At 35.0% G+C, this 72,089-nt stretch overlaps 1 long non-coding RNA gene across 2 annotated transcripts; it reads left to right on the top strand.

Moving 5' to 3' along the window:
- The first annotated feature begins 29,413 nt into the window (after positions 1–29,413).
- Positions 29,414–55,242, top strand: LOC103884613. 2 transcript variants are annotated; one of them, XR_647265.4, is made up of 3 exons: positions 29,414–30,680; positions 40,161–40,251; positions 50,853–55,242. It is a non-coding gene; the product is annotated as an uncharacterized LOC103884613 (long non-coding RNA). The 2 variants fall into 2 exon arrangements; XR_647264.4 differs by having other exon boundaries at positions 29,434–30,680; positions 40,203–40,251.
- Positions 55,243–72,089: the final 16,847 nt, after the last annotated feature.

The following is a 72,089-nucleotide window of genomic DNA, read 5'->3' as shown; positions in this document are numbered from 1 at the left end:
TAAAATCAATGTGCAAAAATCACAAGCATTTCTATACATCAACAATAGACAAGCAGATAGCCAACTCATGAATGAACTCTCATTTACAATTGCTACAAAGAGAAGAAAATTCTGAGGAGTACAGCTAACAAGGGAAGTGAAAGACTTCTTCAAGAACGACAAACCACTGTTGAAGGAAATCAGAGAGGACACAAACAAATGGACAACATTCCATGCTCATGGATAGGAAGAGTCAATATCATGAAAATGGCCATACTGCTCAAAGTAATGTATAGATTCAATGCTGTTCCCATTAAATTAGCATTGACATTTTTCACAAAATTAGAAAAAAAAAAAAACTACTTTAAAATTCATATGGAATGAAAAAAGAGCCCATATAACCAAGACAATTCTAAGCAAAAAGAACAAAGATGGGGGCATCACACTACCTGACCTCAAACTACACTTCAAGACTTAAGTAACCAAAATATCATGGTACTGGTATAAAAACAGACATGTAGACCAATGGAACAGAATAGATACCTCAGAAATAAGACCATGTATCTACAACCATCTGATTTTTGACAAACCTGACAAAAACAAGCAATGGGGAAAAGATTCCCTCTTTAATAAATGGTGCTGGGAGAACTGGCTAGCCATATGCAAAAATTGAAACTGGACCCCTTCCTTACCCTTATACAAAAATTAACTCAAGATGGATTAAAGATTTAAAAACCCCAAACTATAAAAATCCTAGAAGAAAATCTAGGCAATATCATTTAGGACATAGGCACAGGCAAAGATTTCAGGACAAAAATGCCAAAACCAATTGCAACAAAATCAAAAATTGACAAGTGGTATCTAACTAAACTGAACAGCTTCTGCATAGCCAAAGAAACTACCATCAGAGTAAACGACAACCTACAGAATGGGAGAAAATTTTTGCAATCTATCCATCTGACAAAGGTCTAATATCCAGAATCTACAAGGAACTTGAACAAATTTACAAGAAAAACACCAAACAACCCCATCAAAAAGTGGGCAAAGGACATAAACAGACACTTCTCAAAATAAGACATTTATGTGGCCAACAAATGTATGAGAAAAATGCTCAACATTACTGATCATTAAAGAAATGCAAATTAAAACAGCAATAAGATACTATCACATGTCAGTCAGAATGGCAACTATTAAAAAGTCAAGAACCAACAGATGTTGGTGAGGCTGTGGATAAATAGGAATGCCTTTACACTGTTGTTGGGAATGTAAATTACTTCAATTATTGTGGCAGATAGTGTGGTCATTCCTCAAAGACCTAGAACCAGAAATACCATTTGACCCAGCAATCCCATTACTGGGTTTATACACAAAGCTTATAAATCATTCTGTTACAAAGATACATGCATGCATATGTTCATTGCAGCAGCATTCACAACAGTAAAAACATGTAATAAGCCCAAATGTCCAATGATAGACTAGATAAAGAAAATGTGGTACATATACACCATGGAATACTATGCAGCCATAAAACATACATGCATGTGTATCTTTCTGTTACAAAGATACATGCATGCATATGTTCACTGCAGCACTATTACAATAGTAAATACATGGAATCAACCCAATTGCCTATCAATGATAGACTGAATAAAGAAAACGTGGTACATATACACCATGGAATACTATGCAACTATGAAAAGGAATGAGATCATGTCCTTTGTAGGGACATGGATGCAGCTGGAAGATATTATTCTCAGCAAACTAACACAGGAACAGAAAACCAAACACTACATAGTCCCATGTATAAGTGGGATCTGAACAATGAGAACACATGGACATAGAGAGAGGAACAACACACAATGAGTCCTACTGGGGGTTGTTGGGGGAGGGAGAGCATCAGGAAGAATAGCTAATGCATGCAGGGCTTAATACCTAGGTGGTGGGTTGATAGGTGCAGCAAACCACCATGGCACACGTTTACCTATGTGACAAACCTGCACATTCTGCATGTGTATCTCAGAACTTAACATAAAATAAAATAAAAAGTTTTTAAAAACTAATTTGGTATTACTTTTGTTTAATTTTCATATTCAAATGAAGCTCAAGTTAAAATAATATTTGGTAGAGAGTATAAGTGAGGTAAATTACACTTTTTATTTGATCTCCTCCTAAATAGAGGGCCCTAGGGTGTGTGTGTGTGTGTGTGTGTGTGTGTGTGTTTCAGGATATAAGAAAGTGAAGTAATGTAGCGGTTGCTGTAAGAGGTTGGTTTTATGTTTCCATGAAAGTAAACTGAAGGAAATTATAAAATTCCTTTCCCAGGAGATCTTTAATAGTGTCATGGGTTGCATCTGCTGCAATCTTTATGACAAATTCTGCCTGCAGGCAGAGTAGTGGATTTTGAAGACCTTTCATGGAATTTTATATCCCCAAGAGTATATGTAAGTGAGTTCAGAAATTAAAAGGCACAAGGACTTGAAAGTCTATTCTCCTCAAGCAAGTTAGTTTTCTGACCTTGGATTTCAGTTTCTTCATCTGTGAAGTTACTCTTGTTCAAACAGAACAGTATTCTTAACATTTTATGTGTAGAACACAATCTTGGGGAGGGGATGTCATCAATTTTCTGAAGTTCATCCATTAACTCTCTGGGGTCCACAGGATTTACATTAAATACTAGAATCAATGATTTCTAAGGTAGCATAGTGAAGTTTGATTCACACATCTTAAACATTACTAGAGTGGTAGGAAAATAAATAGGAGACATCTGTTCTTAGGAAAGTGATAATCTCATATGGAAGGCACAGCATACACTCATATAGAAAAGACCTAAGAATGCTTCAGTGTGGTGTATCATGAGCTCAAATGCAAATTATACATATCAGGGAACAGCGAACAGCCACACCGGTGGTCAAGAGAAAAAGGACAAGGTAGATATTCAAGTGAAGGGGAAACATTTCGAGTAGATGCAATGAGGAACAGGCAAGTGAACCCTTAAAAACTCAAAATTATTGTGAGAGTTGACAGATACATTCTTGATCAAAGCAAGAAACCATGTTAAAGAATAAAGAGAACAAGTTGTTGGATTTCCTTGAATATCAAACAGAAGTATTTAATTTAATTGCCTGGCAGTGGAGTGCCACTGCAACTAAACTGCAAGGATTTGATGTTGAGATGTATTTTAAAGAAGATAATTCTGTGTAGACAGGGAAAAGAGTGAGGATACCAGACTGTATAAAAATCTACTTTAATTGCCAAGGGAAATGTGAAATAAGGGTGCATGGGGTGGTGATTGTGCCAGCAGAATTAGAAAAACTTCTGATTAAAAATATGATTACAAGTAATAGGATGAATGTGCCAAAGCATTATAAAAAATGAAAAGGTAAACATGAATATAAGCCCAGTGATTGAAAATGATGGGAACAGCCTTTAAGGTGATGAGGAATTTAGACCCAGGTAACCTATGTGTGCTCTGAGAGCCTAGCTTCGGCTTTGGAAGGCGTGAGGTCAGGGGTGTTGAGGCGGTAATTGGGCATCCCAATAGTGAACTCTTGAAACGATTAGAGCAGAGGTAGGCAGTCTTAGATAATTTAAGACAGATTCAAGAAATATGTCTATAAGAAAACTGGGATTTTTTTACTTAAGTTTCTTACTGGTCCAACAAATTTATTTAGAATTTATTTTAGTATTTAAATGTCTACCTTGTAACATAGATGTTTTCTTAGTACTAAAAGCTGTTTATTTAGATAGCTTTTCATTCTTTTAAGATCTTGGAAATCATTGCAAGGAGAATCCTTTCAATTTCTGCTATTTTGCAAAATAAAAAAAATTAATCTTGTTTAATTAAAACAAGTTAATCTTGTTTTACAATGAAAGTACTAAGGTACATAAAATGTTATCAGGAGAGATCTCACCAATTCTTAAAGACAGAGAGTTAATTTTCCACATTGATTTCTTTCTGCAGTGTTGTATCCTGGCACAAATTCTTTCATATCGTGGTTGTGTCTAGTTTTCTGATATAATTTGAATGTAGTTTTGGAATAAAGGACATTCTTTAGACAATAGTAATTCTATTCAAGTCTATTGAACATATCCACATAACACAGATATATATACATAATACAATAACAATATGTCTCCTAAAAATCTGTTTCTCAATGTCTTAAAGGACAGTGTTCAGGGCCTTCTTGAGGGGAAATGTTAGAGGTGGGTGAGTACATTACATATGATAAATTCACTCCAATATGTAGAATCACTACGTGTTTGGATTCTTTTCTCACACTATTTCAAGGTATTTTTGACATCTCCACTTTTTATATTGGAGATCACTCTTGAGTCCCAAGTTTATTAAAAGCATTCAGGTAAACAAATTAGAACCACTTCTAAGTGCTCGAGTTCACACACTGAATTCAGACTCTGGTACGTGCACACATATATTGATAAACTCAGACCAGTCTGAATTTAGGTTCTTCCCTATTTAGTCTAGTTCTCTAAGACTCTATTCTCACAAGTATCTTTCAGATATTAGCATTTTTACATATATATAATATTTATATTATATACAACTGTAAAATTTGTTGTTATTTTAAATACCTAAGCCCCTTTCTCTCAGATTTAACTTTGTAATTGACCCTCAGGGTGTTCTAGAAACTAACTCTGGATGGGTGTGGGTGTTTTATGTTGGCCAGAGATGCTGGTGAAAGTTTATGTATTAAATTGGCTACAGAATTTCAGTGGAGAGAAAAGAATTCCGGAGTTATCAGAGGCCAAGCAATGAGGCAGAGGCTTTAGTTGCTAAGGCAAGGAGGGAAAGCTGATAATAATCCCAATGTGTGATTCTGAGAGATTTTTGGCAATGGTCACTCAATCACTAAGTTCCAAAGCCCATATCGAGGAGTACTCCTCTAAGATCTACCTAATCTGTGTACACTCAAATCTAGGCTTCTCTCCTCTCTTTTGAGGCTTTGCTCAACTATCACTTTTTCTGTGAGATTTTTCCTGCCAACCCATTTCACATGCACATACTCCTACCTAGAACTTTATTCTCTCTGAAGTGCATGCTCTGTCTCCCCTAATATAACCAGAGGCCTGTGAAAAGAGGGAAGTTGAACACCCGAGGATGGACCTGAACTTGGGCCAGCACTAGTACAGCACTTGTCAAGATCATGCAATTTAAAAACCTTATCAAGGTAGAAAATGTTTAAACGCAATAATTGAAAAAAAGTTCATGTGAAAAATCCATAATGAAAAGAGAATCAAAATTTTAACTAAAGATAAGATCAGTAATAATACCATGCTGAGCCATACTGGAGACTGAGGCAAAAGGACAAATCAGTAATTCTGCTCCGGTGGTCTGCGATTTTCAAAATATTCCTTTCCCAGTAGAGGGTGAGTTGCAACACCTAATACTACAACTAAGAAAGGAGCACAACATTTAAATAACATCTGTAGATTTTGGAGGGCACATATACCTCACTGGGGGATGTTTCTCTGATGATTTACTCACCCACAAAGCTACCAAGCTTTCAGTCAAGCTCAGAGCGGGAGAAGTTTTTCCACCTGGTTCTAGCTATTCATGCTACTTATATTTTAGGGAATTAATATATACTAATGGGTCTATGGCAGATAAGGATGCCCATGGAGATTGCAGCAAACCCTGATGGGAGAATAGCAGCACAGGCTCTGGGTTTTGGAACAAATAACCATCTTTCTCTCCTTCTTCTTCTCTTAATTTTGGCAATGCCCATCTCCCAGTTTAGAGACTGAAGTACCATATAGAGGCTTTCCACCTCTATATGCAGTTAGAATGTGTGCATATGAATTAGGTTCTGTCAATATCAGATACGTTCATTGCAGACTTTGGTTTAGAATCTAATGATCAAAAGAAGTAGCTACCATGCACAAGTCATTCTTCTGTGGGAAGAAGTAGCTCCTTAGTGCCCAGGGGTAGCTGGAGTTCTAGTGACAGCACCAGTGTCTGCTCAGTAATGGCAACAGTGGTGGTTTCACTGAACAATTCGGCACATTATTATAGTGTCATGTCTGGCTGCATAGCCTCCAAACCTAGTTATGTGCCCCCTCCGGAAGTTGTGTGAGCTATCCAATGTACTTTACTTTCTTTATTCTGATTAAGTTACCTAGAGATTGTTTCTGTTACTCACAACTAACAGACTTGACTCATATACCAACGTATAGATCCCACCAAATGAAGAATAAACATCAGTTTTAATCTTCCGTAGTTTAGCCTCTTAAGAGATAATATATTTAATTTAGCTTTTCCATTAAACAGTGCCTGAAACATTAGTCAAGCACTTCTTAATTGATCTTCCTTTTGCCTGGGCATAGTGACATGCACATATAGTGTGAGTGACATAAATACTCTTGCTGAGTGAACAACAATGAATATGACTCATACTATTAAGTAAATCATCCATTTTAATATATCCTAAATCCTTGCCTTATCACCAATACTATATAAACAAATAAGGAGTAGTGGGTATTTGAGCAGATTACAATGGTGTAGCCATTGTTACAGCACTGAGAAGGTATCCCTAGACAGATGGACCAGTGTGAAACAAAGGAGATACATTTCCCTTGGAGGAGCAGATCGTATTTTCAAATGTAGTTCAGAACCTAGGATGTCGTGTGCAGTAATAACCAAAGCCTTAGAAGTTTAGCCTCTTTGAGAAATTCACAAGTGGACCACAGTTCACTGCAGCTCAGTAGGTAAGAGGATACAATTGAGGCTAACGGTCTCTGCCTAATCATACACACCCTCCGTTTCCTACAAGTTGCATGTAGCAGATCCTGGTGGGCCTTCTGGATGCCTAAATCTGCCTGGCCTCACTGCCCAAGCATGGTGTGATTAAAAGAGATAGATGCCTAGAGAAGTTAAGGGTGCCAGCTGGGATGTTGAAAGCAAAAGCAAGTTCTTCAATGGTGAATGAATCTGTGTGTCTGCTGCTTCACTGCCATGCATTTCACAATGAAGTTTAGTCTCTTTGGGGAAGCTGTTTGGGGAATATCACAAAAATCTTCCTGAAGACAGGACTGTAGTGATTTCTATTTGTGCCTTCATTTCATGTTTGGCTATGGGTTTTGATATCAACAAGACTTCAGAGGCTGTGGAAACTGGTTAGCAAAGCTGCTGATCAAGTGGGCCAAGGGAAACAAAAGCACACATATTAGTCAGTGGTGAGTTTCATGCAGTTTACAAATATGTCGCTACTTCAGTGTCCTGTTCCCTCCCAGAGGATGAAGCCCCATGGTGCCATTTAAGTAGCACCAGAGGTGAGTATTCTTCCTCTTGCCCCTGGGAAAGAAAAACTGAAGTTCTGTTAATGCAACAAATTCTTCAACAGACTCTGAGCTATAGATAAGTACAGTCCATCTCCCCACAGGGAAGGCTTTTAGTCAGAAGTTTTTAGAGCAAAGTGATCCCCTACTGAAGGTGATAACCCAAGTGACATATTCAAAGATGTGATAAGCATGACAAATACACCTTCTCTGAAACTCGATCCAAAAAGCTATGTGTCCAGGGGTGGCTACTGCCTGCCTCTAGCACCTGTTCCCCTTACACCTATAAATGACCAATGTTAATCAGTAGTGGTTACTTTTGGTGATGTTTCTGCAATCCCCAACCCAAGCCACCTTCATCCCTCAAACGACATTAGGTCCACGGCATACATGATAATCACTGGAATTCAAAGCTGGCGTCAAAGTTGGGAGATCTCCTGCATCCTCTCATCCTTGCCAAGGCAGTCAAATTCATTCTGCTAACAGCCTGCTAAGTCAGCCAGCCTAGTAAACACTCCTGTCTTAGAAGGGAAATCTAGACATTCATGTTGGTTCCTATTGTTTTTCCTCTTCTGTGTGATCTTGAGCATCTTGCCAAGGGGGCTGACGGCTGTCGTCTGATGATGCCATGTGAAGGCTTTAATGAGCTGGCATTTCCTGTTGCTGAGCTGCCATGACTGAAGGCCAAACCAAACAGGGTTTAGGCTCTTTGGATCCCAAACTGTTTTTGTCTCTTTCTCTTCCTTCTTCTAATCCAGTCTGCAAGTCTACTGTCTTCTGTTTCTCAATCTCACCTGTGTAGATGTGCAATATGAAGGTCAGATGCCGGGTGCTGCCTTCCAACCAGACCAAAAGCTTGAGAAAAGAACGGCCTGCGGGGAGGGGTGTGTGATGCTGGGTTTTTTTGTGAGACACAGGGAAACCTTGGTTAAAAATGTTTCCTGTAAGTTGAGGTGGCTGAAAGCCTAAAGTTGTTTTGCTTCAAAGTTCTTGTTACTGTTAATTGAAACATATGAGAAAGGAATAAAAATACTGAAGTTAAGAAAGTAGAAGTTGGGAGTAGGAAATTAAGAAAGAATATATTGCCAACTCAACTGGCCTAAGCACTTATTTGCAATGTTTCTTACTATGTGATAATCAATGAATTATATTCTCATACCACTAAAAAATGACAACCCCATAGAAGAATTTTGATTTAATGTAATTTCTTAAAAGTGTGGGTTAATTCACACTGGCAAGGCTGCAGAGTTGGCAGGTTAGTGACTGCCCTTCTCTAGGACAGGTGAATGGCACTTCTAGACTTGGGGAGAGCATGCCTTGCACAGATCTCTGCAGTAGCCCAGGGCACCAGCAGTCGAGGGTCAAGATTTTTGGTATCCTCATGTATCAAGATCACAGGATAATGCTTTTCTCTGTCTGTTGTCAGGGGTGGAACGGGGTGACACATAAAATAAAGGGAGAATCTGGGGCATTGTTTTCTTCCAATGTTTTGAGGGTAACATACCTACTATAAAATATCTTGGCCAAGGTATCACAACCCTAAAATGCAGGTAACTATTTATCATTTTCTCTCAACATTTTTTCACTGAAATACTCCTCCACAGGGCCATTCAGATTCTTCCAAATTTCTTATTTTGTTTCCTCTATTTTGTGCTTTTCCAAGAGTCAGGAAATATATTTATTTTTATTGCAGGAAGAAATTAGTATTTCCGAGGCTACATAGATCACCAGTTTTCTCTTGAGGATGGCCATTTTCCCAGAACTAATTGAATTTGACTCCTTCTCTGTGCAGCTTCATCAGGAAATATGGTTTTGCTCAATGCAACAGTGTCAACTTAGTAACTGGACAACTCATGTGCTAACAATACTGGACAGTTTTCTCTAAATTTATAATTTATGCTGCAGTGGTTCTTTTTCTTTATTGTATTGGCTTTGATGAAGTAAGAAATCGAAATAGCTAAAGGGTACAAGCAACTAACATAAATTATTAGTGAAATGCTACACATAAAAGACATTAAACACTCAACATTGTGGTTTGTAAACAGTAGGCAGGGAGTTATAACAAAATGTCCATTTGTAGGCAAATATTTAGTTTTTACTTCTTCAAAGTTTTATGAAGATGAGAGACAATCCCAAACCCCAGAGGAGGGAGCTTATAAGAATGAAGTTGACAATGAGCCATATGGAAACAAATTCATGAAGAGGCCACAGACCTAGAAAGAGCTGGAAACATTGACCAGGCAACAGAGCAGACCAGACCAGGAGAACGAGGCCAAAGCTTTCCTAGTGTATGAAAATAACAAGGATTTGTTGATTATTTAGCCTTACAAACTGCATAGAAATGACCAATTGCTGGGCCATGGATCCTGAATCTGATCATCCGTGAAGAAGATATGAGTAGGCCTCAGGCACACGGGTTCCAGAAGTGACAACTAAATAGCAGGATCCTGGGACAGTGAGCTGTTACTCATTTTCACATTCTACTATCTGGATGGAAGGAGGGGTGAGGAAGATACATTTTTGTTGTTTTGTTGGTCTTATTACCAATTTAGTATGTTAATTATTTTTTAAAACTAGAAAATGAAAACAAGAAAAAAGAAGAAAATGCAGTTACCTAGATTGGTTAATATGGGGTTAGGCGCTGTACCCCCGCCCAAATCTCACCTTGATTTGTAATAATCTCCATGTGTCAAGGGTGGGGCCAGGTGGAGATAATTGAATCATGTGAGTGGTTGCCCCATGCTGCCGTGGTAATAGTGAATAAGTCTCATAAGATCTAGGTTTTATAAATGGGAGTTCCCCTGCACGTGTTCTCTTGCCTGCCACCATGTAAGGCATGGTTTTGCTCTTCTTTCCCCTTCCACCATGATTATGAGTCCTCCCTAGCCATGTGGAACTGTGAGTCCATTAAACCTCTTTCCTTTATAAATGACCCAGTCTCAGGTACGTCTTTAATAGAAGCATGAGAATGGACTAATACACTGGTATTTCATACTTGAATAGAATATCTTCACATATATATCTCATAGGCATTTCAAATTCAATATAGCCTACATTAAGCTATGAATATTCCCAAATCTTCTCTTCAAAATATAGGCTCTGGTCTTAGTTAACCATACTGCTGTCTAACTAATCACTCAGGCCAGATACCCAGGATCATTCATGATTTCTCTTTCTCCCTTTCCTTGGTCACTACCAGGTCTTATTAATTTGATTATCTAAATTATTCTGGAACTAATTCTCTCCTCCCTATTTCCCTGCTATTGCCTTACCTTGCAGCCTTATTATCTTTCTCACAAGTGACTGAAATAGTCTCTAATGGATCTACCAGATGTAAGTCTCTCTCCTACAAATCTCTTTTAGTCAATATCATTAGTCTATCTAAAACAAAATGTTGACTACATTTCTCTTTTAAATGCACTTCAATCTTTTTGCTAACTGCCTAGCAGAACTCACAAACTATCTGCCCACTTGTTTAATATTCAGGCTATTTTATGTTGTATGGCTTGAGCCAAACAAATGAATAAGGATACAGAAAAGCTTTCATAATGAAGAAAATTTTGCTTAATTTTACTATATTAAAATTAAATACTTCCAATTGTTAGAAAACAACTTTCAGAGAGTGAAACTTCAAGACACATCGAAGGAGGAGATATTTGCAATTAATATTTCTGGCAAAGGACTTATATTCAAACTATGAAAGGTTCTCTTAAAATTTAATTTTAAGAGGTAGTCAACTCAGTTAATAAAACAGGCAAAGGATTAATAGGTGTTGCATAACAATGTATATCTTAATGACCAATAAATATATGAAAGGGAGCTCAAGTTAAAAACATAATGGACTATTACTATCTATCTATCAGAATGGCTAAGATGAAAATTCCAGAACATGTGAGAGAGGACACTGAACAGGAGGAATGTTCATACATTGTTGGTGAGAATGAAATTGGTAAAACCCACTTCTACCAACGTATTACATGGCAATATTCCCTAAGCTGAATATATGCATGCTTTATGACAGCAATTCTACTTTAGGTAAGTACACAATAGAGAGTCATAAATATACATCAAAAGACAATGCAAACGTCCATCAAAATAGAATAGATAAAACAAATGTAGAATACTATACAAAAACAAGAATAAGAAACCTACTGCCACACTCCAAATATAAATCTCAAAACCGCTAAGATCAGTAAAAGAAATCAGATACAAAATGTGTCCATGCTGAATTATTCCACATATGTTCATATCAAAACCAGAGAAAACAAATCTGTGATATGAGAAATCACATCAGTAATTACTCTTTGAAAATGAGATGGGCACTAATCAGAAGGAGGCTCAAGGGGACTTTCAAAGAAGCTGGTACCTTTCTATTTCTATTTCACTGCTTGGTAAGTGGGAGTGTTCACCTTGTGAGGGTTCATTGAGCCTTACATTTTTTATTGTTCTTTTTTCTGTCTATATATATATCCTTCAATAAAAAGCCTTAGATTATATCATTGAAAAAATAAATACAGGAACACTCTTTAATGAGACAGATAATTTTTTAATGCAACCTAATCAAACTGATTGTATTCCTGCTTTTAGACTATATTTTCTTAGTACATATCTAATTTGTATTATACAATTTCATCCTCACTGATTTATTTTCTAACATACAAGTTATACTGTTGCCTTTCAAGTCCTTTAAATGAGCCTCTGTCCTTCTTACCATGTATTTTACAACAGAAAAACCATCCACTGAATAGCTGTTATATTACTAAAGCATGCTCTCTTCCTGCCTATATCATATTACTTAGGAGAGGAAAATTTTATAGCCCATGAAAATTTAGGTACTCACCTAACATAATTATAAAATCTGTGTTCACAAGGATTACTCATTAATTTGTTCTCTCTAATATAAAAAGAAACACATTATTATAAAAAATAATATATTTTTCGTCTCCGGGTCTTATATAATACAAGGTTACTGAACAAATAGAAATATACATTATGACACATTTGTTGCTATTTCTCTTCCCTTCATATTAAAACAAGAAAAGATGTGTCAGTAAATAATCAGTATAATATTTATCAAGAAATCAAGAATGTGTAAAACTAAAGTCTAGAGAGCTCATGAGAATTAACAACCCTAAATATTTTTCAATCTTTATACTTAGAATGCCACTTTTATTAATCTCAGCTGATAAACTTGAGATTAATAAATGTGGAATTCTAAGCATAAAGACTGAAAAACATTATATAAAATTTTATCAAAGGCTATGTAAGAGGAAGAAACCCTTACGCATTGACACACTTCTTCAGAAAAGAGTGAATTTCTAGAAATTGTCAAAGACTCATTTACTACAAAAATATAGTATTGTATTAGAATATATTTATCACTGTTTCCAATGATAAGGCTTAAAAATATATAAGAAGAATTCAGGCTGAAAATTGCTGTGTAAAGCATAAAATTCAGCTGTAAGTACTGAGAAATTTTGAAGACTTACAAACAGGCAAGGATCAAATACTTCATGTTACGTAAATCATGTTTTATTTGTAGAACATTGTGAAGCATTCATAAAAAAATCTGAGACTCACCTGGTTTCAGTTTCAAGTAAACGTGAAACTCAGACTGGTTCCGCAAAAATTTTGCCAAGGTTCATAAACTTTCATCAGTGTGGGCTGATTTTTTTGGAAGAGGGTGGGAAGTAGGACTATCCAATAATTTTTACCGTGTTTAGACTAGATTTCTTTACAAATGAAAACATGCGGATGAAAGCCAAGGAGGTAAAATGCAGAAAATCTTATGCTTACTTTTTATAAATATGATCTGGTGCAAATTTTCTTTACACTTTTTTTTTTTTTTTGAGACGGAGTCTCGCTCTGTCACCCAGGCTGGAGTGCAGTGGCCGGATCTCAGCTCACTGCAAGCTCCTCCTCTCGGGTTCACGCCATTCTCCTGCCTCAGTCTCCCGAGTAGCTGGGACTACAGGCACCCGCCACTTCGCCCGGCTAGTTTTTTGTATTTTTTAGTAGAGACGGGGTTTCACCGTGTTAGCCAGGATGGTCTCGATCTCCTGACCTCGTGATCCTCCCGTCTCGGCCTCCCAAAGTGCTGGGATTACAGGCTTGAGCCACCGCGCCCGGCCTTCTTTACACTTTTAAAAAAAGTTTTATGTCCATTTTGGCAGGCAAAAAAAAAAAAAATAAATAAATCTTAGTTTGATATTCTTTTCTACATAGAAAACTTACAATAGAAAATTACCTGTGATGCCACTTTTCATGAAAAACCAATAGAAGTGAACATAAGTATATTTATATAGCAATAATAATATAAATATTATTAAGTTACTGTTTTAAATGCCTTACATGTATTATGTAATTTATTCTTACTACAATTCTCTATGGTAGGTCCTTTCACAAACAAAAGTAAGCTTTAGAGAAAGCTTAAATAATTTATCCAACGTCATGCAACTTAAGTTGCAAAACCAAAATTTAACCCAGGGAATATAACTATAGAGATCAGACTCTTAACCACTATAATTTTGTGGCAGTCACTACTATTCTAGTTGCCTATCCCAAATTCATCCTTTCCTTTCTTTGTACTAAGATATCAGCAATGATTACTGTACAGAGAAATAGAAGGAGACTGGACTTTTAATTATTTCATTGATCCCGTTATGAACCTAGTTCTTTCTACTTTGAGATTCCTTGTTACCAGAGAAATAGAAAAGCCTTTACTTATTTAAGCCTCATTATAACTATTCCTAAAGAGTCAGTGATATTACTTCCCACCTTGTCTTATCATAATTATAGATGTAAAAAAGACAATCAATCAGTACCCAACAGAAAATCTGAATGTAGTTGTACTATTACGGCACAGTCTTTCTGAGAAAACCGAGAGCTTACAAAGGGGCTTGGGAAGCTTGGTATTCAAGTACTGATGAACTGTCAGGAGCAGAAATATTTAGGAATTGTTTTTTTTTTTTTTTTTTTTTTGGGTGGGGGCTAGGAAACTGGTTGATTGAGACTATCACTGATTAGTTGACTTGCAGAAATTTATTTACTCAGTAAGTTTACCGCTAATTGGCTGACCTCAGAAATAACAGATTGCCACTCAGTGGTTGCCTTTCTATGGCGCGGTTACAGAAGCAAGATTTCACTTTGATATGGTTTGGATGTATGTCCCCTCCAAAGCTCAAGTTGAAATGTAACCTCCAATGTTGGCAGTGGGCCTGTTTGGGTCATGGGGGTGGGTCCCTCAGAAATGCCTGGTGCTGCCCTCAGGGTAATGACTGAGTTCTCACTCTGTTAGTTCACATGAGAGCTGGTTGTTTAAAAGATCCTGGAACCTCCTTCTCTCTCATGGTCATTCTCTCATCATGTGACACATCTGGTCCCCGCTGTCATCTCTCACAAGTAAAAGCTTCCGGAGGCTTTAGTAGAAGCCAAGCAGTTGCTGGTACCATTGTTGTACAGCCTGCAGAACTATAAGCCAAATAAACCTCTTTTCTTTATAAATTACGCAGGCTCAGGTGTTTGTTTATAGCAACACAAAATGGACTGACACATACATATTTACTTGAATGTTTAACAGCTTGGTTCTGGTGGTTATTTGTTGGTATGATAAAGAACAAACAGTTCTTTCCTATAAGGAAAATGGCTTCTTACCTTAAAAAAGTTTCATACAAGTAGTAGAAAGATCACCAAGAAGTTAGAGTAGTTCAGGATTTCCTAGACTAGATTTTGAGCATCTTTATTTTTGTACCTTGACCTCATGCTAAAAATTAAGGGATATTCATACTGTTTGTTTGATTTGGTTTAGCTTTTAGAAAGTAACATACCCATTCTCACTTTATAATACTGATGTAAAAATCCTGTTGCGTGAATAAATAAATAAAATACAGGGACTCTGGGGAGAAAATGTGCTTTCAAATTTTTTTCTAAAATAGTTTCTACCCATCTGAAAAACTGAGTTTTAAGACTGAATTATCTTCATTGAAAAAGCAAAATAAAATTCATGTTTCTCAACTTTTAATCTAATTGTTTCTCAAAATCTCAAAATAAAATGACTGCATTAATGATTTAGTCTTAGGATAGAATAAAGAAGAAATTGTGATATACAATGCAAATGGATTTTGAGGTATTTATTTTGAGAAGATGATTGAAAAAGGAAATCAATCAGTCATTAAAATTCAGCTCCGATTTATAATTTTCATAAAATTAATATGTAAGTATAACTAAGTATGCTTCCACTCATTTAAACTTAAATCTATCAATATATAGTCTTTCCTCAGTTTCTTGGGGAATTGCTTCCAGGACTCCCATGGATACCAAAACCCACCAATGTTCAAGTTCCTTATATGAAACGTTGTAGTATTTGCATATAACTTATGTAGATTATCCTATATAGTTTAAATCACATCTAGATTACTTATAATACCTAATACAATGTACAGTCTATGTTAATAGTTTTTTTGCTACACTTTTAGGAAATAATGACAAGAAAAAGTCTGCACATGTTTACTACAGATGCAACCATTCATTTTTTTCCCTATGTATTTTCAATCAGTGGTTGATTGAATCCATTAATGGGGAACCCATGGACATGGAGACCCAACTGTATATGAAATAAATATGTAGTGGTGAGTTTTAAGAATAAGTAAGTTTAGTGTTAGGCTAGAAGAAACAATTTTCCTTATTAGGTGTTAGTACAAAACTTTAATTTATGAATTGTTTTATCCCTGGAGATCACTTTGATATGCAAATTGCATTTAGGAAAATAAATTTCAAATTGAGTAAAATTATTGTTTGAATTTTTAAAAGTAATCACACAACATAACATACCAGTTTTCTTAAAATAATAAAGGAAGTACAAATACCAAAATATATTAGTGGAAAATCAGTATATTGTCCGTTAAAATGACAATATTTCCACCTTTAGAAGCTTTTGAAATAGTAATTTCATTGCTAATTAAACACTAACATTTACATGCTGTATGTTACCGTGATTCTTTGCTATGATATCCCATTCTACTAATCAAAGTTAAAATTGATTTAGTGAGCAGTCCAGACAATATAAGACCCTGTACTTACTTTTGCCCTCTGAAAGGGATATGCATGTTTTCGGGTTAGATGTTCCATGGTCAGCCAATTTCAGACTGTGGGGAAAGACAATTGTTCATCAGTGGTACTCTGCGAGAATGATGACTAGAGTACAACCCAGAGAGAAGTAGAGTACTAACATAACTGGCCTCTTCCTGAACAAACCTTTGAGTAAGTATCCAGATTGTTGGGAATTACTAGGAAGAGAGAGGGAGTCAAGTTACTAAAACATAATTCATAACTGAAGGCAGAAATGGTTTCTTGAAATGGCCTGGTGTTCATATTAAGGATGCCCCAAGCTGAAGTACTATGAAACTATGGCACTATGGTATATAAAACATGTCATAATTACAAAGCTACTTAATATGCACTTAATACTTTTGTTCAATTTCAGTTTACTAATTAAGGTACAAGCAAACTTAAGTGAACTATAATGCACACAAGAATATCTTCTTACAAATTTTCTTACATAAAAAAATTACTAGTTAAACCATATTGCTTTGATACAGACTTGGTTGTATTTTGGGGCACAGCATTCAAAAATAGGAGTTGTACAAGGGCATATGATGTGCCATTTTTAGAATCCTGTCCTGTTTTCATTTACCTTTCAATTCCACAGAACAAGTGGAAGTATTTAAGAATCCTATACACAAATCTGGACGACCTTACAATTCTTTATTCAAATAAAATTCCTGTATTTTTATAGATCACATGTATAATTGAAAGTCAAGCAGCCAAGGACAAGCTTTCACAACGATCGCACAGCAGACTCTTGTGACTACTTTCAGACTTGAGTATTAAAACTTGAACATTATGTTACTAGGTGTTTTGTTGAAACCTTTTCTATTGCCATGAAGAGCTAGAGAAAGGAGATGAATTACATAGTTAATAAGTCATCCCTTAGTGGAGCAAATACACAGATTTCATAGCTGCTTAAACATGAGTTTGGTAAGGTTTATAATAAAAAGATTATAGTTATTTTCTCAGGAAATAAAACTAGCCAAGTGGTAGGTAGTTCTCTAACACAGATGCTGTTTGTTGCATGTGTATTTCCATTTATTACAATTTCCTGGCCCCTTTGTAGTTCAATCATGACAACGGTAAGTCAACAGAAAAGATGAGACACAGTGGTAAATCAAAGTGAAGAACAATTATTTAAATAAGTGGAAAACATGCTTGGTGTTGAGGTTATAGACAATTTGTGTAGTATTTAACAGGAAAAGGGTACAACCTCTGATAGTGCCAAGCGTATAACCAATAGCATTTTCAAAGTCATAAGACCATTTAGTTATTTGGCATAACTGTGTAGAAGAGTAACTAATGCATGGAATGTATTGATTGAATTTATTGTTAAGAAGGCTTTTAAAAGTGAAACTCACCAACCCTTCAGGCTATTTCTAATTTATTCACTTAATCATTCTGACTTTTGGTAGAAACTTCATCTTCTTCTGGTCAATCCTAACACAGTAATCTTGGGTTCCATTTGTAACCATGTGCTTGGCTAGGACATTCATTAGAGGTAACACATTCTGTTCTTGATAGCAATCCAATTGCTTAGGCTCTACCCCAGGAGATTTGTATTAAATGTGACACTGTTGAGCACTGTGAAATTTCTCTTTGTTTAGACAACACTTGAAGCATATCCTGTGTGTAATATACCAAGGGTAAATGGTGGTCAATCATCTGTTCTTGAAGGCTGCAGGTCTGTCAGTCTTCAATTTAATCACCTTCAGTATGTATACTTTCTTGATTTTCCACAAGAGAAATGTTCTGAGCATACTTCTGGCTCTGTAAAGCTATAGGATATACTGTATAGCTTATTTCTCAATTAAGTATGTTGAATCTTTAACATTTGTTAAAACTGGAAAAAATAAATAATTTTGAACTATATCATAAACTGTCTTCCATTTAAGTCTTGAGTTTTATATCACTAAAATGAGATAGTTAAAGTTGTTTTTGACCTATTATGAGTGTTTAGCACATATCCTTCCAGGATTTTCCACCTTGTTTGACATACTTCTTTACATTTTATTTAAAAAATACAGCATAAACTTTACAATAGCACATGTGTAATGTAGTCAGTTCAAATGCTGTCTATATAAACTTGACAAGTTTAATTCATGGAAGAAACTGAAATGTCAATAAGGTCATTGTCAGAAGACTACAACATTTCACTGCTATAATTGTTATTATTATTTTATCTCTCTTAGCAACAGATTATCATTTGTTAAAGCTAAATAATTCCTTAGAAGACTGACATTGAGTTGACTTGATTTGTAATATGGCATGTGCTGGTTAAACCACAAAGAATTAATCCTATTATATTTCACAAATAGCACCTGCTCAAGCCTGCTATAGTTGTCTGTTTACATGGAATATGTCAGAGCAAAATTTGGCAGGATTGACAGACTGAATTCTCAAAAACTCAGAATATTTGTTCTTTATGAAACCTACACTTTTTTTTTTTTTTTTTTACTACCAAGTATTTGTTTGGAAATTAACCCTGAATTAGCCAGTTTCAAATGACTCTGTCATCACATGTTTTTTTCCAAGACTGGGTCTCTCTCTGTCGCCCAGGCTGGCAAGCATTGGTGCATGCAAAGATTACTGTAACCTTGAACTCCTGGACTCAAGAGATCCTCTCATCTAAGTCTAATGAGTAGCCAGGACTACAGGCACATGCTGCCATGCTTGGCTAATCTTTTATTTTTTGTGAAGATGAGGTCTCACTCTGTTTCCCAGGCTGGTCTCAAACTCCTGGCTTCAAGTGATCCTCTTGCCTCCACCTTCCAAAGTGCTGGTATTATGGACATGAGCCACTGTGCTCAGCCGCAGCATGATTTATTCATTGTGAGATATATAATTAGTATTAAATGCTCCAATGTGAGTCTTCTAAAATATCTTTCAAAGGGAATTCAGAATCTTCTAGAGTATCACTGGATACAAAAAAACAATACTAGTCAACTTGAATATAATGTATTTTGCAGGTTCAGCATGTAGCTTTATCCAGTTCATTTGGTGAATTGATTATAAAAATATTCTCCACCCCCTGAGCATTATACTCAGCTGCATGACTTTACAGACCCTGAGTTACAGAAATAGCACATTTTCCCCTCATATATATATATATATATATGTATATATGTATATCTCCAGATACATATATCTGGCCTGGCCTTATGATTTGATTTTGCCAATAGAATGCTCTCACAGTTTTCACTCTTCAAGAAATTCGCTTGCTTTTACATTTTCTCTCTCTCTTTCTCTCTCTCTCTCCTGACCCTGCCATCAACCTCCAAAACAAGTTTGAGCTAGCCTGCTAAAGAGTAACACATTACTTAGAGTAGATGCGAGGCTTCCCTTCATGGGAATTTCTAAACCAATCAACCCTAGATTACCTGTCAGCTTTTTGTAGACACTTGAGTGAACCCAGACAAGATCAGCCGAGACAAGTTCAGATCAGCAGAATCACTCAGCTGATTAAGAGACTCATGAGAAATAATAAATTGTTTTAAGCCACTAAGATTCGACGTGATTGTTTTTATGCAGCAAAAAAGCAAAAGGGCTTGCTGAGTAATGATCAGGCTCTTTAGTCCTAACAATAAATTGATTTCTAAATTATTGCATTAGTCAGTCTGAAATATCATAAGCAAAAGGTCTGAGAGAACCCTAAGTTTTTACCTCTGGCTCACCTTCAGGCACCACACAGTCAGGAAGTGATGGCTGAATCTGAGTGGTAAACAGTTTGTCAAAGAGTTGAAAAAGTGTAAAAAACAGGTGATATGTAAAGACTAAAAAAGTGTGTGTGTGTATGTGTGTGTGTGTATATATATATATATATATATATATATTTTTTTTTTTCAGCTCCTGAAGTTTAAGAAAATTGTTAAAATGCTAGCTGACCACTAAGCTAATAAAACACAAACTTCAGTGGTCACACAAGACAAAGAATACAGACTATAAAAACATAATTTAGAAAAGTTGCTAAAAAATAAAAAAAAACCCACAACAACAAACTTGAGAGTGAAGATAATCTGATTTCCAGAGCTGTCACATTATAATATTGAAAATGTCTAGTTTTCAAGAAAAAATCACAAGGCATTCAAAGAAAGAAGAAAGTATGACCTATTCATAGGAAAAAAATAAACTGTAGAAAAGGCTCCTGAAGAATCCCAGGCATTAGATTTACTAGACAGATTTAAATCAACTATTTAAATATTTTCAAATAGCTAAATGAAACCATGGACACAGAATGAAAGGACACCAGGAAAATAATGCTTCACAAAATAGAAAATGTCAATAGATAAAAATTATTTTAAAAGAGCCAAACAAACTTTCTGGTGTCAAAAAATACAATAATTCAAATGAAAAGTTCACTAGAGGAATTTAATAGCTAATTTGAGCAAAAAGAAGAAAGAATCAGCAAATTTGAAAACAGATTAATTATGGTTATCTATTCCAGGCAGCCAAAAAAGATAAAAATAAAGAAAATGAATGAAATCTAAGAGATTTTTGGGACATTATCAGGCTCAGTAACGTATGCATAATGGGAGTTCTGTGGGAGAGGCGAAAAAAGAGCAAAAAGAATATTTTAAAAAGAACGGTGATAGTTCTCTAAATTTGATGAAAGACATGACTCTAAACATACAAGATGCTCAAAGAACTCCAGGTAAGATAAATTTAAAAGAGATCCACACTGAAACACATTATAGTCAGATTGTCAAAAGCAAAAGGGTCTACATCATTTTGCTTTCCCACCAGCAATGTACAGGCATATATCATGGATATGGCAGGTTCAGTTTTATACTGCTGCAAAAAAGTGAATATTACAATAAAGTGAGTCACACAATGTTTTTGGCTTCTCAGTTATGCTTATGCTATACTATAGTCTATTAAATGTACAATAACATTATGCCTAAAAAATAGATTACATGCCTTTATCAAAAAATACTTCATGATAAAAATGTTAATGAGCATCTGAGTCTTCAGCCAGTGAGTCTTAACAAACAATTTCTTAAAATTAGACAACAACGAAGTTTGCTGCATCAATGGATTTTTTTCTTTCATGAAATATTTCTCTGTTGCATACAATGCTGTTTGATAGGACTTTATCCACTGTTTCAAAATTGTGGAGTCAATCATCTCTAACCTTGCCACTGCTTCATCAACTAAGTTTATGTAATATTCTAAATCCTTTATTGTCTTTTCAACAATGTTCACAGCATCTTCACTAGGAGTAGATGCCATTTTGCACAACCGTTTTCTTTGTTCATCCATAAGAAGCAACTTCTCATTTGTTAAAGTTTGATCATGAAGTTGCAGCAATTTAATCTCATGTTCAGGCTCCACTTCTAGTTCTCTTGCTCTTTCCATCATCTGCAGTTACTTCTTTCACTGAAATATTGAACTCCTCAAAGTCATCCATGAGGGTTTGAATTAACTTCTTCCCAACTACTATTAATGCTGATATTTTGACTTCTTCTCGTGAATCATGAATGTTCTTAATGGCATCTAGAATGGTAAATTCTTTCTAGAAGATGTTTAATTTACTCTGCTCAGATTCATCAGTGGAATCACAGTCTATAACAGCTGTAGCCTTACAATATGTATTTCTTGAATCATAAGACTCCTGATTCATGGGCTACAGAATGAATGTTGTGTTAGCTTCATCTAAACTATTTATCTCAGCCTTTGACATGTCTTCCTTACTAAGCCTAATCATTTCGATATCTTTTGGCTTAAAGTGGGAGATTTGAGACTCTCCCCTTCACTTAAACACTTAGCATCCATTATCTTGTTATTACTTGGCTTCATTTCAATATTGTTGTATCTTAGGGAAAAGGGAGGCCCAAGAAGGGAAAGAGATGGGGCAACAGCTAGACTGAGAAACCCTCAGAACACATACAGCATTTATTAACTAAGTTTGCAGTCTTCTATGGGCACAGTTTGAAGTACCCCAGAACAATTACAATAGTATCATAAAATCACTGATTACAAATTACCATGATGTAATAATGAAAAAATTTTAGATATTGTGAGAATTATCAAAATGTGACACAGAGATATAAAGTGAGCACATGTTTTTGGAAAAAAATGGCACTGACATATTTGCTTGACACATTTGCCAGAAACTTTTCATTTGCTTAAAAAAAAAAAAAATCCAAAGAAAACATTATCTGCAAAGTGCAATAAAATGAAGCAAGATAAAACAAGTTATGCTGGCATGAGTGTTCTGATTTCTCTGTATCCTCACCAACACATGTTAACATCCATCTTTTTTTTTTTAAGTTCTAGGGTACATGTGCACAACGTGCAGGTTTGTTACACATGTATACATGTGCCATGTTATCATCCATCTTTTTTAGTATAGCCATCTTAGCGAGTGTGAAGTGCTATCTAATTTTTGTTTTTATTTGCATTTTGCTAATGACTAATACTCTTGAGCAATTTTTCATGTGCTTATTAAAGAATGTCTTAAACTGGCAATTAGAGCTAACATTTTGGTCTTTGATCCAGCTGACATGAAGGTGATTCAAGTAAATTTACTCAATAAGACAGATTCAATTAGTCACATAGTCTGCTGACAAAACTGGATATAGGACCTCTCTTCTCAATGAGGACAAGTTGATTAAAGAAAACTTGCCTGGAGCCTATGATGTCGTCCTACAGAAGGAAGCAAAAGAAACATCACCCAAACATTTCAAGGGGGAGTTTACCTCCAGAAAGGATTCACTATAGAGATGAGCATAATATTTCAGAAGCTGTTCTTCATTTTCAGTATTTTACAAGATGACCTGGACTCTATGAAATAGGAACAGAAAACTGTAATCTGAGGACTAGTTGAAATGAAAATGTGAGAAAAAAAATGAAGAAAATGATGATAATTCATAAGGGTAAAATTTCAAGATTAACAGGATTAAAATCTCCATTTGAGGTAATGAAAAACATAAATGGCATTACAGGATACTAGCAAGGTGAAGAACAATAGCAAGAAACTCTCCTTGAATTCATTAGAAAATTACAAAAAAGTTAATGATAAAATGGTTTATGAAGATTGAAAAAAGAGACTGAAGCCAATGGAAAAATTAAATACATAGTTAAGAAAAATATCTAAACAACCTTTCAAATGACACAGTTCAGATGATCTCAACAGATCTCTAGGTCACCCCTCTCTGACTCCTTGAGAATTAATCATAGCTGGCTTACCACCATTCTCTTCAATACTTCTCCTCGCATGATTCTTGATTCTTGGAAATTCACATAGATGATACCTCTCACACCCTGGCCTCTTAGTTCCTTATCAAGCATCAACTCCAATATTCATAAGTAATGATGTAAAATTACTGAACCAACATCCCCTGTGGGACCTCAGATTTAGAAATCTCACTATCCGCCTACTCCCTACTTGCTCTATCTCACTCTCTCCAATACATGTAGACAATTATTCTGCTTCTCCAGCAACTTATGGTCAATGAAGCATTTTTGCTTCCCTCTCCAAGTACCACTTTCCCTCTTCCTAAGCTTATCTTTTAGCATCAATCATTCTAATCACACCTGTACACCACCAACTCCTGTCTTCCCTATACCTTTGCCACAACTGCCTGACAAAACCTAGACCCTGGTTAAATCTAACTCTCTGCCGAGTCAATTTCTATAGCCATGCAATAGAATGGTGCAAAAATGCAAAACCATGTTGAATGGCCTTACTTGAAATTGCTGACATAGATTTGGAATACCCATAGAGCTACCGGCTGAATATTCTTGTTCTATTCTTTCAGTCAGTCTCAGGACCTTACATCTTCTCTAATTTCCAATAAGTCCTCACTATTTTCACTCTCAGCTGATGACCTTGATTTATACTTGACCAAAATTAAATTAGGTAATCATAAAGCATCCTCCACGCGCTCCACCAGCACATCTTCACACTTACTCGCCTGTGTCACCCATATGCTCTGCTTCCTTCCTTACATTATGTAAACTATTCTTCCTCATCTAAGGCCAAGCTCCTCACCAGTATAATAGATTCTATCTCTTCTCTCTTATTTTAGGTCTCTTCCCCAGCAAAGTGCCCCTTTACTCATTTCAGTTTTCTGCATCCTAATTTTCTCCCTTTAATTGAATCATTCCCATTAGAATACATACATGCCTTATTTTTCATTTTAAAAAAAGAAAGTGCTTTTTTATTTTGACTCTATAGCCAACTCTAGTTATCACTCCACTTATCTGTTTACCTTTGCAACAGTACTCTTTGGAAGGGTTTGTACTCATTTTACCAGTCTTTTCCCTGATCTCTTAAACCTACTCCAATTGATTTTTCAATGTCATTCTACCAAAATGCTTAATACCCCAAGCTCACCAGCTATCAGTTGTGCTATATCCAAGGGTCAGTTCTTAGACTTCATTATGCTTTACCTTAAGCAGCCACAGTTGGTACTTCTCTTTCTTGGAGCATTTTGCCATTGGCTTCTGGACATCACTCTGTTGGCTCTCTTTCTACTTTTTGGGCTGCTCCTTCTCAACCCCTTTGTCAGCTCTTCCTCAAATATCTTACCTCTAAGCAGTGCAGTGCTCTAGGACTCAGGCCCTGAACTTGTCCAAAAAGTTTTCAATACAGTAATGTATTTTAAGAATTATCTGTGTTACCCATTCCTTAACACCAACATTAGCATCTCTATATGGAAATCTAACGAGCAACTCAAAATTTCAAAGCTGATATACTGGTTTATTTTCTATTCAAAGTCTACCCCTTCTGCCATCTTGTTTATATCACATGAATTGCTCAGACAATGTAGCATATAATCAAATTTACATTTTTAAAAGATCACTCTGTTAATGCCATGGATTAAAGGAGAATAAGTGCAAATTTGAGAATGTCAGACACAAAGATAAGAAAGTTGTATGAAACCACTTAGGAAGAGTATATTTAAAAGAAAGTGGTTGAAAACACTCTTTCTAAAGTTCATGTTAGATTCTCACTTCATTATATAACAAAATAAATCTCAAATATATTTAATAATAAAATGCAAAAATTAAATTATTAAAACATAGTAAAAGAATGCTGTATCTAAACAATGTGATTTTATATTCATTCAAATATAAAGAAATATAATATTTCCTGTTTGGGCGCAGTGGCCCATACCTGTAATCTCGGTTCCTTGAGAGACTCAGCAAGAGGATTGCTTGAGGCCACAAGTTTGAGACCAGCCTGGGCAACATAGTGAGACTGCATCTCTGCAAAAAATTTAAAAATTAGCTGGGTGTGTTTGGTATGTGCCTGTAGTTTTAACTGCATCGAAGGATTGTTTCAGCCCAGGAGCTTGAGGTTGCAGTGAGCCATGATTGTGCCACTGCACTCCAGCCTGACAACAGAGTAGGACCCTGTCACTATATATATATAAAATATATAAATATATATACATATCTTTTCTGAGAATATTTAACAACATAGAAAAGAAGATAACATAAATTAAGAAATAAAAGATGCAAAATTATATGTTGCATATTTTGTAATAACACAATATTTTTATTTTTATCTAAAAAGATTCATTGAAAAGTACAAATTAAAAGATTGTCTCTAGGTAGACTTACTTGGGTTTTTTTAAAAAAATTCTTTTTTTCTACTTTTTTAAAACAGATTTTCTATTTTGAGTTCGTATTACTTTTACAATGCAAAGTTTCCATTATTTCCTAATAAGGGGAATGATTTTTTAGAGGAAAGGAAATTTTGGGGGCATATAAAATAGAAATATTCATAATAATGAGTAAATCCCCATCATTATTCTACCAAGACTAATGTTAAGAGTGGGGTCTTCTTGTGTTAAATGCTAGCAAGAAGAACTGAGACAAACTGTTGAAATGACATGCTTAGGGAAGATTTATAATCAGTGAGTTAAGATGATTACAAAGTCCTGGATAGGATGTTTGTTAACTAGAATTTTGGATACAATGGCAGATTCCCTCAATCATTCTATGGACAAGAAAATGAAAGAGGGAACATCATAAGGAAAATAAAGTTTTCTCTGCCTTCAGGAGGGATGAATACAACCAAAAATGCCTATCTAAATTCATTTCCTTCAACTTGAAACAAAGGTCAGTGTTTGTTATATATTAGATTCACAGAAATTAAAGACAGTTCATTTTTCAAAATAAGATGATAAGGAAATTCTAGAGATTAGGAAACTCAATATGGCTCTCCCTGGGGCTGAGGGAGGAGAAAATCAAGCGACTTACTTTGGGTTATTCATTTATGAACGAACATTTTTTCCATTCAGGCAATCCTTCAATGCATACTGCCACCACATGTCTGGAGACATTATGGAACAAGTAGAGAGACATAATTTAGCAATCACTAAATATTCATGATGAACAAATAATCATGGGCACATTTTATTTTCTTGTTTATGGGAGACTAAACAATAATCTGTAGTCATTTCTTATTTAAATACAATTTTTTATTTTGTCCACTCTAAAATTGTAATTGATAAACTACTAATACAGATGATACTACTAATTCATATTATCTGATACAGATTTTATAACATGCCCTAGATTTCTTGTCAATACCCTGTGAAAAGAGCTTATTTTCTCTAAAATAGAATTAAGTCTACCATATTTTAATTTTTGAAAATGTGTTATTCTGTACATTCCAGCTTGACCCTGGTCTGCCAAATGAGATATGCTGAAAAACAAAGTGATGAGCCACTACCACTAATTGCAATAATTTTCACTGAATGCACTTAGAATTCCTGGCTCATCTGTGTTCTGATTGCCAATAACCAACCCTCTCCAAAGAACCAAGATCAGGCTGTTTAGAGAAAATATACCATCATGGGGAAGCCAGGGACTGAGGAAAGCACTCACTCTTAGTCACCTCTTCCAATCATGGCATATTCTTCCTTTCCCTCCCTGTTCTTGCATCCTGCAGCAACAGGATTCATTATATTATGTGTAGATTTGAAGTTAATATGTCTGTTTACAGATCTTATTGTCATGGTGATAGGTGCCTTGGAAAATAAAGGAGATGTTACCAGCCATAATGTTGATTCCTGACTTCAAATCTCCTATCATGCCAACAACATATCGTATCAACACTTGCCTCTAAACATAATACATGTCCTGACAATTACCACAAAAGTTCATTGCACATTGACTCAGATCAGTAAGATGAGTAAAAAGGCTTCCAATCTCAGAAATTCTGATTTTCAAAGTAAAATTTCAATAAAAGATCTTTAGAAACATAATTTAAGTAATTTGGAACTGCTGAATAAAATTTATTCCATAAAATATGCTGTGGCCACAATTTCCTAAATGTGCTCAAGTTGGAATTTTTTTTTTAATCTTGAACTTTGGATGAGGTCCTTTGATCAAGGAAAGATTAGACCATATGCACACATAAGGGAATTCTCTAAAATTACAAAAAATAATAGCAAAAAAGGTTAGGGCCTTTTTTTTTTCTCTCATTTTTTGGGTTGTGTGTGTGTGTGTGCGTGTGTGTGTGCTAGCCCAAATTCTAGGAACGTGAAGAACTTTAAGTCAAAACATAAAATCAATGCATTAAAAAATGAAAACAAACCAAAAACAAAGAAAAAAGAAAGAAAGAAAGAAAGAGAAAAGAAATCCCCAAACATTCACAGTCAGAAAAGTATTGACTTGGCCTTCCTAAAGTGTTGTCTTGACCTAAAGTACATCCTGTGACTCATATTCCAATTACTGTTACAGTTTTTCTGGCCCAAATTGCCAGGAGGAAAGGAAGTACTTCTATACTTATGGTGATTTAATGCCCTTAGTATACACAATCTTGTAAAAGCTGCACCCTGAGAAACATACAGTGTTTTATAATTCTTTGTACCTGTTACACTTTTATGAATCCTTCTTGGAATAAAAGTACATTCTGTCACTATTTGAAGAAAGGATCTAAGTAACAGTAACATTACCAGTGTTGAAAAATATCTTATTTTCCTAATACTCCCCATAATGCTGGCTTATTTTTTTTAAAATGCCATTGTACTGGGTCCTCATGGAAAATACATTAACTTCTATTTGCAGGCAGGTGAGAATAATGGTTTGGCCCATTATTCACAGGAAATTCAACGTTTGTTGATTCAGAAACCATTTCTGAAGGCCCTTCCAAGAAAGCAGCTTGGGCACTGTCATGTGGAATTTGGAGCTGTTCACAGGTAGCAAAACCACATCAACTTCAAAATGCCTTTTGTGAATGAAGACGGAAAATTCTATGAGATGAAAAGTTCAAAGAAAACTTTTCCAGCCATTTCCAATTTTAGATACCCTTTATTATAATCACTTAATTGATAGATTATGGATATTACAACATGGATTTGTCCCATAATTTTTATCATTTTTATATTATAGAAATGCCTAGTTTTAAAATATTCTGATAGAAAATTATCACAGAAAATAACAAAAACAAGAACAACAAATAAAGATCCTTCTTTTAATAAAAGATCTCTGCTGTAAATAGAAATTATACATTAACTCAACTTTCAGAAATTCAATTTATATGCAATTGTTCAGCAAGGCACCTTTTGCATGGATCACTGTAAACATTAATCTTTTAAATTAGATATCTTCCATAATGATAGCTTGCATTTAGACACTTTAAAGTTACATTTTCAAAATAATGTGTTCATCTTTTTTTTTCAAAGTCAACTTTTCGATTACTAAGAAACATTAATTATTTTCTTTTAAACATTTTCTTGAATATTTTTCCACATATCTATTTGGTTCTTTCTAAATGATTTCATGTCACCAAGTGGCTGTCTGGAAGAGATTATTTTATCAAGCAGCAGTATGTGAGTTATCACTGACAAAATAATATTGGGAGTAGAAAAACCTACTTAGCTAGGAGTACAGGATTACCATTTTTTTGTTATTGTTGTTGATAACTCTTAATTTAAAGTAAACTGAGAGTTTGTAGAAATTGAGGAACCAAGAAAGTTAGAAAACCAAAAACATATGTACGTATATAGGTTTATAATTTTATATACCTTTATAAACATATATACATATATACACACATATATATATAAGGTTTTTAGCAGTTTTTATGTCAACTTCTCACAACTTTCTTTAACATAGAGGCAGATTCTATAACTGCTGCTATGTTCTCACCCCAACAGTACAAGAAAGGAGGCGAAACAGATCAAGGATTAGCTTCACTTATGAATTTTACAGGCTTATCCCAGACATGGAGATGCAATTTGCCTTTTATCTAAATCAAAACTCGTTTGACCGTAACCGTTATTGGCTGTGTAACAAAAAAGAGGCCCTGATTACCTTTTTAAATTTTTTAACAAGTGTAAATGCGACAAAAATATAAACTGATTTGAGATTTTTGTTTTTAAAAATCCTAAAGACACATGTTTCTGTGATTTGTATGAGTAGAATTTCATTGCCAAAGTCTCTGGGTTACACCTCGCTATTGGTAAGACTTTTGATAAACAATTTTTAAGGGGAAACCACACATAATTTGGCAAGATTTGTGCTGCCCCACAAAAGCTATTCTGTGTTTAGATTCTGAGCCAGGCCACCCCTAGACTGTCCATTCCAGCATGAAATGGCTGTCAACAAGCATGATGAGTAAATAAAAGCCTGTGCATTTACTGCAATGTTAGGAAATTTCCTATCATTCTGGACTTAACAAGGGTGAAATCTTTTTGGAATATCTTCAGTGTGCACAGATCTGGAAACACTATCTCTTCTTAGGAATGAGCTGAAATTAGGCCAGTAATATGTTGGAGAGTGAGAGGCTGTAAACAAGGATATAGTAAGTTTAGAAAGAACAGGAGAGGTGAGTGGATAGGGCTATAAGTGGAGTCATAATTTCTACACACATCAAAGTGGGAAGTGATCATTCTAATAACTCCATTTGTGAAAATATAAGGAGAATTTGTAATTACACATTGCCAGTAAGTAATCAAACTTATCTCCCCCAAACATACTTGATGTTTACTGAAGATTTATGTAAGTTATGTTAAAATATTGGTAGACATTGGATTCTCGAACTTCCTTGGGACTTAGAGTTAAGCATTTAAACCAGACTCAGCGACTTCCAGTGTAGTTCCTAGGCCATCAGCCAGGTTGTGCAACTCAGCAAAACAGAATGCACTTTTTCCTTCTGGCTTTTCATTTTTTTATTTTTTCCTTTTCTTGTTACTACTTTAAACCACCCCATGTAACAGCTTGTTAAGTGCTTCAGGCTACTTGGTAGGTGCTAGGTAATGTGAAAAGATTGATGTCTACCCAGAGAAGCTTGTACAAAAAGATACTCCAAAAAGATCATGCTATCTATTAACTGTCAGCTGGTAAGTATTTTTTTATTACTCCATTGACTTTAAGCGTCACAAATATTTATTTTTCATTGATCATTCTTTACTAATAATTATGTTTGTCTCAGATTAAGCATTTCATACTTTGATATTTGATGATTATTGTTAATTTCTTATTGAACTCTGGTCGCATTCCTTTTGATTGTAATATATTTTCTGACATTAGTAATAATAACAATAACTAACACAGTGGCTCAATGTGCCAGGTTCTGTTAAAGTGCTTTACTTTATTAATTAATTTAAACCTCCTTCATCAGAACTTTGGGAGCTAAGTATAAATATTACCCCCTGTTTGCAGTTGAGAAAATGGAATTATGGAGAGGTTGAGTAACTTGTCCAAGTTCACACAACTAATAAGTGGTTAAGTCCCGAATAAAACTCATAAATATTCAATCATGTTAATAATGTATTAACACTATCAGTTACTTAGAGATATTATATAGTTATTCCAACCTTTTTTTTTACTAAGATGTTGGATTTTATGTTGCTACCATGGAAAGACTATTATATTTGAAATAATAATAAAAACCATTAGCTATATAAAATCTTTTTTTCTGCTAAGATTTTCCAAGTGTTTTATACATAATAATTAATTTGATCTTCACAACAGCCTTATGAGGTAAATTCTATTAAAATCTCTGTTTTGTAACAGAGAAATGAGGCACAGAGAAATTAAATAACTTGTCCAACGACACCCAGCTAATATGTGGCAGTGCTGGAACTTGAACCAGGCAATTTGGCTTGACTCTGTTGCTTAAGTCTGTTGTGTTTCTCAAAAGCCAAAGGAGTTATATTCTTAGTTTAAATTGGGTAATTTCATTCCAGTTCCTGTGTTTACTTCCATTGACATTTTAATGTAATGTTTGGTATGTCTCTATTTCTATATGTCCAATGTCTAACAAGTCCTTGCCATCCGTTAAGCAATCAGTAAATATCTAAGTAAATGATATGTGATATATGTGATATGATATGATTGTCGAAATAATTTCTGCATTGAGAAAAATAGTGCTTAGACTGACACCACAGTGAATTATCTAAAATCCATATAAAGGAAAGTTACTGAATGGCTACATTGAATGCTTTTAAAAATTTCCCCATTCCCAGTGGTTCTTCTCCTGTTGGCTGTACCTGGATTTTGTATTCCTGTAAGCAGAAAGTGTTCAGAAATTTTACTGATACTGTGAAATTTGGCTCAACTACTGATTCAAAAAATTAGCAGCATCTACCACGGGATGCTGACACCAATGTCAAGGTCAAAAGCAATCCCTTATTCAGTAGGTTGTTTTGCTTTCCTAATAAATGCCTCTTATCTTCCTTTTGAAGGATGACTTTAAAAGCAGAAATTTGAAAATTTCACAAGATTCATAAGACAAATTCTTTTCTTAAGAAATCACTTTAGACTATAAGCAAGGAAAAAGCTTTAGTAAGGCCAGTCTTAAAGACTCAAGATTTTAAGATAGTTTAGATAAGGTTTGAATAAGCAGCCAAAAGTTCTGAACCAGAATTCCAAACCTGTTAGTAACCATAATATTATTTAGCACTTAGATAATTCTTTGCAGACAGTAACCATTAATCATTCGTATCCCACTGTGTAATATGCACATTTTAAGATTATCATTTTATAGAGGCAAATATTGAAGTTGAGAAGTGAAAGGTGCATTCAAGGTCACAAACTGGGTTATTGCTTGAGCCAGAATTTTACGGGAAGTTTTTCTGACTCTATCCCTCTCATATTCCACAAGCAATTACCTTACTTTTGTGCCAGGATTTTTAAATGTAAGTACCTGAATACACAAAGCCAGTCAAACTGCTTGCAATATTCAGGTTGTTTATGGGAGATAGTGTGAAAAGGAACTGTAAGACATAGGTCTTATACTCAAACACATGCATTCTGTGGAATCTTGGACACATTTCCAATTATTCTTCAGCCTCAATTTTCTTATCTGCAAAATAGACTAATATTTTTTACCTCCTGGGGACTTTTGACAGTTAAATATAATAATATGTATAGATAATTATTTATAACTGTAATCTTTTGAGTGTACACTTTATGCAAGTGTAAAAATCCTCAGCAATTTATGTTTAACCTGATTTTATATATTTATTCATTTATTTATTCAACAGATATTATATTAGATGCCTGCAATATATACTGTCTCATACAGTAACAACTAAAATGAACTCCTTGGTCTTATAGAGCTCACAATCTTTAAGGAAGGGGGCATAAAATAAACAAATAAATACATAAATAAAGTGAGGTATAAATTCCATGTGAGATAAATAGTGGCATAAATTTCATGAAAACAAAAAACAAGTAAGAGCATTAGGAGGTGATTTAGGTGGGGTATGATTTTATCAAGAGTGGTCGATAAAGTTTACATGTAAATATATTTCAGGAAAGACATGAGAGAATTGGAGGAAATGGCTTTGTGACATTGGAGGGAAGGGACATTTTAGGTAAAGGGAACAGCAAATGCAAAATCCCCTGGGCTTGCTTAGCTTTTTCAGAACTAGAAAGGAATAGAGTTAGCAAGGAAGAGATACAAAGGATACAGGGATATTAGATTACACAGCTTTTAAGACTTTGTGGGTTGTGGTAGGAATTTTGGATTTTACTTGTAAGACTCTAAGTAAAAGAAAGCTGGGTGCAGTGGCTCACGCCTGTAATCCTAGCACTTTGGGAGGCCGAGGAGGGTGGATCACCTGAGGTCAGGAGTTCGATACCAGCCTGATCAACATAGCGAAATCCCGTCTTTACTAAAAATACAAAAATTAGCCAGGCGTGGTGGCACATGCCTGTAACCCCAGGTACTTGGGAGACTGAGGCAGGAGAATCACTTGAACCTGGGAGGCAGAGGTTGCAGTGAGTGAAGATCTCAGCCACTGCACTCCAGCCTGGGCAACAAGAGGGAAACTCTGTCTCAAAACGGGAAAAAAAAGAAAAGAAAAAAAAAGAAAAGGAAAAAAAAAACAAAACAGAAGACTAAAAGACTTTTGCAAGTTTTGAGCAAAAGAGTAATATGATTTGATTTATATTTTGTTGATGTGTCCAGAGGGCCAAAGCTTTGTGCAGGGTCTTCATTTGTAGCTGACTTCTTGTCTTTGGTACACAGGCTGGTATGCTAACGAAGTACTTTTGGTGTTGAAGCTTTGGAGTGTGATTCACTAGGTGGTGCTTAGGCATAATGGTCAGTCAGCAGGCTCTTGCTCAGTCTTGTGGCTCCCTTACATTTCCCCAAGGTTGCAGCCATGCTCCCTATCAATGATCTGAAAATGTGAGTTCCTTCCCCACTTGAGAGCTGGCTGCGTTCATGGCTTGGCACTCCCGGGCTGCCCACCACAACTCTGGGGCAATCTCAGGGTTTATGTGCCCTCCCCAACTTGGAGACAGCAGAGGAAGGGACCTTAGCAGTGGTTGTGGCCAAGGGTCTACTTTTCTCTTGGGGCTCCACCGCAGAGAGATGCGGCGCTGCAACCAATCAGCACAACTGATGCAGGAGAGAAGGCTGCGCGGTGGGTTTCCGCCAGAGGGTCAGTGGGTGGGGAGGGTGGGGAAGACCCTGCCTGATGATTTATATTTTAAAAGACTCACTCTGGATGCTGTATTGAAATTAGAATATAAGCAAGGGTGAAAATGAAGACAATGTAGGAAGTTATCTGAATTGAATGATTGAAATAAAGTGTCAGCGGTGGAGATCAGATTCAAGATATATTTTGGCATAACTGGCATATGATACAAATTTAGTTTAGATAACATTAGAAATGAAGTTAAAATTTAAGTTTTCAGTGTGTTGATGTATTAAAAATCATGGGATTGGATGTCATCACCAAGAAAAGTATAAAGAGAGAAGATAAATATGTGAGGGAAAAAAAAAAAGCCCTAAAGTACTGCAGTTTACCATGGACAACAAGAAGCAACAGCCAAGAAGATTGAGAGGAACAACAATGAAGATCAGAGCAGGACAGGGGTGTAATGTCAACAAGAAAGGAGTGGGCTGTGCGCGGTGGCTCACGCCTGTAATCCCAGCACTTTGAGAGGCCCAAGCAGACGGATCACGAGGTCAGGAGTTTGAGATCAGCCTGGCCAACATGGTGAAACCCCGTCTCTACTAAAAATACAAAATATTAGCTAGGAGTTGTGGCGGGTGCTTGTAATCCCAGCTACTTGTAGGGGCTGAGGCAGGAAAATCACTTGAACCCAGAAGGCAGAGGTTGCAGTGAGCCAAGATTGTGGCCACTTCACTCTGGCCCAGGTGAAAGAGGGAGACTCTCTCTCGAAAAAAAAAAAAAAAAAGAAGAAGGAAGGAGTGATCAATTGCATCAAATGCCCCTGAGCAGTTGGGTAATATGACGAATGCTTGACCATGTGATTAATCAATGTGGTGGTCATCAGTGACCTTAAAAAGAGGAGTTACTTCTTTTTATTATTTTATTGCTAAACAAATGTATTTATTTAGCTTATGTTTATAGGTCAACAATTTATGTGGGGTTGGGCCAAGTTGTTCTTGTGGCTCACTCACATGTTTGGCCGCCTGCTGACTGTTGCCTAGGGCAGCAAGGCCATGGAGCTATGTGCAAAAAGAGTTCTGATGGAGATGTGTAGATTAAAATCTGGTTGTCTCTTATCTGAACTACTGCATTAGCCTTCATTCTTTCTCTCTCCAAGGCATTCTCCATTCTGCAGCCAGAATTACTTTTTCAAAAGAAAAATCTAGTGTTTCTGCTGCTTAATAATTCCAGTGGCTTTTTATCTCTTACAGGATATTTATGTAAAGCCGTAACCTGTTCGCCAAAACTCTGCCGTCTGGGATTCAGCCTCACTGGTTTACTTTAGTTCCTTATACTTCTCCCTTCCCCAGGGACTTTGAACTGCATGCCACATACTCAGAGTATTTCACAGAATTGCAATTGTATGTTTTTATGTGATCCTGTAATTAATGAGGATCTTCCCTGATTGAAAGCCCCAAGAAGGCGGAAGTCAGCATGATGACTTTACTTAACATACGTCCTCACGCAAATGTCACAATGCATTATAAGGGCTCTATAAATATTTTTTGAGTCAATGAACACAACTTGTTTTGTAATTCTTTTTTTTTTACATATGACCATAAAATTCCTTTAAGGATCCTGAGGATGATGAATCTTTGACAGGAGTATTAAATATGTATTGTAATTATGTATTAAAACTCCATATTCTAATTATATTGGCACAATTAAAAAATATCTTAGAGAATAACAGAAACATCTAGCTCTTCCTTCTTTATATTTGTAAAGTAAAATGTTAGAACATGCTTTAAAAAATGTGAATCATCATGAATGCTTACTTTTCGCATGATCATTGATAATTCTCACAACATATTGGTTTCTACATGTACACGGCAGGACTGATTGTTGTGGACCAAGAAGTATAGATAAGAAAATACCTTGCTTTCTTTATAGCTTTCTCAGACTACTACTATTATTATTCTACCTCTCAGGCCAGCCTCTCAGTAGGGTTCCCCTCTATCAGAACATTTTTAACCAATTAACCTTTCTATTTAGCAGGAAAAAAAAAAAAACGAAACACGAAACATTTAAACAGATATGACTTTTAAAGATATTGTATAAAATTGATATAGCTTATTTGTCATGAAGCCCATAAAACACTCTTCAACCTTTATATGTTTATAATATAAACTCAATTTGAAAGAACAAGTATTTTATTAGAAAGATAACAATAAAACCAAATTATAAAAAGAAGACACTATATAACTATTTAGTACTATGTATTTGGCTAGGCTAATTTCTTGCAGACAATAAATACCTACTATGTGCACCTACCTCAACCCATCCACTCAGCAATATCTGTGAATTGACTGGGAAGATGTATTAAACTGTGCTGTAGAATATATAAGAAGCAGAGTCAAAGTATTAGATAGTTTGTTCAGAGTTAAACATACATATAAAAGGACAGGGTTCATTTAGTCTTACCTGTGAATCTCTGAGAATATCTAATTTATTGTTTTTATTAATAAATATCATGTCCAGTGTGAGGGTTGGGGGCAAGAGAGAAGGAATTTAAATACTTAGAACATTTAAGAGAACGTTCCAAGAGAAACCAAATACCTCAGACTATTTAGAGACAGAAGTATTTTGCAGTGAATGTGCTACGAAAGAATTTGTTAAAGTAATTACCTTTACTATTCACTGATTTCCATAGCAACTGCACAATGACTCATATTCAAAATCAGGCTTTAATGAAAGGAACAGTCAACTTTATGTGCCAGATGATTATATATCTATCTTTTTTCCATGTAGGATTGAAGCCAGATATTGTATACAACTATGTTCCATGGACTATTTAACAAGCATTTCATATTTTATTGCATTTAGTCCTCCCATCAGCCATTATTATCTCAATTTTATGTATCAGGAAAGGTTAAGAGAGTTTTAAGTAACTTGACCAATATCTCACCACACATGTTAAAGTTTGGTTTACAAATTTACCTAACTTCCAAGCATTTAATTGTTCCACTATTTTATGCTGATAAAAGCCTTCAGAGAAGATACTGTGTCTGATTATTTCAGTTTAAAAATCACAGTTTTCAAGTTACAATGGAACTAGATCCTATTTTACAAAACAGAATCTAGGCAACGCAGGATTTGAAAGTCCTTTTTGAGCATTCCGAAATTGCCTATCATCAGATTGATTTGTAATTCAAGTGATATGTGGAATCTGGAGCCACTGCATAGGCTGTGTACCCTATGTCCTGAACAGAGGCAGTTGGCCAAGTGGGTACGATGAGCTAAAACCCAGGGAGCACTTTGTTCACCATTCTCTGTGTCCTATCTGGTCTCTGCCTCAGCCCAGAAGAGCAGGCATTTTTCTCTATTTGGTCTGCTCAGATGAGGTACTTATTTGCAATATTTCTCATTTGTGCCACAGGAAAGTGCCCCTTTCTAGGCTGCACAATGACCTGCCGACTGTGTTAGCAGCAACTTTAACAGACCCTGACACTTTTTGCATATTAGCATCCTCAAGAGCATGGCATGTTGCACCAGGATGAATCCCCTTGTTCCTAGGAACTCCCCGAGATTGGAAAATGTTCATTGATAAGCTTTAGAAAGGTTATGCAAAGGTCAGCTAACAATGAAAAAGAATTTTTAGTATCTGAAGTCATCGTGAATAAACGTCATCATTAGGGAAACAAGACTGTGGATCCTGATATTGCAGTTAATGAAAGTTCTATTACATTTTAAATGGTTTATAATGAGAAGCACTCAAAATTACTTTAAAACTAATTTTATGTACTTAAATTGCATTCAAGGGACCATTTAAATTAATAAATTTATTAAGGGTTTGGTGGAAACACATGTTATATCAAATCACGTGGATATATTAGATAAAATCGCAATACAGAAAATAACACTATGCCCTCCAAAGATGCTCTATGGCCAAATATATTGGATATCTTTTCTATTATTGGATATCTTTTAATTCCTCAAAAGGTGAACATAAAATGACACAAAGTATTAAATTTGATTTGTAATTGTATTCTAGGCATTTATACTTTTATAAATGACTAGAAATGCTTGTTGTTTCAATTAAGGCATTTTTATGCTTTGAGTTTTTATTGTGATTTTTGTCTTTAGTTGGTTAGAAGGTAGGAGAAATGAAGGGCTTAGAGAGATAAAATCCAAGAATGTAGAGCATTAAGTTATGACTTCTTCAAAATGTGTCCATTTTTTTCTCATTAGGTGACCAAATTTTGATTTCCTTGAATTGGGTATTTAAGACTGTTTTGAGGAGTAAATTATTTCTCTGGTTTACTCGTTCCTTTAATGCCCTCACCAACCTTCACCCACTATAGTGGGAAAAAAACGGGACCACACGCTTGGTTAAGTTGGCTACAAATAACTGATTTTTTCGCTAGTATTATTCTATGACCTGTGTTAATTTTTTTTCAAGCCAAAAAACAGTGTTCTGTGGAAGATTTCTGATAATTTCTACAAACTCCAGTTCATGGTTTTATATATAGATATGAAAATGTGATAAGGTAAACACAGAAGTCATAGTGGAAATCCAAGTGGTTTTAGATGCTCCTGATAGGCTTGCTTCGCCCCAGTCTCATCATGCACACTTTCCGTCACCCTTTTCCAGATCAACTGCCTTTGAAAGATTTTCAGAACTCTAAGCCATTACTAAATGGCCATGGAAAGAAATTAAGCAAAGAAAAATTGGACAGACTTTCAGGAAAAGTTTCCTAATTGTGAAAACTATTAAAATGTGGAATAAATATCCTCTGAGGGAGAGGATGGATGCCCATCTCTGAGGCTTTAAAAACAGGATTTGACCAATACTTTGGGAAGAGGAATGAGGGCGATATTCATTACTTGGCAAGGAAGTGAGCTGGATGACATAATGATCTTTCCCTCTTTCATGCTAATGCCTCTTTGATGTGTTCATATAAGTAGTAACTTAGTTTCAAAAGCAGACATTTTAATGTGGAAAGAGTACTCAGGTTTCAATGAAAATCTCACCAGAAAAAGTCAGGAATGAAGGCTACCATTGACCCTGTACACGGATTCCTTTTGTATTTGACCACGTAAGATAATTGGATGGGCACCTAATATATTTCCTGGTACAGTGCTATTGTGGTTGGTCTTCTTTATCTGTATGTCTGTCTTGTTCAGTCTGTGCTTCAGCTTCACAGGAAAATAGAAATATTTTTTCTGTGCTTGTTAATGCTAACCATGGTGTCTACAACTGCATCTGCTGCCTTTACTCGGGTCTGCCAACCTTCTGTTTTTCTTACCTGGTATGTGTGCACACCCATAAATCCCCTGTGGCTGGGTTAAGGGAACATACAAGCAGCTCTTCAGCATTAAGAATGCGATGGGAGAGATTGAGGTAGATTTGAACTGTCATCATTAATCAAGGCCAAGGAGAAGGCTGCTTTCCAGGACGTACACATGGCCTCTGTTTGCTGTTGCTGTTTTGCTGCTTTTATGAGGTATCTAGTGAGAGAAAGTGTGAGGATTTACACATGAAACATTCCCACAGTGAATTTCAAGTGACTGGATAAAAGTATTGTAAGTGAATTTTATTGAATGTGAAAGTCTATCTTTTTTATAAAGGAATATATTTTTAACTTACTTATTTTTAGTTTTAAAATTACACTCTTGATTTTTATAAGCTACTTTGTTTGATTTCTTGTCTTAAGCCAGCTGTGGATGATGCAAGGGTTCCCAAGCTTTCAGCCATCGGTCCCTTATCCTTTTCTGACTAGATTACAGGAATGAAATTGTGTAAATACATAAATCTTATATTTTTTAACTATTTAGTAATTAAAACTGAGATTTCAGTAACAATACTTTAGACATTTCTGGATAGTTAATGTAAAATTAACAAAAAACCTGCTTTTATAATTAAATAGTATAAATGTATATTACTGTTTGCTTACTTTTTATATCTAGGTGAACCAATATATGTATGTCTGTTTCTACTGTTACTTGCAGCTCAATGGAACACTGTAATATACATGAACAAGTTTCTGGAAGTTATGAGGTGAGTTATTGCTCATGTCATATTATCTTTTTTAGAGTTCTAGAATTAGGAGAACATCTATCATGGAACAAATACACTTCCATTCAAATCAGAGTTGGCATATAACATATACATTATATGAAGCAATAAACAACTATTTTATATGGCAATAGTCTAAATATAACATGGCTCTGCATTTTTGGGCACGCAAAAATATATTAAATCCATGATAACTTCTCAGCTCTCCTGAATCTTTCCATCATACCACTAAGAATTTCATAACCCAAAGACCAAGGTAGAAAATATGTTTTTGCAGAGACTAGGGTCACCCTAGAGTAAAACTTTAAGTGTGGATTACCTCAGATCCCTGCAAAACTGATCTGCCTCTGAGAAAAGAACTAGGCAAAATATTACTTTTGATGACAGGGTTGAAGTTCAGGATAGAAATGTAAATGTGTTCAGACATACTGAGAAATAAATCACATTTAAGAGATGAAGAATGGAGTTTCTGGAGGGGCAAAATGAAAAGGCAGATGCTAAGGAACTGCACAAAAAGAAAAAATGTATGCAAGTTGGGGCAGTGTGAACTTGTCAGACAGGGAAGAAGCATGAAGTCATAAACTGCTTAGAGAATTATAGCAGTACCTTGACATAGTAGGAAAAAGAAAGCTTATGTGTACTCAAGAAGATCTGAATTCAAGTCCTGGCTCTATCCCTTACTGGATGTGGGATGCTGGACAAGTTACTTCTCTATTTCAATTCTCTCATTCAAATCTATGAATTCAAAAATTTGAATTGAACACCAAAGCCCCCTTTGGCTGTCAATTTTAATCTGCAGTGACATCCTGGTGGGTTGAAATTTAAGGCAGTCATTAATAGATAATAAACAGACCATTTGTGTAGGAATTTACCGCATGTGTATGGGTCTTACTCTTAGTAATTTAGGAAAACATAGAAAGTGAATGGTGCAATCTTGAATTGTGAGGAGGAGCTCATTTTATCAGGGAAGATCGCGATTTTCAAATCAGTACCTGAATGTTGCTTGTTTGATTAAACTCTGGTATACAGAAAGCATTAGCTTCAGCATTATGCCTCTACTACATAGGAGAAGAACTGAATTAGAAGGAAATAGACATTTGACTGACTTAGAGAAATACTGAAAGAGTGAATTGATGATGCTTTCCAGAACCATTTAATTTGACCGGTATAATAAAGATATCGGCAGTAATGAGAGTCTTCTGAATTAAAACCAGCCACGTTTTCTCATTAATATATTACTATTGGTGAAATTTTGTTTGAGATGGTCTTCCAAAGCAGGAAATGTTTCCAATATAATTAATTATCACAGGCCAGGTGTGGTGGTTCACGCCTGTAATCCCAGCACTTTGGGAGGCCGAGGAGGGTGGATCACCTGAGGTCAGGGGTTTAAGACCATCCTGACCAACATGGTGAAAGCCCATCTCTACTAAAAATACAAAAATTAGCTGGGTGTGGTGGATCACGCCTGTAATCCCAGCTGCTTGGGATGCTGAAACAGGAGAATTGCTTGAACCTGGGAGGCAGAGGTTGCAGTGAGCTGAGATTGTGCCATTGCATTCCAGCCTGGGTGACAAGAGCGAAACTACTCTCAGTTAAAAAATGTATGTATCACAAAAGGTGGAAGACAGGATCACTCATTTTTTCAAGCAAGAGACTTCTCAACTGTATATATAATATATATTATATATAATATATGTATTCTATATACATATAATATATACATATATAATATATGCATATATAATATATGTATTATATATACTATTATATCATATTATAATATATGCTATATAATATATACATATATTATATATTATATGTACACATATAACTATATATTATAGATACACATATAACATATATAGCATATATAGTATATCAAATGTATATATTATATATCATAGATATATAGTATATAGTAGATTACTATAGAATATATACATTTGCTATATTATATATGCTATGTGTCATAAAATATATAATATAGTATAATATATAGTGTATATAATATATACAATATATACATTCAATATGCTATATATTATGTATAATATATAGTATAATATGCAGTATATAGGATGTATAATATATAGTATAATATGTAGTATATATAGTATATATGGTATATATAATATATGGTATATATAATATATGGTATTATATGGTATATATAGTATATAGCATATAGTATGATATATAGTATATAATATATAGCATATATAATATATAGTATAATATATAGTATATATTATATATTTTATATATATATGCCTCTAAATTGGCAAATTAAAGATTTAGTAAAGTACAGGTATCCCAGCTTTCTGTATGGGATGACTTTCTGAATGTCCCAATAATGTTTCAAATGTACTGGTTACTTCAGTGGGTAGGACCTGGTGGATCAGAGTGCAATTATGTGTTCAATTCCAGTGAATTTCTATTAATTTCCTGACTGAAGTAATGCAGACAATACTGGCCTACCAGAGTGAGGGCAAAATGTTATGAATGGTTGTTCTCCTGCAGAGGAGACAATGGCCTGGTTGGCTTTGGGAAATTTAATTGCATGGACTTAAGCTTTCAGAGCCAAGTTTTGATTATATCGTAATTGTGGTTCCATAGCATCTTCCCTTTAGGACTTGGCTCTGAGGCAAAGTCTTAATGTAAGGCAAAGTGAATGCAGGATGCTTTTGACATAAGGCTGATATTTGTTGTAGTGACATTGAGGTAGGACTTGTGACATTCCCTTTACTGCTTATAGTCTCAACAACTCTTTTGAAAATTCTCTGGCCTCCTTTCTTTAGTTAGAAACATTTTCCAGCTGGAAGATACATACGGTGACTTTTTCGTGTCATCCTGCTTGTTTCTAAACATAATGATCAGGCTGACGTCTATGACATGGTTTACTTAGTCTCTTTCTTTGATTTTATATCTTGTTTTGTGCCTGTCTTACTTCCTAGTTCAGTGGAAAAAAAAAAAAAAAGTCCTGGCCAGCTGCCATCTGGTAAAAAAGCTGCCTTTGGTTCTGGGGAACATGAAAGTGGGACTGGGAAATAGAAAACGGAGTTTACTACTCCTAAGACCCAAATACTCCTTTTGCTAGTAATAGATCAAAATGAGCTTTAATTGCAGAAAACTAAGTTGAATGTCTTTCACATTCCTTATCTTTACTGACATAATTTCTGCATTCGATACTATTAGCCCAGCTTTCCTTAATTTGGTTTCCAGATAACGTTCTTCCTCCTTGATTTCCTGCTGATTACTTTTATGGGTTCTCCTAATCTATTCTCTTTAAAATATGCTACTCTCTACATTTTATCCTTTTTCCTTGGTCTCTTATTTTGCTTCATGATCTGTTCTTTAAGCTAGCAGTCTTCAAACTTTAAGCTAGAGTCTCTCAAACTTGGCTGCATTTATGGGACTTGCTAAATTGAATGCCTGAGCTACAGCTCTGAAAATTCTGACTTAATGTTTCCAAGGGTGGGGACCAGAATCTGTATTTTTAAAATACTTCACAGATGATTCTTATGAGCTTTAGGTTTGAGAATCACTACTTTCATAAATTTTATCTATGTTCTCAGCTGAATAGATCATTGGTTTCTGAGTCTTTACTCTCTTTTTATTAACTTTCATTTTAAGTTCGGGGTACATGTGCAGGTTTGTTACATAGGTAAACTTGGGTCATGGGAGTTTGCTGCACAGTTATTTCATCACACAACTATTAAACCTAGTACCCATTAGCTATTTTTCCTAATCCTCTTTCTTCTCCCAGCCTTCACCCTCCACTAAGCCCCAGGGTGTGTTGTTTCCCTTTATATGTCTATGTGTTCCCATAATTTAGTTCCTATTTATAAGTGAGAACATGCAGTATTTGGTTTTTTGCTCCTGCATTATTTTGCTAAGGATAATAGCTTTCATCTTCATCCATGTCCCTGCAAAGTACATGATCTCATTATTTTTTATGGCTGAATAGTATTTCCATCTTCATCCATGTTCCTGCAAAGTACGTGATCTCATTCTTTTTTATGGCTGAATAGTATTCCATGGTGTATATGTACCACATGTTCCTTATCCAGTCTACCATTGATGAGGATTTAGGCTGATTTCATGTCTTTGCTATTGTGAATAGTACTACAAGGAATATGTGTGTGCATGTGTCTTTATGATATAGTAATTTATATTCCTTTGCATATATATCCACTAATAAATCAAATGGTAGTTCTGTTTTTAGCTCATTAAATCACCATACTGTTTTCCACAATGGTGGAATTAATTTACACTCCCACCAACAGTGTATAAGCATTCCTTTTTATCTCCACAACCTTGCCAGCACCAGTTATTTTTTGACTTTTTAATAATAGCCATTCTGACTGGTGTGAGATGGTATCTTATTATGGTTTTAATTTGCATTTCTCAAATGGTCAGTGATGTTGAGCTTTTTTTTGTAGCATTGTTGGCTGCTTGTATGTCTTCTTTTGAAAAACGTCTGTTCTGTATTTGTCCACTTTTTAATGGGTTTGTTTGTTTCTTGTGAATTTGTTTAAGTTTCATATAGATGCTGGGTATTAGTCTGAGTCTTTATTCTTAACCCTGTCTTCTTATCTAAGCTTCAGACCAATACCTCAAATTTTCTAAGAAACATTTCACTTGGATTATCCACGGTCATTTCAAATTCAATATAATCAATCAAAATGATTCAACTCTAACTCTTCCATCCACAGTCGGTCTCTTCCTTTTCTCTTACTTCAGATAATACTTCTTCCTGTACCAAGAGGGACACCTTATTCATTTTCAGCTTCTTGTTCTCCTCATTTTTGTTTTCTCCAATTAATCATCAATACATGCCCATGATGGTTAATTTTATGTGCCAACTTGGCTGGGATACAGTGCCCAGATATGTGGTCAAACATTATTCTGGGTGTTTCTGTGAGGGTGTTTATGGAGGAGATTATCATTTAAGTCAGATGTTGAGTAAAGCACACTGCCCTCCATAATGTAGGTGAGCCTCATATGATCAGTTGAAGGTCTGAATAGAACAAAAGTCCAACCTACCCTGGACAAGAGGAAATTCTGCTGGTAGAGAGCTTTCAGACTTGAACTGCAGCTCTGGCTCTTTCTTGAGTTGCCAGCCCGCTATTTCACCCTGCTGATTTTGGATTTGACAGTTTCCATAATCATGTGAGCCAGTTCCTTAAAATAAATTCCACCCTCTGTCTCTTTCTCTCCCTGCCTCCCACACACATACAATTGCTTCTGTTTCTCTGGAGAACCCTAATACACGCATCTTTTTACCTCAGAACTCTCTCTTAAATCTCTCTTCCTTCCATTTCTACTATTTCAACCTTGGGTTTGGCCTCCATCAGTTTTTGCCTGGAATAGTCTAACTGGCGTCTCACTGTTGCCAATCTCAATTCCATTCATTGGTTTTCCATACTGTCTTGAACATGACCTTTCTACATCAGTAAGTCTTTTGATACTGTCATCCTACTACTATGTGGAAACCTTGGGTGCTTCACTGATGTTTCCAGAAGGATTAAACTCCAAATTCTTGGTACACAAGGTATTTCATAGCATTTCACATTTATGTTAAAGCGGTAGCCTCAGTCAATTTCCAACCCCTCTCTTTTTATACCAGTACATACATACGTGCTTCTCCAGCCAATAAACCATTTACATTCCCTTAACTTAGAATGTGTTCTTCTTAATTCAGTAAATGTGTGTGTATTTTATCTTTGTTGCACTTCCCTTGACTCTAATCTACACAATTAACTTCCTCTCTTCTTTCAAAGCCAGCTCAAATATCACACTTCCTTGCACCTCCTCTTCCTGGAATTAAGCAGATAGCAATTGACTTTTCCCTTTTGTGCTCCTCTAGCAAATCCAAGAGCATAACTGAGCTCAATGCTTAACATGTATTAAATATTTCTTAAGAATGAGACAAAGAATTGTCTCATTTAATCATCATTATTATCCCCATTTTGGGAAACTGAGGTTTGGAGAATTATAGCAACTTGACCAGGTTCACACAGCAGGTAGCTGGCAGACATAGGGATTGAATGACTCCAGAGTCTGTGCTCTTACTCACCATACTAAATTGTCTTTAATGCATCATCTACTACATTGCATATAATTATGTATTTGTAGAATATCTTCTGACTGAACTACAAGATCCTGCCTATAGTACCGAATGTCTGACACAATAAATGAATAATTGGATTAATGATAATCTAAAGCAAAATTGAGGTATTTCTGTAATCTCTATTACGAAAGGAAAATAAAAACTGGGACCCCAATTCATTATGCCAAAAGGGAAAAATTAAGCTGAAAGCTGAGTCATGCAAGCAACTGACTTTGCTTTTGTTCCTAAGCAGATAGCTACAAATTAAAGGTCAAATATCTCCACTTTATGTTCACCTTATCTTGGGTAAAATGCCTATTTACAGAGCGTGAGACAAATACATAATTGACTATTTCCTTACTACTTCTTTTATCTTGCAACAAGTGGATTCAGTAATGTGACCAGACCCTCCCTATTTCCCCTCCAGCCTGCTTTTCCTTTTTAAATATTGAAGCCCTGAAAATCATCACTGGAGAAAGGTACAGATCTGTCTCCCATGCATCCTCCGTCTTGACCAAATAAAGTTCTAAATTGATTGGGATTTGTCTCAGAAACTTTATGGTTTACACTATGGAAGTTTTCATGTATTTAACTTTGCTTTATAAATTGCCCAAATTTTAAGGATTATATAGAAAAGTAAATATTGTATGTTAAATCATGTTTTATTTTTAATCAACATAATTAAAACATTTTAGTGATAGAAGGAAAACTTAAGGTCATTTAATATCATTCACCCATTATAATTTTTTAACAGGTAAGGACTGGAAAAACAGAATTATTCAGTAATAGTTAATAGATGGTAAGTCAAAGCAAGAATATCTGAGCTTCCGATATCTCGACTCTGTTACCCTTGACTTAAAATTTTAGAAATGTGCTATATCCCTCAAACTTTGGGTCTCACTAAAATGTTGCTTTAAATCTTAAAACTCTATTAGAGCATCTTTTATGTATATTTACTTGTTACACAGTCCTTATAAGAAAACAAATTTAATTTAAAATACTTTCAGTTATTTGCTTCCTAAAATCTACTTCAGAGTTAACTTTTGGAATTTTTTGTTGAGTATCACATTAAGAATGTTAGAGAAACCATATTTGTCCTATCATACCAACAACAACAACAACAAAAAACACACAAAAAAACCTAGAAGTTGTTTGTTTAAATAAATTTTTAGGTAGCCAAACTCACATTCATTATTCGTTTTAAGATATGATAATGTCTTTTTAATGTTCAAGGCCCTGCTAATTTCAGAATATTTGCCAAATGGCTAACTGATAACAAAACAATTCCCACTTCCACTGAAGGGGTTAGCTACCTACTATTAAAAACCGTACCATTGCCACAGGCTGTGAAAAAACAAAGCATACTGCCACACTTGCAGACAGTAATGTTTCAACCAAAGTAACTCAAATTTCTTCTTTAAGTTTTAAATTTTGGTCTGTCTTGCAAGGCTCATAAAATCTTTCCCTTCCAGAAATACCAAGCACAGGTATCAAATCATTCTGTTCACTTCTAGCTGTGGAATTCTGTTAATTTCATGCAGCATTGGCATTTACTCTGCAGAAGGTAGAGGGTAATTGCTTAATAAAGAAATCCCACCAGTTGAGTCTTTCTTTCTATATATATTGACTACAGCAATCCCTAGGCTCCAGGTTACTTATAAGAGATCAATAGACATGCCAAGTTAATGGCCCAAGTAACATATTTCTCTTTCACTTTTTCTTTCCAGTTAAAAATTACAAAGCATATACAAAGGATTTCTCTGAGCTTAATACAGAGCCCATGGGAAAATGTTGACATTGGAAATACTACTTTGGGGATTTTTTTTCGTCACACCATACACTATTTTACATGATCTTTTCATTATTCATCTTGCAAAACATATAAAAAAAATCATTACATTTCCCTTTAATTCCAAGCCAATCATTTTGTTCTTCTAGGACATTAAACACATGAAAGTTTTAGCTGGGCTTTATTTATGCATTCATTTCTTTGGTTAAAAGAAAATCTGCAAAGGAACTTCTGAGCTCTCCTTTCACAGCTGAGATTAGAGAAAACCAAAACTCTGAAGCAATGAAATTTATAGAACTATAAATCACATTTCAGTTTTTGACCTTGAAAAATTATGGAGATGAAGAAGTCTGATGAAGCAATGTTCATTACTGGTTCACAAGAACATTAGTCTGCTTATGTTATCACAAAATTTGTGGTGCGTTAATGGGTCACTCAGGTGACTTTATGTTCACACATCACTTAGACAAAGTAAAGGTTAAAAACAACAGATATTACCGATGTGAGATAGTATGTAGGCTGAAAATGCAGTCCTATTTCTTTGAAAATCTTTGCCTCCTCAAAAAAAAAAAAAAAAAAAAAAAAAAGAAATGTGAAAAGCAGCCCCCAAATGGTTCTGCACTCCAATTTGATTTGATTTTAGAATTGCTTATGTTACTAAGATTTATGAGTGTTGCTTCTCGTGAAAGAATGGCATATCCTTCAGCTCTTATTGTGGACTTTAATGGAAATAATGTGCTTTTATGGAATAAAACCTCTCTGAAGCCCTGCCTAAAACTGTTTCAAACCAGAACCTCTGTACTGTGTCTGGAAAATCACTAACAGAGACAGACAGAAAGGGAGCAAATCTGTTTTTTCCATCTTCTTTCTGAAACTTCCTGTGCAACTTTCTTACTAGGATTTTTATTCCATAATAGCTGTAGAATATAAGTGATTTGCATTTTAGAAAATTATACTGTGTGATTTTTACATCCTATATCTCTGTTTCAGTTATGCATTCAACAGTTGCATTCCACATGATAATTTAAGGAGCTGTCAGAAAGCAATACCTTTTACAGAAAAAGACATAAAACTGTAGTCAAACCTTAATTACCCACTGAAAGACATGAGGGGGCTGATATTCTGAAATAATAGATAGTTCCAAATATTTGACATTCATAAGCTTATTATAATTTCATACAGAAGATGTCCCTTTCAGGTGAAGTTTAAATTAGGTAGTTAAATGTAGCTGGTATTTCCCAGATACAACAGTGGGGAGCTAGGGTAGAAGCTTTTGGCTCTTGCTGGATAGGTAGCATACCGTGCAATATGCTACATCTGCAGACAATTGAGAATGGAGTATTCCTCAAAGATTTTCTTCATTATCCTTTGCTTCAAAATATTCACTTCCAATGCACAGTATTTTCAATCCAAGCTAAAGTCTTTTTATACATTCACATCTATTTGCTGTGAATTATAAAATCTTAGATTTGTCACAAATCTTCCTGACAATTACACCAGTAAGTTATCAACCATCCCTGTTCTTTTCAGAGATGGGAAGTTCACCAAGTCACCAAACTGACTGTTACCATGAGGAATTCCTTTACCTCAGAACCTGCTGTCCCAATAGATTAAATATATGTTATACAGGTCTAAAGAATATTAATGTTCAATATTAGTTAAAATAAATATTTACAATTAGTTAAATTAGGTATAACTTTTATTTGCCACATCATAATTATCTATATTTTTTATGCTTCATGTAACATCACATAAAATTTGAGCATTGGATAGATCAAAAAAGTTATTTATACAAGCTTATATAATAAAAATTTAGAGATATGGTTATCTTGTTTTTACATTTTGCTCTCATATAACATGATTACTATGCTATTACATAATAGTATGTACCATACAAGGACAATTCAAGGTAAAATATACTATGTCAATATGCTGTTTTATGAATCATTTGTCTCCACTTTATTTATAGAATGGGAAGTTCCAATTTTTATTATTTTCTGAATTTTATCTTATCCTAACCAAATATGCTGCAAAGAATATTGGGAATTTTTGCCTCATGAAACTCTTTTCTCTTTTCTCTCTCCCTATGCCCCTCATCAAACAAACTTAATTTACTTTTCTTTACTGAGTGGATTCAAGATCTCTCTTTCTCCAGCTAAAAGTAATAATAAATAAATGTTTTCTGCATCTAGTGCAAGTTATGTCCTGGAATCTAAAATATCCCAGATTAAGGCCCAATAAATCAGAGTATGTATTTGCCTGACACAAAAGAAATATATACAGATTGCATTCTGCTCCCAACTGCAGAACTCCCTTTTTGTTTGAAATTATTTTTTAAGAAGGTGAAAGAAAAGAAATAGTAAAATATTTAAATGTTTTAAATGTACTTCATTGTGATTATTTCACTTATTAACATTTGTAATATGTCTTGGGGAAGAGGTTGTAAAATTGTTCACTACCTATAGTTCATGAGAACAAGGAAAGTGTATATATATATAGTGATGAAAAACATCTTTATCTGAAATTTGTGCTGGAAGGATAATTGAGCTTAAAAATGTAATTGTTTTTATGTAGTTGGAAAAACATATGGGTTGATTGATGGTGGGGCCCAAAAAGATATATCTAGATCATAATCCCTGGAACCTGTGAATGTTATTTTATTTGGAAAATGTATCTTTGCAGATGTAATTAATCTAAGAATCTTGAAATGAGGAGATCATCCTGGATTATCCAGTTGGGCCCTAAAGCCAATGACAAGTGTTCATGTAAGAAAACAGCAGACTGAAACTTGAGACAGACAAAACAGGAAGAAAACAGAAAAGTGATGTGAAGATAGAAGCTGAGTGGAGAACAGTGTGGCCATAAGCCAAGGAATGCCAACCCCCATCAGAAGGTGGAAAAGGCAAAGAAGGGATTATCTCTTGCAGCTTCTAGAAGGTGTGCAGTCCTGATGACACCTTGATTTTGGACTTCTAGCTTCCAGAACTTTGTGAGAATAAATTTTTGTTGTTTTAAGTGACACATTTGTTGGTGACTTGTTACAGGAGCCACAGAAAACTAATACACCATATGAGCTCAATAATATGACTATGTGTTCATCAAATCCATGAGATGAAAAATTTCTTGAGGTAAGGACCACTAAGATTTTGTTGATTGTGATGTTTTACACAGCTAGCTTGAATGAGGCAGAGTATCTAGGCACATGGCTGACCAGAAAAATTACTATTTCCCTATCTCCTCTGAAGCTGGATGTAGCCTAGGGGCTATTTTGAACCAAAAAGAAAAAAGCACATATAAAGTGGCAACTACAGGGATACACATTCCTAAAGATGGAACAGTGTGATGGATGAATAGGAGACACCAACTTACATAGGAAGTATATTTGATTTGGTGCAAGATGAGTGTAGATTGAGAGTAGAGGCAATGCCTAGAGTAACAGTAACATGAAAGTGTTATACAACACTTGAATGCCTACAAAGACTTTCCTGTAAGAGAGAGTTATACTATTGTTTTCTTCTTATGTTACAGACAAGGTAGAGTTCTGCTACAACCAAACTTAATTCTAACCAATACACAAGATAACTGGGCCAGATTTGTCATAAGTTTGGTGAATTTATATAATTTTTTTGACTTAAGTATTTTATATCAAGTTGCATTCTTGGAGAAAATGAGAAGATGAATTTACTAGAAATATTCATCAATTGAAATATTTTTGTGCTCTGTCTCCCACTCACTTGCACATCAAGAGATAAGAAACGATCTATTTATGGAAAATGAATTGAAATATATATTTTATTTATATTTCTCCACCTTCTGCATAAAATACTTTCATTGAAGGCTTTTAAGGTGTTCATTACTATATCTAAAAGTCGAAGTAGCAACTCTAATTTCTCATTCATTGTATTAGAATGCAAATTTTTGTTGAAAAGAACTGTAATGACATCAATGCATATCATTTTGACCCTCAATAATTAAATTTTTTGATGTTAATTATTCATAAACACTCCTTGTCTGAGCTCATTTGAAAAATTAAAAAATGAAATCATGTCTCAGCAATGTACCCAGGCTACCTGCTACCTCTGTAACACATTCTGACTCTCTAAAATTTAATTGTTGCTTCCTTACTTATATCTACGTGCTACTCACTCAAATAATATTTATTGCATTGATTTTTGTCTCTCAATTAATCCCTGCAAATAAGTTTCTTCAAGAAATATTGGGTGATTGTGCATATTCTGTAACTGAAATAAATTCTGTATCCTGCTTTTCACCTTGTTGCCATTATGAAATGTCAACCAATCACATTACTGACAGATGTTGTTTCATTCTACATTTTCATAGATCTAAGAAGATCTTTCTTTTTAATTGTCTACTCTTGAGACAATTTGTGTCCAGGTGAATGCTAGGGATAAGACAACTAATTGGCACCTGTTAGTTTATGTGGAGAAGCCTGTGGCATAAATAATCATGCAAACTTTCCACTCTCTGTTTCATTTTTCTCCTCACTTAAGACTCATAATTATCTTCTCATCCTCAAGATTCAAATCAGTAAAGAATTTCTTGATCTGGTCAAGCAAAATTAATCATCCCTCTTTTTGTTTCATGACTAAATATAACAGTAGCACTCTTTTTATAAATTCTACTTTTGTGTGAAAAATTGAAGACAAAATTTTAATACTTGGTAGTTTCTAAAACCTACTGACATTCTTGGAAAACTCCCTTTAACAGAATCATTGGGACCTGATCAAGAAAATACAACCAAAGCATGGTTTCCAAGCGCTGATGGAATAAGGAAAATGGAAGCAGAGATTCTTGGGCAGTGAGAGTGTCCTGACAGGGAGGCTGAATTGTCAAGGATGTCTAGCATACATATTGAGATTAAACCTGTTTGTAAACCTAGTAGAGATTAACTTTGAACACATACTCATCTACAGAATAAAAAAATGATAGCTCTCAATAACTGAATATTCATTAAAAAATTTCCCTGGATGGATTTACTTAGTGTAAATAAGTTCAGTATAAATAAGTTCAGGAAAGAAGGAATCTCAATTTCTTCATGCAGTGTTTTTCAAAGAGAATAAAAGTCATAAAGAAGTTTGAATACATGCAAAATATTAGAAAACTTTAGATCAGGCTAGAGATGGTTACCATGGGGTATGCAATTTTTGGTTTTCTATATTGGTTGAAGTCACGAGGTAGATATTAAGAATGGCAGTGCTTCGAGTGTGGCTTTGAATCTCATGATTTATTTCTTTCTTAGATATTTTCTTCAGGAGTTTTCCCATGTGCAATCAGTATACTTGCCACTTTTCAAAATTTATTAAAACAGGGGCCTTGTCTGGTTTCAGCAATCTGTCCCACACAATTAATAGTCATTTTTATTTTCCATTATAGAGCCATTGATTACTTTTCCACATCAGTCTCTAACTGAACTATACATTAAAAATGGATTATTGTTGAGTCACACAAAGCAACACTGAGAGTTATTTTGCAGCAAAACTTTGGTGATGTTGACCTTATTTATTGCTCAACGTAAAACTTAATATAAAACTCAATATGGTCAGTTTCATAAAAATCAGGGCAAGACTGCAGACAGACTGCTTGATTCATTCCTTACCACAAGGAATGGACATGAATTTTCAATTCCAAGTAAGCATTTAACATCTGTATGTTATGGCCTTTCCAAAAACCTGACAGGAATGTCATCAATGAAACTGAGAAGAAAATATTTTTGACAGACTTTTTCTTTGGCTTTCTTTTTATTCCACTTGCCAAATTCAAAAAGAAAAAAAATTCTTTCCTGTACTTTCCAGATATTTACTTTATTTAAAGAATGAGGAAATCTGGGATCAATGGCAGAAGACAGGGTTGCAAAATGAGTTGCTGTAATAATCAAAATTAAGGGATAACTTATAGTCTTGTCCACAACCATTACCCAGGGTACTGAGTTGGCTCTGAAATAATAGAAGAAACTAAGGGAAGGATTTTAAACAATAGCTACAATCCCCTGTATTATTTGACAACTTAAAGTGTCAAATTTATATTTTCCAGGGTGGAAGTTTAAGCAACGTGTGTGTGTGTGTGTAATTCAAGGTACAACATTACCAAATTACTCTTCATCTTAATGAGATGAACCTAGTAATCTATAAAAAGGAAACTTTGTTTTTCTGTTATATACTGTGACTAGGTTCAGAGTAAAAGATTCTTATGAGTTTAACCTCATAACTACATTGCCCTACATTGCCATGAGGAAGCTGCCAAATAGCTACTAAGTATAAGAGCTAGAATGTGAACCCAAGTCTTATTAAACTATTTAATTCCAGAGTCTTTCTGTATAGTAACTACACAATCCAAATTCATAAGAAAAAGTAAAAGATGTTTCCTAATATGTAATGTGATCAGGGGATGATATGTGTTAATCAATAGCCTACCAACCAAGTCTCCCAAATCTCCTCTGCTACTCTTTTCATTCACCCAGGATATTAACATTCATTCATTACACTGAAGCAAAAATAGGCTTACAAATAGGCACATCAAGCAATTTTACCTTCTGTTTTCTTTGTAATTTCTTCTTAGGAAAAATTTCAATCATATCCAAAAGTAAACAATTACATAAGGAACTACCTTGTGCATAGCTTCCAATTCATGGTCAATCTTCCCTTCCTATTTCATATTATTTGAAAACAAATTTCACTCAATATGACATTTCATCTATAAATATTTCAAGTTGTACTTCTATAATATAAAGGATTAAAAATTATAATGACAATATCAATATGAACCTAAATGAATTGTATTTCTTTAATTTCATAAAGTACCTTGTCAGTGTTCAAATTACCCTGATTGTCTCAAAATTTATTTTCAAAGTTGATTAGCTTGATACAGGATCAAGTAAATTCCATACCTTATTGCTGATTTGTATGTGTCTTAAATCTCCTTTAATTTATAAATTACCCCATAACATCTTCCCCTGCCCCCGTACAAGAAGCATAGAAGTCTCGAATGAAACTCAACCCAAAGAGGTGTTCACCAAGACACATAATAATCAAAATTTAAAAAAAAAAAAAAAAAACAAAGAAAAATCTGAGAACAGCAGGAAATGAAAAACACATTACATACAAAAGAGTGTAAATCTGACTATCACCAGAAACTCTGCAGGACAGTTGACAATGGAATCATATATTAAAAGAGCTCAAGGGGGAAAAAAAAATCCTGACAACCAAGAATACTTTATGCAGCAAATCTGTATTTCAGAAATAAGGAGGAAACAAAATGCTACCAGACAAATACAAGCTAAGGAAGATCATCACCACCAGACCTACCTTACAGAAATAACTAAAGAAAATTCTTTACACCAAAAAAATGCTGCTAATTAATAACATAAGACATACAAAAGCACGAAACTCAAAGATGTAAGTCATATAGAGCCACATTCATAATACTTTAGGACCGTAATAATGGCATGTAAAGCAATTCTATTTCTAGCACAAGGATTAAAATACAAAACTGTGAGTATCAACTGTAGCTAAAATAAATTTTCAAGAGATGCACACTACAAAATGATGTAAATTATAACTTCAAAAACATAAAAGGGAGGGATAGTAAAATTGTAGTGTTGTTGAATGCAATCAAAATTAAGTTACTATCAGTTTTACATAGGCTGTTATAAGTTCTAGGTAAGCCTCATGGTGACCACAAAGCCAAAGTCTTTAGTGTAAGAACAAAACAAAAACAGAAAAAATTCAAAGCATAATCTACAAAAAACCATCAAGCCACAAAGGAAGACAGCAAGAGAGAAAGAAAGAAACAAAGTATCTATACAATAACCAGAAAATAATGAACAGAATTGTAGTATTGAGTAGTTACCTGTCAATAATTACCTTGAATGTAAATGGATTAAATTTTGTGATAAAAAGACATAGACTGACTGACTGAATCAAAAAACATGACCCAACTATATGCTGCCTAGAAGAGACTCACCTCACTTTCAGAGACATACATAGTCGGAAAGTGAAGGGAAAGAAAAAGATACTACATATAAATGGAAACCAAAAGAAAGCAGGCATAGCTGTACTTATATCAGGCAAAACAGACTTTAAGTTGAGAAAACTGTAAATAGAGACAAAAAAGAATATTATATAATAATAAAGGAGTCAATTCATCAAGAGGATATAACAATGGTAAATATACATGCACCCAACATCAGAGCACCTAAATATATTAAACAAATATTAAAGAATGAAGAGAGAGAGATATAATACTAGTAGGGCATTTCAGTATTCCACTTTCCACAGTGAACAGATCATCAAGACAGAAAATTAATAAGGAAACACTGGACTGACTTGAACAACACTTTAGATTAAATAGACCTAACAGACACATACAGAACATTCTATCCAACAGAAACAGAATATACATTATTCTTAAGCATACACGGAACATTTTTCCAGATAGTTCACATGGTATGTCACACAACAAGTCTTAACAAATTACATAAGATTGAATGTCAAGTGTTTTTCCAATTACAATGGTCTCAAACTAGAAATCAACAACAGGAGGAATTTCAAAAAAATTCACATATACATGAAAATTAAATGTATTCCTGAACAACCGATGGTTTAATAAAAAAAAAAATTAAAAGGAATGTTAAATTTTTTCTTGAGACAAAAATATAAAAATACGATATGCTAAAATTATGGAATAACAACTCTGGCAAAAGCAGTCCTAAGAGGAAAGTTTATAGCAATAAACACATTAAAAAAAGAGGAAAGATCTCAAAAAATCAACTTAATGTTATTCCTCAAAGAAGTAGGAAAAAATGGAGAAACTCAGCCCAAAGTTAACAGAGGGAAGGAGATAATAAAGATCCAAGCAGAATTAATTAAACATAGACTAGAAAAACAATCCAAAAGATCAATAATCTAAGAGTTTATTTTTTGAATATGTAAAATCAGCAAACCATTAGCTAAACTTAAGAAAAAAAGAGAAAAGATTAAAATAAATAAAAAATGAAAGAGGAGACATTACAAATGATACCTAAAAAGAAATCTGAGACTACAATGAACAATCATATACCAACAAAGTGGATAATCTAAAAGAAAAGGACAAATTCCTAGAAACAAAATACCAGGGCTGAATTGTGAAGAAATGAAAATTGGAACACACCACCAATAATGAGTAACAAGATTGAATCAGTAATGAAAATTTTCCCATCAAAGACAAGCCCAGGACCTGATGGTTTTGTTGCTAAATTCTACCAAACTTTTAAAGAAGAATTAATATAATATCAATCCTTAAACTCTTCCAAAAAATTGAGAGCAAGAAATACTTTCAAACTCCTTTTTGCAAGGCCAGCATTATCTGGCTATTAAAGCCAGATAGGGATGCTATAAGAAAAGAAAATTGCTGGTCAATATCCTTAATGAACATAGATGCAAAAATTCTCAACAAAATACTGACAAATCAAATTCAAGAGTGTATCAAAAAGATGGGATTTATCTGTGATATGAAATGGGTTTTCAACACACATAAATCAATAAATGTGCTATATCACATTAACAGAATGAAGGACAAACCATACAATCATATCATTAAATGCAGACAAAGCATTTGACAAAATTCAACATCCTTTTAAAATAAACACACCAAATTAGGTGTTGAAGGAATATACCTCAACATAACAAAGGGCCTATATGAGAAGGCCACAAGTAACATACTCAACAGTGAAAAATTGAAAGCCTTTCTTCTAAGATTTGAAACAAAGATACCCACTCTTACGGTTTCTGCTTAACACAGTATTGGAAGTCCTTGTCAGAGCAATTAGGCAAGAGAAAGAAATAAAAAACATCCAAATAGAAAAGCAAAAGTAAAATTGTCCTTGTTTACTAATGACATGATCTCATATATAGAAAACCTTAAAGACTCTACCAAAATGCTGTTAGAAGTAGTAAATGAATTCCATAAAGTTGCATGACACAAAATAAACATACAAAAATTAGTAGTATTTCTACACACTATGAACTATCTGAAAAAGAAATAAAGAGAAAAATTCCATTTTCAATTGTTACAATAAATAGGAATACATTTAACCAAGGAGGTAAAAGACATGTATGCTGAAAACTATAAAACGTTAATGAAAGGAATGGAAAATGACAAAAATTAATGGATTTTGTTCATAGATTGGAAGAATTAATATTGTTAAAATGACCTTATTACACAAAGCATTCTACAAATTTAATATAATCTCTATCGATATTACAATGTCAGTTTTCATAGAAATAGAAAAAAAAGTTTTGAAACTTATATGAAACAAACAAACAAAAAATCCCTGGATAGTTAAGGCAATCATGAGTAAAAGGAGCAAAGCTGGAGGTATCTCACTAGCTGATTTCACACTATACTACAAAGCTATAATAATTATAGTAGCATGTTACTGGCATTAAAATAGATACATCAACAAATGTAACATACTAGAAAGCCCAGAAATGAACCAACACATGTACAATCAATTGATTTTCAAGTTGCCAAGAATACACAATGAGAAAAGAGTCTTGTCAATAAATGTGTTAGAAAGACTGGATATCCACATGTAGAACAATAAAATTGGATCGTTATATCACACAATGCACAATAATAAACTCACAATGTATTAAACACTGAAACATAAGACCAGAAATTGTAAAACTGCTATAAGAAAACCCCAGGAGCAAAAACTACACAACATTGGTCTACACTGGTCTGGACAATAATTTTTTGTATTTGACCCCAAAAGCACAGGCCACAAAAATCAACAAATAGGATTACCTCAAACTAAGGAGCTTGTACACAGGAAAATAAATGTATTTTTGTATATGGTATGAAATAAAGACTCAATTTCGTTCTTCTGCATATGGGTATCCAGTTTTCCCAACATCAGTTATTGAAGAGACTATCTTTTTCCTGTTGTGTATTATTTTTGTTGTGGGAGAAATGGGACGCTTCCTCCTATGGGCATCTATCTTCTTATTTCCAAAGAGAGAACAAAGTCCATTCCTCAAACAAAAACTAAGGTTTGAGGAATAACCATTGCAAAGTATCAAAGTACATTACCAAGTTTTATTTTGAATGAGGCCCAAGACATTGTAGTAATGAACTCTGTTCGATATTTGGAAAACTAATGATAAAAGCTTAGCAGTACACAGACGTAGAAGTTATTCTGTACTGTGTTTGAATTTCAGTTCCTCCAGTTACTAACTTTGTGATCTTACATGGGCTATTAACTTTCTGAGCCTTAGTATCTTTTGCTCTAGTCTACCTCTCTCATGGGTTTATTGGGGAATTAAATTAAGTCACTGTAAGTAAAGAGCCTTGGACAGCGCTTGGTATATAGTGGCACAGAATATAGTTGCTCTTTCCCAAAATGCTTCTAGAATGAAATTCTAGAATGGAAGCTGTAGTCTTGGGTATCAGGCATGTGTTGGTTTAATTTTAATCTAGATGTCATGCCCCCTTATTCTTGAGTTCTAGAACATAAGAAAGACAATGCATGAGGAATCCAAAAGCTCAGAAAGGTAAGCACTTGGTACTTTACAATTCCTATAACTATTTGAATCTGGTACTGCAGGACTAAACTAGGTCTTGTGATTCACTTAAATCAACAAAGAAATACTGAAAGATCTGAAATTATAAACTTCTGTTTTGCCATTCTTGGAGTGTTCCATAGTGACATTACAGTTCCCAATAAGAAGAAACATATATGTGAAGAAGAATCTTTAGCAACACATCACATTAATTAAAAAAAAAATCTGGTCCACCGAGAAAGATCTTATTATTACTGGATCACTGTACATGCCCTCTAAATGAAAGTTTTTGTCTTTCATTTAGAAAAGAAATGAGGCAGATTTTCCAGTGGCCTTTATCTGACATCTTCGGTCAGCTATGCATGCGGCACAGCTGTAAGCTCATCCTTCAAGTTTCCAGTTTGTCATTGGATTTTATTTTTGCCAAAAACGAGATGTAATCATGATAATTTATAAGCTTGTAATAATAGCCAGAAAACACATTATGACAATAAAAACAAAATCAAACAAAATTCCCACTTTTAACAAAACGCCATCTAGCTACCCACTCAAAATAATTTGGGTTGTGACTGTGGCATAACTTTATTACTTGAATCACAATTATGATTTAGAATTTAACTTAGGCAAGATAAATAAGATGTGATTTCACCAAAGTGCAGCATTTTTAAATTGGTAAACATGAGAGGCATCCCACTATAGGGAAAAGAGCGTGATCTTTGGAGAAAGATGGCCTATATTAGGGACTTCACTTGGCAATCTGCTAGCTTTGTGATCTGCAAGAAACTACCTTTCCAAGCTCTCTGTCCTCATGAGCAAAATTGGGAGAGAAACAGATTTCAGGGTTTTGTGGCAATCACAAAAGTAGGTCAAAGTACCTGGAAAAGAGTAAATAAATGCTTCCATCTGTAATATAATCATATAATTATTTACTACTATTAGGAATGGGATAGGGAGCAATAAACTTAGTACCACTATACTGAGAGAGAAAAAATTGTATAGAGTCATGAATGTGCTAGTAACACAAAATGAAAAGTAGGCATTGTATTATACTTTTCTATGAGTATGTATTTCCTTCAGGAGAAAATACATATTTATTTCCAGAAAGTGATGGAAGTATTTTAAAATATAAATTATAATAATAAATGCTTACATTTTACTTGCATAAATAAGTAATCAAATACAATCAAAATTGTAATTAAAGCAATCCAAAAAAAATTTCTTGGGTTGAATATATGACCAATTGAGTTAGAATTTATTTCAGAAAACAACAATTTTACAGAATAAGACTACATAATGAAGACTATTGATATTTATTTTTACTTTTTATTTAATGACGTTCTAGCCAATGCTAATACTCTTAAAGTTGAAACAGAGATGTACTTTTGGGTAGCTTCAGGGTTATAAATTTCTATACATTCTACACAGGTCAGATATGGAGAAACTTTTTAAAAAATTAATCAATGAGAAGACTGAACATTTTTTAGCCAATCCATTAGCTAATAGAAAATATCACATTGCCAAGTGAGTGTAATACAGCATGCCCAGCCCTTTCCCCTTAACCTCGAAGTAAAGTTCATCTGAATTACAAGAATAACAGAAAACAGAGACTAACTAATGTTTATAAAAGAAACCTTATGATATATTTTTGTACGCCAAAGATAAAAAATCACAAAAAATTAAAGAATGAGAAGTTATTTTGCTCTACCTTTACAATGTGTCATGCAACATAATCCAGCAGTCTGAGACATGAGTGAGGACAACTCCTCTACTACTCTAAACATGTAGAAATGGAAGATAAAATGCACCAAAAGTTTTAAAAATAAGTACTTGATGTATAAATTTAGAACATGAAATTCCTGGATTGCAGCCACAAAAAAGAAAGTAAAATCTGAATAATGAGAAATACCTAAAGCCTAGTATCTCACAGTACATTGAAATCAGGTATACAAAGTGCAGCCTTGAAAAGTGCTTGAGTAATGCACAAATGTTCACAAATAAAAGTTCTGGCTTTTGAGTTGTGAAATATTCCTAATTCAGGATTATTAAACTCATGTAACTCAGAGACAAAGTTTTTGCCCTGTCTATGACCAGGAGCTAAACAATAGTATTCTACATAAAGGTAGTCGCTTTTTTTCCATGAAACAGGAGTCAGAAAATTTTCACCCAGTAGTGCCAAGATGCTGCCAGGAACAAGGAAGACAGTTTATCTTTTATTTAGAGTAACAGCTGGAGAAAGAATCACTCATTCAGAGAGAAATTGGACCATAGCCAAAATTCTTCATGCACTGCAGTAATCTCAAACTGTGTAATTAATATCAATAACCATAAAAACCTTACTTGTCTTAAAGTGAAATGTGTTAGGTCCTTTAAAAGACAATTGTAAAACCGCATAATAGGAATGACTCCATATTCTAGAGAACCTGTAAATACCACTAAAAACTCTCCAAAGATAAGCTCAGTAAAATTTTACAAAGTGCCACAAGAGACAATAGATACAAAAATGGAATAACTTACATATGAAGAATTACAGATATTAGAGACTCTCTGAAAAAGACTTTAATCATCTACAGTTTTTTAATAACAATAAATAAAAGCATAGAATCCATAAGGCAAAAGGTAGAAATTATGAAAATAAAACAGGTGGGTTTGCAATATCATTTAAAAAATTACAGAAATGGAAATATAGTCATTAAAATACATTAAATATTAAAGTAGACAGAGCAGAAGAGAGAACTGGAAGATAGGTCTGAAGGAATGACTCAAACCACATTATATAGAGATGGAAATTAAGAAACAGGATGAACATGGGTTGACCAACACAAATTTAATCAGAATTATAAAAGGAAAGGGAAAGAGGAAAAAGACAATATTTGGGGTAATGATGAATGATATAGTTCTAAAGGAAGATATGCATTGTTAGGTTTAAACAAAAAACCTGGAGTCCAAACAAGATTTAAAAAGTAATATTACTATACTTAGATATTTTATAATGACAGTAAAATAAAATTATTTTCAGGCATTCCAAACATTAGTATTTTTTTAACTCATGGCACATGATGAAAAACTACTGAAGAGTAGATTTCAACAAGAAGGACTGGGACTGGGAAAGAAGAAATGAATGTAAGACGAAATGCAGGCAACTACTCATGTGGTAAAATGTTCTGTAAATTTAACTAAGTGTTGGAGGTAGAAGGAAGATAATGACTAACGGACTTGTGGTTCAGGACATGATAGGATAGTGCCCAACAAGCTACTTCCCACTGAAAACAACTACAAAAGATGTAAAGTATTAAAGAGCAATTGAAACAAGTAGGTCATGAGGTGCTAGGATCCTTGATGTGAGAAAAGTTAATGAGGTTGGCTTCATATTTGCATGATTTTCCTCAGTTCCAGAAGATGTTTTTTATTATATTATTATTATTTCTTTGATTGTTTACTTCCCTAGTCATTTGCTCTTTCTTTCTGTTTTCCTAGTATGAATGTCAAAATCCTGCATTGCTCTTCCTTCAGTTTCAACCTTTCTCTTGAAGGTTTCTTACTTTCTTTTAGTTTTTGGAAAATTTATTTGACTTTTCTTGACAAATCTTGCACTTTTTATTTCAGCTTTTATATTTTTACTGACATCTATTTAACTCTCTAAATGGCCTTTTATCGAAGGATTCTATTCTCTTTTATGTATTCAACATCATACTACATCAAATAGAATTATTTTTTTGTGTTCTCTAAAATATTTATTTTCCTTAGTATCAGTTTTGTTTTGATTTGCTTTGTTTTTCCAGTTGCCCATTCTTTCTTTTTTTATTGTTGGTTTTCTCAAACATTGAGTGATCCTATGGGCTCATTCATATTTATGAACAAATGGCTAGGCTGGTTAATTTACAGATTCCTTTGCTGCAAAGGCTTTTCTCTGACTCGAAGTCTCATTGTATAACTTGGCCATGTTTATAGGCTATTGAGACTGCTAGTCATCAGTTGGGTGTGCCTTCACAAGGCGCAGGCAGCCTGGATTATCCCACATCAATAATGCTGAAATAGTATGGCATTAATCTGAAGAGGAAAAAATGCATAAAATTACCCTGGTATCTTTTAGTCATTTTATTTCATTTCCCCAAAGAACAATTTTCAAGTTCTGTGGTTTTGGTTGGTAGTCTTCTAGTTATAAATTATGGATCTTTCTTTTCCTTGAACCACCTTCCCCAAATCTACTGGTAGATTAAATTTATAACCCCAAATCCATAGAAATTTGTTCTTTTCATATTTTTGGCTGTATAGATGAACATTTATTTTTTCTATTTTAAATCTGAATTAAATGTGTACTGCAAATTATGGTATCTCTCAACTTAATTTCAATTTTTTTCATTGAAAAAAATGAGAAATTGAAATGTAGTTAGAGTCAAATGTATTACCCCAAAATCCTTCATTTGAGACAGTATAATTTAAAATTTCACCCCAGCACTCAACTCTTCCCTTGTGTGCCAGATGTCTTTGGTTTGCCTCCCATGCCCACATTCTGCCCAGTTATTCATCCTGGTTTCTGTCTTGGGAGACTGACCTTGTGCACCACGAGGAACAAAGGCTTCCTGCTGGATTGATGTATAGGGATATCCTGGCCCTCGATTGGAAGAGAAGGGCGAGTGAGGTCAGGGTGTTCACTTAATCTCCTTTACTGCAAGGTCACTTTGAGGGCTGCTGTGTTCCTGCACCTAACACTGCTGCTGTGCGTCTCCAGGTGAACTTCTCCCTAATACTCTCTTCTGAGTTTCCTCTTCTCATTAAGGCTTGGGTATCAACAGGTTCCACTTCACTGCAACTAACTCCAAGTTATTCAAGTGTTTCCTTATGCCTATACCACACCTTTGTAAGTAGTTTCTTTGTAAATAAGCATTCCTCGAATTACTCGAATTTGAACGTACAATCTGTTTCCTGTTGGGATCCTGACAGATACACTTTGGAAACAGACATTAACACTCCAGAAGAAAATTTGGCTGCAAATTCTTTGACTAAAACTATTGAAATAAAAATCTTATGAAATAATCTTCTTTAGGTTTGTAATGTATATGAACATTAGCAGTCTATAAACAAATATTTATTAGCATTATGGTTGAAAATGGCCCTGAAACGTGTGTACATTGCATAACATCCTGGCATCTCAGTCTCTTTGTCAGTAATATGAGACGGTTAAAGGACTGGATTTATTGCCTCAGACAAGTATCATCATGATTAGTAGATGTTTGCTAAGCATCCACAAGTTGTAAGATCCTTGTGCTAAGTTCTAACTATGTATTAAACAAAACAAAACTCGCTTGTACTTAGAGGTATTACAGAATAGGTACAGAGATAGGATATGATTACATGCCCTATATGCTTAACAGAAAAAAGATAAATCAGCTAAAATTTATTTTATTTTCAGGAACTTTTTTTGTTGGGGAGAGGAGGAGGTAAAATAGTTTCTCGAAAAACTATATGCTCCTATACTAAAAGTTATTCTTTAAAAAGGCCGTCATAATGTAAAATTGGGAGTTCTTAAGTAAAAAAGTTGGAAAACTGTAACCATGAAAGCTGATGTACGTATTTTTCATTGCATAACAGGTCCCCTCTGAAAATACAAAATATATTTCTATCAAATCCCTTACAAACTGTTAATAATGGCCACATGGTGCTGATGGGACAACCTTCACTGCTACAATCCTTGAATCACTGCCATTTAGATATTCTACAAACTCAGCATACTTGGAAAACAACTTGAAATCAATTCTACCAATTAATATATCTTCTAAAAGTTCTTTAACTCTTTGGCTTCATCACAATTTCCCTCTGGTTCATGTCAATAAAGAAAAAGATTACATTTTCAAAATGTCTGTCAGAAATTTAGTTGAAGTAAGAGTTAAGATGATGTGCTTCCTATTTGTCTGTGCATGCTGGGGAGACAGAAAGTGGGGGGGCGGGTAGTGCGGCAGGAGGACTTTGACCACTTTCAAAGGCTCCTTAGCCGCCTATCCTTGCCCGACTTCAGTATTTCCACTAAAAATAATACTTTTTAATCATTGCTGTAGTTTTAAATCTCATGGATTCTATTGTTTTCCGACAGAGATTATCTTCTGTGCAAATTCCAGGCAATTGTTATTAAGAGATGATAACAAGCTTTAAAGTAGCTGAAGTTCAGAGTACAGATAACCAAAAAATATAACAGAAAGAAAAAATAAATTTTAAGATGGTTGCTGAAATCTGAAGAGTGCCGGTTGTAGCAAAAGATCATCCACCTAGGAGTTAGGGAGTAGAATTCCAGCAATGATGGAGAAGGAAGCGTGCCACATGAGCCCCAGAGAACCAGGAAATCTCATAAAAAGATGCTCCTAAGAATGGATCAATGGTGTTCTTAGGGCACAAGAGGAGGGAATGAATTAATTGCTTATTTCCGTATTTTCTTCAATATTTCTTTATTATCTTTGTGGAAGACCATAGGTAAAGCATTTAGCTAATTTGGAGAACTTATTGTAGACATAATGACTCAAAATGAGTAATATTCAGGCAAGGCAGATCAGGCAGGCAAAACATTCTAGGTAAGTGCAGGTAATTTTTTGGTGTAACTGACCTTAATTAGCAATGAGGTATGAGGTATTTTTCATTATTCTTTCACTTTATGATTCCTATCTTGGAATCCGAATGGAATCAGAAATTCAATTTTTTTTTTTTTTTTTTTGTTGAGACAGAGTCTCGTTTTGTTGCCAAGGCTGGAGTGCAGTGGCACGATCTCGGCTCACTGCAACCTCTGCCTCCTGGGTTCATGCCATTCTCCTGCCTCAGCCTCCCGAGTAGCTGGAACTACAGGTGCCCGCGACCACATCTGGCTAATTTTTTATATTTTTAGTAGCGACAAGGTTTCACCGTGTTAACCAGATGGTCTCAATCTCCTGACCTCGTGATCTGCCTCCCAAAGTGCTGGGATCATAGGCATGACACACCGTGCCTGGCTTCAGAAATTCAATTTTTTCTTCTCCTTAAACATTTCTGATTCTCAAGAGAGAATATCTACTCTGAATTATTTATTTATTGGTTTTTGTTTTGAGCTTCTTATATGCCTAAAATTCAGAAAGATGTTCTTTGAAACCAACGAGAACAAAGACACAACGTACCAGAATCTCTGGGAAACATTTAAAGCAGTATGTAGAGGGAAATTTATAGGACTAGATGCCCACAAGAGAAAGCAGGAAAGATCTAAAATCGACACCCTAACAACAAAATTAAAAGAACTAGAGAAATAAGAACAAACAAATTCAAAAGCTAGCAGAAGATAAGAAATAACTAAGATCAGAGCAGAACTGAAGGAAATTGAGACACGAAAAACCCTTCAAAACATCAATGAATCTAGGACCAGGTTTTTTTGAAAAGATCAACAAAATAGATAGACTCACTAGCCAGACTAATAAAGAAGAAAAGAGAGAAGAATCAAATAGATGCAATAAAAATTGATACAGGGGATATCACTATTGATCCCACAGAAATACAAACTACCTTCAGAGAATACTATAAACACCTCTACGCAAATAAACTAGAAAATCCAGAAGAAATGGATGAATTCCTGGATGCATACACCCTTGCAAGTCTAAACCAGGAAGTCAAATCCCTGAATAGACCAATAACAGGCTCTGAAATTGAGGCAGTAATTAATAGCCTGCCAACCAAAAAAAATTCCAGAACCAGATGGATTCAGAGCTGAATTCTACCAGAGTTACAAAGAGTAGCTGGTACCATTCCTTCTGAAACTATTTCAAACAATAGAAAAAGAGGGAATCCTCCCTAACTCATTTTATGAGGCCAGCATCATCCTGATACCAAAACCTTGCAGAGACACAACAAAAAAAGAAAACTTCAGGCCAATATCCCTGATGAACATCAATGCGAAAATCCTCAATAAAATACTGGCAAACTGAATCCAGCAGCACATTAAAAAGCTTATCCACCACGATCAAGTCGACTTCATCCCTGGGATGCAAGGCTGGTTCAACATACTCAAATCAATAAGTGTAATCCATCACATAGACAGAACCAATGACAAAAACCACATGATTATCTCAATAGATGCAGAAAAGGTCTTCAACAAAATTCAAAACCCCTTTATGCTAAACACTCTCAATAAACTAGGTATCGATGAAATGTATCTCAAAATAATAAGAACTATTTATGACAAATCCACAGCCAATATCATACTGAATGGGCAAAAACTGGAAGTATTCCCTTTGAAAACAGGCACAAGACAAGGATGTCCTCCCTCAACACTCCTATTCAACATAGTATTGGAAGTTCTGGCCTGGGCAATTAGGCGAGAGAAAGAAAATAAAGGGCATTCAAATAGGAAAAGAGGAAGTCAATTGTCTCTGTTTGCAGATAACATGATCGTATATTTAGAAAATCCCATCGTCTCAGCCCAAAATCTCCTTAAACTGATAAACAACTTCAGCAAAGTCTCAGGATCCAAAATCAATGTGCAAAAATCACAAGCATTTCTATACACCAGAAACAGACAAATAGAAAGCCAAATCATGAATGAACTCTCATTCACAATTGCTATTAAGAGAATAAAATACCTAGGAATACAACTTAGAAGAGATGTGAAGGACCTCTTCAAGGAGAACTACAAACCACTGTTCAAGGAAATAAGAGAGGACATAAACAAATGGAAAAACATTCCATGCTCATGGATACAAAGAATCAATATCGTGAAAATGGCCATACTGCCCAAAGTAATTTATAGATTTAATGCTGTCCCCATCAAGCTACCACTGACTTACTTCACAGAATTGGAAAAAACTACTTTAAACTTCATATAGAACTAAAAAGAAGAGCCCACAAAGCCAAGACAATCCTAAGCAAAAAGAATAAAGCTGGAGGCTTCATGCTACCTGATTTCAAACTATACTACAAAGTTACAGTAACCAAAACAGCATGGTACTGTTACCAATACACACATATATGTATATATATACCAATGGAACAGAACAGAGACCTCAGAAATAACCCCACACATCTACAACCATCTGGTCTTTGACAAACCTGACACAAACAAGCAATGGAGAAAGTATTCCCTATCTAATAAATGGTGTTGGGAAAACTGGCTAGCCATATGCAGAAAACTGAAACTGGACCCCTTCCTTACACCTTATACAAAAATTAACTCAAGAAGGATTAAAGACTTAAATGTAAGCCCTAAAACCATAAAAGTCCTAGAAGGAAGATAGAGCTCAAGACATTCCTAAAGTCAAGTTATGCAACCCTTAGTGCTCCTGGGAACCCTGCTTGTATTTGTCTGTAATGTCAAGCCCAAGGATTCACTGGTGACAGGGTAGCCCACAATGTTCCTTGGCTGCTTTGTGTTTCCACTTTCCTCTGGTTCAGTACAGATCACCTTTGTGTACGTGAAGCAAAGTGGTTCTGAAATAGGGAGGAAGAGAAAAATCTTCCTTCTTATCTCTTCTCACTTCCACAGTCCCATCGTTTTAGCTTTACTGGCTTCTATGGTCTGAATGTGTTCTCTAAAATTCACATGTTGGAACTTAATTGCCCATTTAATAATATTAATAGGTGGGGTCTTTAGGAGGTGATTAATTCATGAGGGCTGTCCTCATGAATGAAATTAATGTCCTTATAAAAGGATTTAAGGGAACTGGCTAGGTCCCTTTTTTGCTTTCTATTCCTTCTGCCATGTGAAGACAGTGTTCAAGGCGCCATCTTGGAAGCAGAGACCAGGCTCTTACCAAACACTGAACCTGCCTTGATCTTGGAATTCCCAGCCTCCAGAACTGTGAGAAATAAATTTCTGTTGTTTATAAATACCTAGTCTCAGATATGTTGTTATAGAAGCATGAATGAGCTAAGAAGTTGGTACTGAGAAGTGGAGTGTCACCATAATAAATACCTAAAAATATGGAAGCAGTTTTGGAGCTAGGTAATGGGTAAAGGTTATTCTGATGAGGGCTTGGAAGAAGAGGGGGGCTGTAGGGAGAGTCCAGATTTTCTTAGAGATTACATACAGAATGGTCATAGAAATATGGATAGCAAAGGCAATTATGATGAAGTCTTAGAAAGAAATCAGAAAAAAAAAGTGTTAGAAATTGGAGAGAAGATTATCTTTGTTATAAAGTAGCAAAGAACCTGGCTGTTCTTTATGTCTTATTATTTTGTGGGAAGCAGAACTTGACAGAGGTGAACTGGCATATTTGGTAAAAGAAATTTCTAAGCAAGGGTTCAGGATGTTGCATGGCTTCTCTTGACGGCTTATAGTAGAATGTGAGAAGGAAAAAGTGAATTAAATATGGAATTTATAATTAAAAGAGAAGCAAGTAAAAAGTTGGAGAATTTTCAGCCTGTGAAAAATGAGCAAGTATGTTTTGGAGAGAACACCAAAGGAGTGGCCATACAAACGTTTGATAAGGAGATTAGTATGGATAGAACTAATCTAGATGCTATTTATCAAGACAGTAGAGGAATGATCCCAAACACATTTCAGAGATCTCCAAAATTGTCATTCCCATCACAGGCCCAGAGTGCCAGGGTCTTGAGAGAAAAATGGTTTTGAGGGATGGGTCCAAGGCTCCTATGGGATCTTGGACTCACTTCCCAGGTCTGCCTCAAGTTTCTGCCCCATGCATTCTGTTGCAGCACTCCTTAGCCATCCCAACTGTTACTCGAGTAAATGCAGGTGTGGCTGAGGCCACCATGCTGGAGGAAGTGGTAAATCTTGGCAGTGTTCCAGTGGTGTCAACTCCATAGGTGCACAGAGTGCATAGACTATGAAGGCATGTTAACGTCACCTAGATTTCAAGAGATGCCTCAGAGAGCCTCAGGGCCCAGGTACAGAACAGCCACAGGGGTGAGGCCACTGCAGAGAACACCAGATAGGGCAATGTTCAACAAAACCATGGGGTGGTGGCAACCACAGAGAACCGCAATTATGGTAATGCTTAGTGAAGCCACGAGTACAGGAGCACCCCTTCAATCACAGACCTCCACCAGTGTGCAACACTAGCCTGGGAGAGCCACAGACATGTGACTCCAACTCAAATGAGAGGTGCCACATCAGCTATGCTCAGCAGAGCTATGAGACCAGGACTGATGGAAGCCTTGGGGGGCCCAACTGTGCCTCAGTGTGTTCAGCAAGTGGGACATGCAGACAAAGAAAGTTATTCTGAAGCTTCCAGGTTTGATGTTGTTTGCCTTGTGGGGTTTTGGACTTTCTGGGAGCTGTTGCTCTTTTCTTCTTGCCTATTTCTCTCTTTTGGAATGGGAATGTCTATATTATGCCTATCCCACCGTTGTATTTTGGAAGCACATGACTTGTTTAATTTCACAGGCTCATAGCTGAAGGGAAAATTTGCCTCAGAATGAATCATACCTTGATTGTCACCCGTATCTGATTTAGGTGATATTTAGATATGACCCTGAAGTTCAGACTTTTGAGTTGGTGATGGGGTGAATTAAGACTTTTGAAGTTATTATGATGGAATAATTACATTTTATATATGAGAAGTACATAAACTTTGGGGATCAGAGGTGAAGTGCTGTGTCTGAATGTGTTCTCTAAAATTCACATGTTGAAAATTAATTGCCAATGTGATAGTATTAAGAGACTGGGCCGTTAGGACATGATTGAGTCATGAGGGCAGAGCCCTCATAAATAAAATTAGAGACCTTATAAAAGGGCTGGAGGAAACTAGCTAGGCCCCTTTGGCCTCTCTTGTTTCCACCATGTGATGACACAGTGTCTATCACCTCTAGAAGAAGAAACAATAAGGTGCCTTCTTGGAAGAAGAGGCCCTTACCAGACACTGAATCTCCTGGTGCCTTGATCCTGGGCTTCTCAGCCTTCAGAGCTGTGAGAAAAAAATTTATGTTGTTTGTAAATTGCCTAGTCTGAAGTATTTTGGGATAGCAGCACAAAAGAACTAAGACATTGGATTAGTACCCAACCATTTTCCCTAGGCCACATTCATGTCACTTTGGCAGGAAGCTGTGTTTAGACAGGCATGCACCCTCCATCCAACTTTTTGATGAGAACTGGCTTTGCCCATAAAACTGCGGTAAAGATGGGGACTTTCTGATGTAGACTCCTTTCCTTGAGGTAAGGTTTGTCTCAGAGCTCTTCAAACCTATGTAAACAAACAGATGTAAATCTATGAATGGAAGTGCACCACTTGGCTCTGCAACAGTCAAGTTCCAAAAGCTAATGTATACATTGAAGAAATGGTAAGCCTCACACCCTCACCCACACAATCTATCCTGTTGCAGGAGAAGAGGGGCATCCATTTAGAGCAGAGAAAGTTGAAATACAATGGTATGTAAGAAAAACAAGAAGCAGTGCAGTGTT

Source organism: Papio anubis, chromosome 3 (assembly GCF_008728515.1).
Source record: "Papio anubis isolate 15944 chromosome 3, Panubis1.0, whole genome shotgun sequence".
In the NCBI taxonomy this organism is placed as follows: domain Eukaryota; kingdom Metazoa; phylum Chordata; class Mammalia; order Primates; family Cercopithecidae; genus Papio; species Papio anubis.
Note: the sequence above shows the minus strand (reverse complement) of the source record. Positions and strands in the feature narration are given on the sequence as shown.